General features: G+C 43.6%; 1 protein-coding gene across 2 annotated transcripts; it reads left to right on the forward strand.

Annotated features, from left to right (window-relative positions):
• The first annotated feature begins 9723 nt into the window (after window positions 1-9723).
• On the forward strand, window positions 9724-55584 carry SYNGR1 (synaptogyrin 1). Of its 2 annotated transcripts, none has more exons than XM_040407124.1 (4): window positions 9724-10166; window positions 46343-46580; window positions 49791-49936; window positions 54357-55584. In XM_040407124.1, the coding sequence occupies exons 1-4, from the start codon at window positions 10065-10067 to the stop codon at window positions 54567-54569; spliced, it is 699 nt and encodes a 232-aa protein (XP_040263058.1). In that variant the 5' UTR covers window positions 9724-10064; the 3' UTR covers window positions 54570-55584. The 2 variants fall into 2 exon arrangements, with proteins under 2 accessions (XP_040263058.1, XP_040263059.1); XM_040407125.1 differs by lacking the exon at window positions 54357-55584 and adding an exon at window positions 51190-51642.
• Window positions 55585-72089: the final 16505 nt, after the last annotated feature.

A 72089-nucleotide genomic window follows, 5' to 3' on the forward strand; every position in this document is an offset into this window, starting at 1 on the left:
ACTCTCTTTGGCAATTAATCTCTCAGTCTCTAGTTTGGCCGCTTTTATTTGTTTTTTACATGTTCTGTTTTTTTCCTTATAGTTTTTCAGTTCTTCCGTACTACCCTCCTGTTTTAGTGTTTTATATGCTTTCTTTTATTGCTTTCTTTACAGTTCTGTTTATCCACATTGGTTTCTTTTTGTTCCTTAACCTTTTATTCCCATACGGTATGTACCTCTCACAATGAGCTTTTAGGATGCTTTTAAAGATATCCCATTTTGTGGCTGTATTTTTATTTGTGAGGACTTTATCCCAGTTAGTTAGGCCTATGGCCTCTCTTAGTTGGCTAAATTTAGCTTTTTTGAAGTTTGGTATTTTTGTTCCTCCCTGTAGAAACGCTCTTTTGAATGATAATTGCAAGGTTATTACTTTATGGTCACTATTTCCCAGGTGTCCCCCAACCTGCACGTCTGTTGTTCTGTCAGGTCTATTGGTTAATATTAAGTCCACTGCGGCAGGGCATGGGAGCGAATAGTTCCCTGCCCCGCCACCGATCACCGCCATAGGCTTCAGGCCTAATAGTGAAATCCCTGTGCAGGCGTGAGTGATGATGTCATGGCGCACCTGTGTCGGGAGGGACGCAGGACAATGAAGAATGCGTGCCTGCCTCACCATGCCGGACACAGGTAAGTATTAACTTTTCATTTTTTTATTTTGTTTCTGCGTGTGCCATCTTTGGGGGGGGGGGGGGGCAGAGGATGACATGGGACAGTGTGGTAGCAAATCAGTTTGGGGGGGCAGATTATTAAATGGGGGCAAATTACTTCATGTGGGGCAGATTATTACTTGGGGGCAGATTAATGGGGGCAGTGTGGGGTCAAAATACTTCAGGGGGTGCAGTGTGGGGGCAAATTACTTCATGGGGCAGTGTGGGGGCAAATTACTTCATGGGGGCAGTGTGGGGGCAAATTACTTTATGGGCGCCAGTGTGGGGGCAAATTATTTCATGGGAGTGCAGTGTGGGGGCAAATTATTACATGGGAATGCAGTGTGGGGGAAAATTACTTCATGGGGCAGTGTGGGGTAAATTACTTCATGGGGTGCAGTGTGGGGGCAAATTACTTCATGGGGGCAGTGTGGGGGCAAATTATTTCATGGGAGTGCAGTGCGGGGGCAAATTATTTCATGGGAGTGCAGTGCGGGGGCAAATTATTTCATGCGAGTGCAGTGCGGGGGCAAATTATTTCATGCGAGTGCAGTGTGGGGGCAAATTACTTCATGGGGCAGTGTGGGGGGAATTTCTATATGGGGGTAGTGTGGGGGCGTTTCTATTAGGTGACATTATTTTTGGGGACATTATACAGGCATTATTACCTGGAGCACAATATAGGGTGTTATTATTACTGGGGGCACTCTAGGGGAAATTATAATTGCTGTAGACACTATAGGGACATTTTGGGTAATTTATCAAACTGGTGTAAAGTAGAACTGGGTTAGTTGCCCATAGCAACAGATTTCACCTTTCATTTTTCAAAGCTCCTTTCATAGGCACCTAAGCCAGTTCTACTTTACACCAATTTGATAAATTACCCCAATTATGAGAACTCTAACTTGTCTGTGTAACAAACTCTGTAGAGACGAGATGCGGCTGAAAGAATTTGTAATGGCGGTCTGGGTCAAATGGGGGAGAAGAGGAAAGAGAAGATCTACATGACAGTAGATGTCACTGGATGTAACAGGTATGTGATGTTGTATTGCCCTATATGTAGAGCTGGCTCACTACTGTGACCTGCATCTCATCTTCTCCTCCAAGTCTTTTTTTCATCACTAGCATATGTATTTTAAATTTGGCAACTAAAATTTTAATTTGTCATCTGCAGTCCTATGTAACAGCCCAGATAACAGATAACTTTCTGTGTGTAGATAATGTAGTAGATGTTCCATGCAGTCCTATGTAACACCCCACATAACACAATAGTTCACTGTGTTATGTGGGGTGTTACATAGGACTGCAGGCAACATCTATAAAATCTGTACTCAGAGAGTTATGAGATGGTGGGGGTCTGACTCCCTGGACCACCACCAATCAGCTGTTTGAGGAGACCGCGATGTCCCAGTGAGCGCCGCAGCCTCTTTGCTCCATACCAAGCACAGTGCTGTCCTTTTGATAACACTGTGATTGGTATTACAGATCAGCCCCAATCACTCAGATAAGACAGAGCTGCACCAAGACCATGTGACCGATGTCATATGGCCTAGGAAGAGACTTTGGCCTATCATCTGCCCCTGTTTAAATTCTTATTTTATTCAAATTTTTAAGGTTCAAAAAAGTAAATTCTGTTTTACAATAAAATGATAATGAAAATCTATATCATAAACATAAATAAGATTGGTCTACATAGCATTAAATATCATGACATGTATTACAATGGGATTGTACAACAATCAAGTATTAATGTAAGAAAGAAAATTTTCAGTTCTCAAAAGTTATTGAACCTATAACCATTGACACTGGGGTGACAGGCAATCAAATATCAAGTTAGGACCGAAGTCTTTATTGACAACATAAATTGTGTTTGCCATTTGTAATATGCCTATACCACTACAGTGTCCTTAATACTTTGGAGTTTAACCAACTTCTAAATTACTGAGTGTGGCAAACCTAGTCGAGTCATCCCAGCTATATCTCAAAGGGAAGGGAGAACAATTTAACAGGGGAAACACGGGGGAGGGGATGGGAGGGGAGGGAGTCAGGTAATCTGCCCCTGACTACCACTGTAAGAAATTGTACCAAACACAAACAAACCATTTTGGGGAAAAAAACATTATTGAAATCAATGCTCCACAACAGCCCTCTCTTTTACCAATGTGCTTAATCCACCCCTACACAACAATGTCATTTCATTGTGTATCATTTTTTGTGCTAAACTAAAAGTTATGTGGGAAAATGCTCAGATATCAACTTTTAGGCCTCTTTCACACGGGCGAGATTTCCGCGCGGGTGCAATGCATGAGGTGAACGCATTGCACCCGCACTGAATCCGGACCCATTCATTTCTATGGGGCTGTTGAGATGAGCAGTGATTTTCACGCATCACTTGTGCGTTGCGTGAAAATCACAGCATGCTCCTCTTTGTGCCCCAACTGCCATTTCCTAGCGCCACCCAGCTCATTATTATTCACTGTGCAGGAGACGCTGAAGCCACCGCATTGAAGGTTATGGGAAGCAGGCGCGCTACGATTCCGGCAAGTGAGGGTGTCGGGTAAGGTATCTGGAGCACACGCAGAAGCTCCAAGTGAGGCTGATGCCCATATATTTCTATTCGGCATGCGCGGGATCTCGCAGCATCGGGCACTGGAAAAGCCGCCCAGCGCAGTGAATAATAATAAGCTAGAAGCGCTAGGAAACGGCAGTTGGGGCGCGGCTGGGCACAAATGCAGGAGAAAGACCGCCCCTTGGGCACAAAGGCAAGCGATTCACATATGAATATAAAGTTGATTTTACAGTGTTTAAAATGTGGACAGGGGGTACACTTATATGATTGGCATATACATTATAAGACCTATGACAGCATATGAATATCTAAATATGTTTATAGGGCCTGTCAGTGTCCCTTTAAGGAGTATTCTTGATCGTGCATTGAAACTAAAGTTGATAGGAGAAACAGAATATAGATTTATGCTTCCAGGGACACCGAGTATAGCCACATTTTATGGATTGCCTAAAATCCACAAGGGGGTCACCGCCCTGAAAGGTAGACCTATAGTGTCTGGTGTGGATTCACTAACACGCGATTGTGGCATATCTATTGATAAGATCCTTAGTCAATTTGTATCTGCATTACCATCATATACCAGAGACACTATGGACTTTTTGAGAAACGTTGAGAGGCGGCCACTTATTTTTTTAAAAACTCGGGGTATATATTTTCAAGACCATAATCAATATGTAATTAATCTTTTGGAATATGTGTTAACACACAATTTCTTCCTTTTCGACGGTCTACCACTAGCTCAGGGGGACCGCTATGGTGAGTCCCTGTGCACCCTCATATGCTAATCTTCTCCTGGGCTGGTGAGAGGATATCGTAGTCTTTCCCGGTAATCCAACTTGGTGGTCAGAAAAGATTGTTTTCTGGACTCGATACATCGACGATGTATTTATGGTATGGAAGGGGAGTCTCAATGAACTTAAATTATTCATTGGGAATTTGAATGACAAAAACATTGGCCTCTTCTTCACTCATGAATACAATTATGAGAAAATCACCTTTTTGGATGTAGAAGTGACAAAATGTTTGGACAAATTATCCACCATTGTGTATAGGAAACCAACGGCCACAAAAAGTCTTCTGCATTGGTCTAGTTATCACCCATATGCCCTAAAGAAAGGAATGCCAAAAGGTCAGTTCTTAAGAATAAGAAGGAATTGCTCGGATATGGAGGGATATTATCAGGAGTCATCCAGACTCCGGGAGAGATTTAGAGAGAGAGGATATCCCGATATAGTATTGAGGGAGGCCTTTAAGAATGCTAGGGACCAGAACCGAAATGAACTTCTTAATCCTAAAAATAGGAAGGAAGGTAAGGAGGATGGTATTATCCGTATCATATCCACCTTTGATAAAGCAAGTAAAGAAATTAGAAACATCTTGAATGAATTCTGGCCCATTCTAAGGATGGATCCGGATCTCTCAGATGTGGTCCCTCCATGTCCGAACATCACTTTCCGGAAGGGGAGGAGTTTACGCAACCGTCTTGTGCATAGCCATTATTCTGGCCCAAAACAAGAGGGCACGTGGCTGGATCGGAAACCCCTCGCAATTTTTAGATGTTGCAGGTGTAAAACTTGTAGGTATATTAATAACACCAAGAGCAATATATGTTCTGCCACTGGTAGGAAATACTATATCAGAGATTTTGTAAATTGTAGAACTAAAGGGGTAGTATATCTATGCCAATGCTCATGTCCGAGGGACTATATAGGTAAGACATACAGTACAGACCAAAAGTTTGGACACACCTTTTCATTCAAAGAGTTTTCTTTATTTTCAAGACTATGAAGGCATCAAAACTATGAATTAACACATGTGGAATTATATACATAACAAACAAGTGTGAAACAACTGAAAATATGTCATATTCTAGGTTCTTCAAAGTAGCCACTTTTTGCTTTGATTACTGCTTTGCACACTCTTGGCATTCACTTGATGAGCTTCAAGAGGTAGTCCCCTGAAATGGTTTTCACTTCACAGGTGTGCCCTGTCAGGTTTAATAAGTGGGATTTCTTGCCTTATAAATGGGGTTGGGACCATCAGTTACGTTGAGGAGAAGTCAAGTGGATACACAGCTGATAGTCCTACTGAATAGACTGTTAGAATTTGTATTATGGCAAGAAAAAAGCAGCTAAGTAAAAAAAAAAACGAGTGGCCATCATTACTTTAAGAAATGAAGGTCAGTCAGCAGAAAAATTGGGAAAACTTTGAAAGTAAGGGCTATTTGACCATGAAGGAGAGTGATGGGGTGCTGCGCCAGATGACCTGGCCTCCACAGTCACCGGACCTGAACCCAATCGAGATGGTTTGGGGTGAGCTGGACCGCAGAGTGAAGGCAAAAGGGCCAACAAGTGCTAAGCATGTCTGGGAACTCCTTCAAGACTGTTGGAAGACCATTTCAGGGGACTACCTCTTGAAGCTCATCAAGAGAATGCCAAGAGTGTGCAAAGCAGTAATCAAAGCAAAGGGTGGCTACTTTGAAGAACCTAGAATATGACATATTTTCAGTTGTTTCACACTTGTTTGTTATTTGTATAATTCCACATGTGTTAATTCATAGTTTTGATGCCTTCATAGTCATGAAAATAAAGAAAACTCTTTGAATGAGAAGGTGTGTCCAAACTTTCGGTCTGTACTGTATAGAGAACTACGTCGTCGGATATGTGAACATAATAATGACATAGAAAAAAGAAAAGATACCCCTATTGCAAATCATATGATGGAGGTACATGGCGGTAAACCGGATACCCTTAGGTTCTCGGCATTGGAGGTTATTCATGAGTCTGAGAGGAGGGGGGACTGGGATCAACGGATTCTCCAAAGGGAGTCCGAATGGATTTATCGATTTCGATCTCAGTCCCCCATCGGACTCAACGAGAGATTAACATTCTCATGCTTTTTATAATTTATATTTTGTCCTGGTGTCTCTGGTATATTGATTAGGGCTATTTGCCTCCCCCTTTTTGTTTTTGTTTCCTATATAATAGGTAGTTAAGGATTGAATCTGGTCAAAGACATCGACACGTGAAGTGTCATCATTAAATGTTATCTTGTGGTTATTTTTGTGGTGGCGTCTGTATCTTGAGGCTGCCTAATATGATATATCAGCCGTCCACTTCAAGTGGCTTTTTGTATATGCAGGATAGTCTCTAATGGTGCACCTTTAATTGAACTGTAGGGCACTTATGAAGTTCTAATAATAGCCCCCCTTTATATAACCAACTTTGAAATTGTGGTTACTGTTATTTTTTGGACCACCATAATGTTCAAAGAGGGTCCTTATAAAACTCACAAATATAGTAGCTGGTGTGTACCTTCTACGGTCCTTCTAGGTGACTGACAAATGAAGTGGAACGCATTTGCGTTCCACAGACAGGAAGGTGATTAACAAGTTAGCAAGAGGTGGAATGCATTTGCGTTCCATTGACAGGAAGCTCGACATGAGGTGAGCGCATTGGGTTTGCGTTCCATAGAAGGGAAGTCCTGGCGATGCGAACACATGTGGAGTCGGCGTGCGCTTCACTGACCGGAACTTTCGGGAGTGTGGTGTGCACCTCAGCCCTATAAAGAAGGTGAAGTTCTTGATATCTACAGCGCATCTATTTTCAGGACATCCACTCCTGCATTAGCCCCTCTTGCCATCAATGTAGCCATCTATTTATACATCAGTCCTCCTGCCATCTATGCCACCTATGTTACCATGGGATATGTAAGAGGTCTCTTGACCACAATCAAGTTCTTTATATGAAGTACTATTCTGATGTTTGGTTAATTATGTGGATATTGGTTGATATTCACTGAATTGAGTATCTTATATGATCCAAATATTTCAGTAATGTCTGGAGATACAACCTTTTAGGTAATAGTTTTGGCGGTATTAACTCTATATTTGTGAATTTGGTTGACATGTACTTAGTCTAGCATCTTACGTTATCTAAGTACACTTAGGTTTCTTCATATATTCTTGTAGTATGCCTGATGAAGGGACTGGTGATGTCTCGATAGCTCGCTATGTAACATCATTACTTCTATTTTTGTTAGCCATTAAAAGGTATCAAACCTGCAATACTCTTATTTTGTTTCTCTTAATGAGAGCACTAAACTAAGGCTACTTTCACACTTGCAGCAGAGAGATCCGGCAAGCAGTTCCGTCGCCGGAACTGCCTGCGGGATCAGGCAAAACGTATGCCAACTGATGGCATTAGTAAGACTGATCAGGATCCTTATCAGTCTTAAAAATGCCTGATCAGTCGAAAAAATGCATTGAAATGTCGGATCCGTCTTTCCGGTGTCATCCGGCAAAACGGATCCAGCATTTATTTTTTTCACCTTTTTTTCAGTCTGCGCATGCGCAGACCGTAAGGGCGGATCCGGCATTACGGTATTCTGAATACACTAATACACTCCTAAGGCATTCAGGCAAGTCTTCAGTTTTTTTCGCCGGAGATAAAACCGTAGCATGCTGCGGTTTTCTCTTTTGCCTAATCAGTCAAAATGACTGACTGGAAGACATCCTGATGCATCCTGAACGGATTACTCTCCATTCAGAATGCATGGGGATAAAACTGATCAGTTCTTTTCCGGTATAGAGCCCCTGTGACGGAACTCTATGCCGGAAAAGAATAACGCTAGTGTGAAAGTACCCTAAGTACACTGTAATACATCAGTGATATCTGGCATTGGTAATCCAATATATGTAAATTTGGTGGATACGTGCTTAGTTGAGCATCTTGTATTATCTAAGTGCTATATTATATGTCAGTAATATCTGGACACACTGTATAAATTATGTATAACATTTAGAAGGACAGGACCACCGGTGAACGAGTTGGTTTCCAGAATTAAGGCCAATAAGTGCTTTATTATTTGTCAGTGACATCTGGACACACTGTTTAAATTATGTATAACCTATAGAAAGATAAGGCCACTGGTGAACGAGTTGGTTGCAGAATTAAGGCCACTCTTGAACGACGTGGCTGTTGGGGCTATTTGCTAGCTAAACTATCTATACCCAGTATTGGGTGATATATTGACTTTTCATCTTGTATATCTAAGATTTATAGTAATTTTATGTTGTGTTTTGTTTCTTTACTCATTATCTCTCCCCTGATGAACCTTTACTAGGGGAAACGCGTTGGAAGGTTTTAGGGTTACATGAGGATGATTTAGGGCAGGTACGAGACCACAGTCCATCCACCTTCAGGGTGTTCCTGTGGGTTGAGGCACTAGTGAGGGTCCTCGTAGGGATAGCGTGGTCCCCCACATGTCTTCTCTATCAGTCTCTCCCCTGTGATTTGATCAAGGTGATAAGAAAATATGATGTCACAATAATATTTGTTTATATCTATACTTTAAAGTGGTGGAAATTATTAATATTAAATATTAAAAGGTACGTTTTATTCATGCCTACTGTGAGCCAATTGTTCATACTGCAGGAATTGACAATTATCCTATATGTCCTCGGTGAGGTTTAATAGTTTTTTCTATTAGATAGGTTGAATGTATTTTTTGGTCAAGTTTAATAAGTTTAAAAGAGGGACAGAGGGACTTGGGTCCAAAACAGGGACTGTCCCATTGTGGAGCGCTCGTTAGTGCAGCAGCCTTTAGTCGTCCCCCCCCCCCCCCCCCCCCTTGTTAATAAAAATAAAAATCAATCACCTCCTCCATTTGCTCGCGGTGCTGACTGGAGGATAGGACCTGCGAGACGTCATCACGCTGGAGCTTCCAGTCAGCAGGGGGCGTTCACAACGGCACGAGCAAATGGAGGAGCTGAGTGGTTTTTTTTTTTTTTTTTTGCAGAAACAGAGAAGGGGGCACTAATAGGGGGCATTACTCTAACTAGGGGCACTAATGGGGGCATTATTCTAATGGGGGCAGTAATGGGGGTATTATTCTAACTGGGGGCACTAATGGGGGCATTATTTTTGCTGTGGGGCACTAAAGGGCCCTTTACTCTTACGGGGGGCACTAATGGGGGCATTATTAATTCTGGGCGGTACTAATGGGGACATTAATATTATTGGGAGCCACAGTATGATAGTGACTTAACGCGGTCGGTATTTTTTGTTGGGAAAGGTGGCAACCCTACTTGGGAGGTCTGCAACTCATCCTGCAAAAACCCAATTCACATAGGGCTACAGGGGAAGAAAAATGAAAGCACTAAAGTTATTATTTTTTTTTATAGAAATGGGGATTTCAGTAAATTCCTTCCTACAGGACACCTTGTCACGTGACATCAGGTGTAGGCGTACACCATTTTCTATCCTGCTGCTGACAGTCACTATTTTGCTACATTTCTGAGGTCCCGCCCTTAGACTCCGCCTCCTCTGGTGGCCCATCTGTCATCCGCACGTTTCCCCCTCCTCCCTGCTTGTCGTCGCCTTGGAGATAAGTAGCCGTCCGAATCACATGTCTTGGCTATAGAGGAGGCAGCCGGGAAGGAGAGGCTAGTGCGCAGGCGTGAGACACAGCGGTAGTCTGTAGCTGTCGTACTGGCTCTGACCGAGGGTTTGGCTGCGTTTGCTCAGCACGTCAGCTGCTTCCAGCCCATCTCTCGCAGTCAGCGGCTCCGTCCCTCCCTCCCTCCATCTGGCTCCAGGAGCCGCGATCGTGCCTTGACCGTCAGAAGCCGGCCATCCTCCTCCTCCATCCCTGTCTTCGTTTGATGGTGTGCGGCTCACCTGCAGAGAGCCTCCCATGCCCTTGAGCAGAGTAGCCATTATCTGATCTGCCTGTCATTCACCAGCCAGCCTCGCTGCAAGGGCATCTGGACACCGCTCCTAATTTGCAGATCCATTTTGGAGGTGCTGATGATGGAGGGAGGCGCTTATGGAGCCGGTAAGGCTGGAGGAGCCTTTGACCCCCAGACTTTCATCCGGCAACCTCACACTGTCTTAAGGATGGTGTCTTGGGTAAGTCACGTGTTGATGTCTGTTAGATGGATTTTTTCCGGCCCTATATCCCTTTAATTGTCCGTCTATAATCCCTTGGCCGCCTTTGGGATTCCAGCTGTGATCTTGGTGCTTGTGGGAAGGTCGTGGTGACATTACTGTACATTCCACGTGAGAGCGAGCGATGTGCACTCGTATATAGGGGCTTCTCGTGGTCCTTGGGAGCTGGCCCATAGGAATCCGTGTCGTCTGTCAGGGACTTGCATGAAACCTGTCTTAAACATTTCCAACAAAAATGAGCCGATTCCGATGTGAAGCAGTGCGTATATGTTACCGTATACACAGGAGCTGGTTATTTGGGGAGAAAGAGGGGAGTATGCTGGACCCCGTGGACGGCTTGATGAGCGCTCCTAAAATCGGTCAGGATCAGAAGGTTTCCTTTGGATTTACTTTTTAGAAATGACGCACCAAAACCGTATAATGGCTGATGACATCATTACTAATGCGGGTCAGGTAGACTGGTGGCTGGCGTTTTCATGGAACGGAAAATTCCTGCTCATGCGCCACATGTATCTAATGATTGTCCTTACTTTTTCCAGCTTTAACTCTCAGACTGTTTTCAAATTGTGGTTATGGGGGGGAAAAAACGACAGTGTGAACGCAACACAATCACTGGGGACATCACGGAGGCCAAACTTAGGGCCCATTCACACCACCGTATTTATGGGTCCACATCCATTCCGCAATCTTGTGGAATGGATGTGGACCCGTTCATTTCAGTAGGGCCGCAAAAGATGCGGATAGCACCGTGTGCTGTCCGCATCCGTAGTTCTGTTCCGCGGCCTCGCAAAAAATATAGAGCTTGTCCGCAATTGCAGACAAGAATAGGCATTTCTATCATAGACTGGCAAAATGCTGAACGCACATGGATCAGTATCCGTGTTTTGTGGACCACAAAACACATAGGTCTGTCTGAATGGGCCCTTAGGCTTCTTTCAGTCAGTGTTTGATCAGTGATTTCCGTCAGTGATTTGTAAGTCAAAAACAGAACCGGTTCAGAGCTTCCCATGATACCGTATCTCTGCGGAGGTTCATTCCTGATTTTTGGCTATATCGTTATAATGGCGTGCAGTCCAAGCAGCGTGCTCATCATGTGGAATCGCGCTCCCACATGGTCACGCTCTGCTCATTCGGGAAACACGATTTGTGTGATGCAAGGTTAGGGCGGGGGCATATCACGTCTTCACCATCTATTTAACATATATGTTGGCGGGCGGGGAAGGATACAAAAGCATAGCACGTATACGTTATGGTGAACGGATGCCACTGTAGAGCATCTGGCTGAGGCATTCGCTAACATATACTTTAAACCAGGGGGGCACAACCTTTTTTTGTTGTCTGGGGGGCCGCGTTGTCACATTGCTCTATTTCAAGGGGCTGCAAAAAATTAAAAGTTAATCAGCACTTGTTTGCATCAGCCTATTACACAGTCCGATGCAAAGTGAATGGGGAGGAATGATCGCTACCACAGTCATTGCTCCCGCCTTCAGTTCTGTTGATTATTGGCAGCACATTCCTGATTACACGAGAAGTGCTGACGATAATTGTACGCCTTTCATCCTGATACAACATGTAAATCAGCCGACAAACAAGTAATCGCTTGTTTATCAGCTGATCGGGGCACAATTATACAGGAATGATAATTGTCCCGAATATCGTACAGTGTAATGATTTGTAACACATTCCTGCAGCATGGCCTTGAAACAGAAGACAGCGAGACAATAACCAGTAAGCTCTTCCCATCACTGCAGAGGACGGCGCTCACTGGTGATTACCGCCTCCTGCCCCCAGTTATAGGGGTCCTACAATAACCAGTAAGCACTTCCCATCACTGCAGAGGACGGCGCTCACTGGTTATTACCGCCTCCTGCCCCCTGTTATAGGGGTCCTACAATAACCAGTAAGCACTTCCCATCACTGCAGAGGACGGCGCTCACTGGTTATTACCGCCTCCTGCCCCCCGTTATAGGGGTCCTACAATAACCAGTAAGCACTTCCCATCACTGCAGAGGACGGCGCTCACTGGTTATTACCGCCTCCTGCCCCCCGTTATAGGGGTCCTACAATAACCAGTAAGCTCTTCCCATCACTGCAGAGGACGGCGCTCACTGGTTATTACCGCCTCCTGCCCCCCGTTATAGGGGTCCTACAATAACCAGTAAGCACTTCCCATCACTGCAGAGGACGGCGCTCACTGGTTATTACCGCCTCCTGCCCCCCGTTATAGGGGTCCTACAATAACCAGTAAGCACTTCCCATCACTGCAGAGGACGGCGCTCACTGGTTATTACCGCCTCCTGCCCCCAGTTATAGGGGTCCTACAATAACCAGTAAGCGCTTCCCTTCACTGCAGAGGACGGCGCTCACTGGTTATTACCGCCCCCTGCCCCCCCGTTATAAGGGTCCTACAATAACCAGTAAGCACTTCCCATCACTGCAGAGGACGGCGCTCACTGGTTATTACCGCCTCCTGCCGCCAGTTATAGGGGTCCTACAATAACCAGTAAGCACTTCCCATCACTGCAGAGGACGGCGCCCACTGGTTATTACCGCCTCCTGCCCCCAGTTATAGGGGTCCTACAATAACCAGTAAGCTCTTCCCATCACTGCAGAGGACGGCGCTCACTGGTGATTACCGCCTCCTGCCCCCAGTTATAGGGGTCCTACAATAACCAGTAAGCACTTCCCTTCACTGCAGAGGACGGCGCTCACTGGTTATTACCGCCTCCTGCCCCCAGTTATAGGGGCCCTACAATAACCAGTAAGCTCTTCCCATCACTGCAGAGGACGGCGCTCACTGGTGATTACCGCCTCCTGCCCCCAGTTATAGGGGTCCTACAATAACCAGTAAGCTCTTCCCATCACTGCAGAGGACGGCGCTCACTGGTGATTACCGCCTCCTGCCCCCAGTTATAGGGGTCCTACAATAACCAGTAAGCACTTCCCTTCACTGCAGAGGACGGCGCTCACTGGTGATTACCGCCTCCTGCCCCCCGTTATAGGGGTCCTACAATAACCAGTAAGCGCTTCACTTCACTGCAGAGGACGCGCTCACTGGTTATTACCGCCTCCTGCTGCCAGTTATAGGGGTCCTACAATAACCAGTAAGCACTTCCCTTCACTGCAGAGGACGGCGCTCACTGGTTATTACCGCCCCCTGCCCCCCCCGTTATAGGGGTCCTACAATAACCAGTAAGCACTTCCCATCACTGCAGAGGACGGCGCTCACTGGTTATTACCGCCTCCTGCCCCCAGTTATAGGGGTCCTACAATAACCAGTAAGCACTTCCCATCACTGCAGAGGACGGCGCTCACTGGTTATTACCGCCCCCTGCCCCCCCCGTTATAGGGGTCCTACAATAACCAGTAAGCACTTCCCATCACTGCAGAGGACGGCGCTCACTGGTTATTACCGCCTCCTGCCCCCAGTTATAGGGGTCCTACAATAACCAGTAAGCGCTTCCCTTCACTGCAGAGGACGGCGCTCACTGGTTATTACCGCCTCCTGCCCCCAGTTATAGGGGTCACACGATCAGCTGTGTTTCTGTCCAGCAAGACGGGGGGCCGCAAACCTTGGCTCTGGGGGCCGCATGCGGCCTGCAGGTTGTGCACCCCTGCTTAAAACTGATGGCAAAAACATGATGTGAACCCAACCCTTAGGGCTCATACACACAAATGTATTTTTTTTTCGTATCCGATCTGCATTTCTGTTGGTCGGATGAGGATCGGACAGCACTGCCTCCGTATGTCTGTTCCGTCGCATCTGCAAAAATGTAGAACAGGTCCACATTACGGACAAGGATAGGACTGTTCTACTATGGGCTGGACATTCCGTTCCGCAAAATGTGGAATGCACGCGGCCAGTATCTGTATTTTGCGGATCCGCAATTTGCAGACTGCAAAACGGACAACGGTCTTATGCATGAGCCCTTAGTCGGCACATCGTAATGTGCAGGTGGGTGTTACCATGGCTGAAAATGCACAATGCAACAGCACCCGGCATACACACAATATACCCGCTAATGCTATACTCACTATATAGATGAATGTGAAGTACTTGGCAAATACATTTTGATCAAAGTCATTTGTGCCTATTCAGTACGGCAAGGTGAGCTCTTTTGCATGGGCACCTATGTTAAATGCTACCTCTTATGGTGCCAACCAGCATCCAATGAATTTCGGGAAGGCCGGTCCCACACACTTTGTGATGGCCGCATTTCTTGACTGTAGTCTGCATCCAGTAATTTTATAATGCCGACCTCAGGTCTACTGTGCTGAACTTATATAATTCAGTGAGTACAGTACAATAGACCTGTGGTCGGCAGGAACAGACGGCATCAGAAGGGTGATTTACACCACCACGCTCGGGCCCGGAAACCCACGTGTCGACCGCAGCTCCTCTGACTCCAACTCCCTGCTTCATGGTAATTTACGATGCAGTCCGTTCCTACGTGATTGTAGGTGTAATGAACTTGGCGAGGCACCATTTTTTTCTTAACTTCTGTAAAAACGTCCTATTCTTGTCAGCAAAATGGACAAGAATAGGACATCTCTGTTTTTTGGTCCCGCGTGCGCTGTCCGCATCTATTGTGGCCCCATTAAGAAGAATGGGTCCACATCCGATCTGCAATCTGTATCGGATGCAGACCAAAACTACGGCGGTGTGAACACGGATAGACAATTATCAGCCCCATAGGATAACATGGGGGAAGTCTCCATTTACACATCTGTGTGTGTGTGTTTTGTGGATCCGCAAAACACGGACATCGGCAATGTGCGTTCCCCATTTTGCGGACCGCACATCGCCGGCACTATAATAGAATATGCCTAATCTTGTCCGCAATTGCGGACAAGAATAGGACTTGTTCTATTTTCGGGACTAGAAGTGCAGGTCCGCATTTCCGGATCCAGGCAGCACATTGTGCGGCCCCATAGAAATAAATGGGTCCGCAATTCCTTTGCAGAACGGAATTGCGGACGTGTGAATGGAGCCTTAATGTTGTCGATTTTCTGGCAGAAAATGTTAATTGCTGTGCAGCATCGGCAACACCACACTCATGCGGCCGTGTGGTACCTGACCGCAGCTTAGGCTACTTTCACGCCTGCGTTCGGGTGTCCGCTCGTGCGCTCCGTTTGAAGGGGCTCACGAGCGGCCCTGAACGCAGCCGTCCGGCCCTAATGCATTCTCAGTGGAGGCGGATCCGCTGAGAATGCATCCGCCTGCCAGCGCTCAGCCTCCGCTCCGCTCAGTGAGCGGACACCTGAACGCTGCTTGCAGCGTTCGGGTGTCCGCCTGGCCGTGCGGAGGCGAGCGGATCCGTCCAGACTTATAATGGAAGTCAATGGGGACGGATCCGCTTGAAGATGACACAATATGGCTCAATCTTCAAGCGGATCCGTTCCCCATTGACTTTAAATGTAAAGTCTGAACGGATCCGCTCAGACAACTTTCACACTTAGAAAATTTTCTAAGTTATAATGCAGACGGATCCGTTCTGAACGGATGCAAACGTCTGCATTATCGGAGCGGATCCGTCTGATGAAACATCAGACGGATCCGCTCCGAATGCTAGTGTGAAAGTAGCCATGTGGCAACCCCAGCATGACAGTGCTGTGTGGTTGTACCCTAAGGGGACATGACAACATATGTCGCCTGACAGCAAGCCTCAAAGGAATCGTATGACCAGAAATATTTGTGCGACTTGTCCGCAACCTACTGTCACATGATTATTTTACAGCTGCATTTTGACAAGTCACAAGTGTTGGATTTTCTGAAGTTGTCTCGGTGGCAGCATGTCACGTGTCACATTGCGACACCATTGATAATATTTAGATGCAATGTTGCGCAATTTTCATGTCGCACGACACTTGTTGCTGTGTAGCCCCAGCCCAAAATTATGAAATTTCTACTTAAATAAACTCAACATCTCGAAAAGCTACTAAATGGTGTCCTCAGATTGCGTACCATTTTCCAGCTGAAGGGTTCCCTTGAGTCTTCTGCCGCAAAACTATACATGTGCTCCACTTCTCCTGCTGTATAGCTGCTGCCCGCAGAACAGCACCACGTGACCGGTTCCCTTTAGAAGAAACGGGCAATCCCTTATTCTTACCACAAGTTAGTACAACATACTTTTTTTTTTTTTGTCACAACTTGTGTTCACCATTCTTTACACGAGGAGCACATTTATATTGTGAACTGGATTGTGATATTGGGCAAATGATAAATCTGCCATTTTTAAGAAGTTCTTATATAAAACTACCGTATTTTCCGGCACATAAGACGACCCCCAACTTTTCCATTTAAAATATAGGGTTTGGTCTATACTCGCCGTATAAGACTACCCCTAACTGCCCAGCCCTCCCTGTCTCCAAGACGATCTTCTCCAGTCCAGGGAACTGACCATGGCAGCCAGGGCTTCAGTAGGGTCCTGACTGCCCTGGTAACCTATCTTTTTCTTTTCACATTCCCAGTTTCCAACATAGGAACTACTAGGGGCTGGGAAAAGATGGTGGGTCCATTGCCATGGGGATCTGTGGATGGCACTGTTATTGGAGGGGGGGGGCAGTGGATGGCACGGTTATTGGGGGGGGGCAGTGGATGGCACTGTTATTGGGGGGGGGCAGTGGATGGCACTGTTATTGGGGGGGGGCAGTGGATGGCACTGTTATTGGGGGGGGGCAGTGGATGGCACTGTTATTGGGGGGGGGGGCAGTGGATGGCACTGTTATTGGGGGGGGGGGGGGCAGTGGATGGCACTGTTATTGGGGGGGGGGCAGTGGATGGCACTGTTATTGGGGGGGGGCAGTGGATGGCACTTTTATTGGGGGGGGGCAGTGGATGGCACTGTTATTGGGGGGGGGCAGTGGATGGCACTGTTATTGGGGGGACGACGACAGTGGATGGCACTGCTATGGGGAGGGGGGTCAGTGGATGGCACTATATAGCATCTTATGCTATATGTGTCATCCACAGATCCCCCTCCCCAATAACAGTGCCATCCACAGATCCTCCCCCCTCCCCAATAACAGTGCCATCCACAGATCCCCCCCCCCCCCCAATAACAGTGCCATCCACAGATTCCCCCCCCCCCCCCCCCCAATAACAGTGCCATCCACAGATCTCCCTCCCCAATAACAGTGCCATCCACAGATCCCCCTCCCCGCCGCTCACAGGAGTATACATTTATACACTGTAATCCGTATCCTGCAGTAACTTTAACTTTAAATCAGCGCTCATCTCTTTACTACCTTACACTCAGTTCCGGTAACAGGCAGTGCGGGCGGCAGCGCTCACTCACTGACGTCACGTGCCTGTGCTGCCTAGTGGGAGGAGCAGGCGCATGACGTCAGTGAGTGAGCGCTGCCGCCCGCACTGCCTGTTACCGGAGCTGAGAGTAAGGTAGTAAAGAGATGAGCGCTGATTTAAAGTTACGGATTACGGTTTATAAATGTATACTCCTGTGAGCGTCGGGGCCCTGTATATTCTAACCCCCAGGCAAGCATCCCCGTCACCATGGGAACGCCTGGTGGTTAGAATATACCATCAGACTTTATACCCGGCGTATAAGACTACCCCCGACCTTTGAAAATTATTTCTAGTGTTAGAAAGTCGTCTTATACGATAGTTAATACGGTAGATCTGCCGTGGCACAAGACAGTGGGAAAAGCTGAAAACCTTTAGGGTCCATTCACACGTCCGTGTGTGTTTTGCGGATCCGCAAAACACGGACATCGGCGATGTGCGTTCCGCATTTTGCGGACCGCACATCGCCGGCACTTAATAGAAAATGCCTAATCTTGTCTGCAATTGCGGACAAGAATAGGACATGTTCTATATTTTTTGGGATCGGAATTGCGGAACAAAATTGCAGACGTGTGAATGGACCCTTAATGTGAATATCCAAGACGGATCAGTATGGAAGAAGGTAGTTGTGATAACGGAGATGAGGTTGTGCATTGTAAGGGCTCGTGCTGTCTCGCTATACCGCCATATGCCTCTAGTTACATACAGGGTTCTTCCTGTTTGATTCCGTGTCAGTTAAACAGAGAAAAGATTGTGGCATCTGACGCCATAGTATAGAACATTGCCAATATTGTGCCAAATGAATCCCCCCTAAAGTGCCTATGGCTCTATAATACGGAATTCTTCCATGAAGTCGCTCTGACAGGAACTGCTGCAAGATGGCTGCCGTCCATTAGAACGTAGTGCACATGAGTAGGAATGAGCGAACTTTGTGTTTGAAGTTCGGCGTACAAGGTTCGGGTTATCTAAGAATTCCATTATGGATTCTGCTACCACGGACCATATATGTTCGTGGTAGCGGAATCCATAACGGAATTCTTAGATAACTCGAACTTGAAACACAAAGTTCGCTCAACACTACGCATGAGATTTTCATGTGAGTCGTCAGAAAGACATGACGTGAATGCAAGTCACATGACGTCCAGTAATGAAGCAGACGTGTGACCACTAAAATTAGAGCTGTCCTTCACCGAAAGTCTGTGTTTAGCCCCAGCATTAAAGGGGTTGTCTCATCACAGACAATGGGGGCATATCGCTAGGATTAGGCTTATAGGTGCCGGTCCCACTGCTGGCACATGCACCTATATCGAGAACGGAGCCCTGAAAAGTGGTGGCTGGAGGACGCTGGTCCGACCACCACCAAGCTGTCTACCCATGGAAGTGAATGGGAGCGTACCCGATGCTGGGACCCACACCTATATCAAGAACAGATCCCCGCAAGGTGGTGGCTGGAAGACGCCTGTCCGGCCACCACCAAGCCGGCTCCCCATAGTAGGGAATGGGAGCGTACCGCGCATGCGCGGTCCCTGTTCCCATTGATTGGGAACAGGGGCCAGCCCTATTGTACTATGCATTCTGTATTCAGAATGCTATTATTTTCCCTTATAACCATGTTATAAGGGAAAATAATAAAGATCGGGTCCCCATCCGCATCGTCTCCTAGCAACCGTGCGTGAAAATCGCACCGCATCCGCACTTGCTTGCGGATGCTTTCGATTTTCACGCAACCCCATTCACTTCTATGTGGCCTGTGTTGCGTGGAAAACGCACAAAGAGGAGCATGCTGCGATTTTCACGCAACGCACAAGTGATGCGTGAAAATTACCGCTCATGTGCACAACACCTTAGAAATGAATGGGTCAATGCGGGTGCAATGCGTTCACCTCACACATTGCACCCACGCGGAAATCTCGCCCGTGTGAAAGGGGCCTTACAATGGATCCGCAAATATAAACAGTGCAAAACGAATGTCTCACGGACGTCATCCGTATTTTTTTGCAGATCTGTGTTTTGCGGACATAGGACAGCCCTATAGGACAGGTATATTGCGGACATGCTAGCGGCGATCTAGCCGTGCATGTCCGTATCTCTATAGCCTAAAACTTGGTGACAGAATCCCTTTAACTATAAATCTTTTTGCTCGTCGGGGAAAGTGGACATAGTGTAGATATTCAGATATACCTTGAAGATTTCTTCCAGGTTTTGCTGTGGAATTGCTGATATCTGAACTTACCCTTAGGCCCCATGCACACGACTTTATATTTGATCCGCATTTTTTGCGGATGGTATGCGGACCAATTCACTTCAATGGGGCTGCAAAGATGCGGACAGCACACCTGTGTATCCATTTCGTGACCCTGCAAAAAAGATAGAACATGTCCTATTCTTGTCCATTCTGTAGACAAAGATAGGACATTTCTACAGGAGTAAAAAAAAAAAAATGATGGCAATTTGCGGACCGCAAACAGATTACGACCGTGTGCATGAGCCCTTCGGGGGCATGCATACATGTAGTTTCCCTGGCACTTCCACAGCAGCTCTGACAGAAGAATCCCTAGTGCCATTGGGGGGGTTAACGGGAAATCAAATTTCTGGTAATTTTTAGTGCAATTATCATTGCTGTGACTGAAGGAAGTGTTAGTAATAATCATTTTTTTTGTTTTTTAAGAAATTGGCCTAATGCCCACAGTTGCAAAATGCTGATGTTTAAAATACAGATGACGTCTGTGTTTAAATCCATTTTTTGCGGACCTGTTCATGGCATTTTGCCGCCAAGAATAGGACATGTTCTATCCATTGTTGAACTGATATATACGCAGAGGTCGCAATAACGCCTGTACAAGCGTCATAGACGCCTGTACAGGCAGTTTGAATCCCTAAAAAATGTAATTCATGAGCACTGAGCGCTGTGAACGGCACAGGCAGCACAGCAATTCCGCTGGTGCCCGAAAGCTTCGCACAGTACAGAGCTTTGTTATTAGTGAGGCGGCTGCTGATTTGCCAGTATCGGCCCCCCTTCTACCGCGCGCTGAACACAGCAGCAGCTTCCTTTTCAGTTATTATGAAAGCGGGGAGCGCGTGCCACCCCAGAGCCATTGCCAGCTGTTGATGAAGTGCCAGGGACAGCATGATGGGAATGCAGCCTCTGCTCAGCAAAGACCATGTGCCCAGGTGATGTGACCCAGCGTGCGCTGCAGGCTTCTATCTGCTGCTGGGAGCTCAATGTGGAGGTTTATGAATGGAAAAACTAATAACCAAGAGGCTAAACAAAACCCTGTTTCTGACCCTTATGTTAAAACATAACTTTCATTTGATTGCTCTGATACCTAAAGGAAAAAAAAATTCAAAACCTGCTGTTTCTCTAGGTGACCTTATGTTGATAGTAGTGTTAATAGAGTCTCAGGGGTGTGTAAAAGCAGGTACCCTACTTTTATAGACCTTTGAGACTCTATTAACACTACTATCAACATAAGGTCATCTAGAGCAAGGGTACTCAAGTACTTTTGGTAAAGGTCCACATACATGAGTCTGCTGTAGGATGAAGGTCCGAGCTGCAAAACGAAAAAATATATAAAAGGGGACAACACCATTGGCGTGTAGCGCTGCTTTATTTTATAATATTATTATTATTATTATTTTTTACAATAATCCACACCTCCAAGCCCACCTAATCCCCTTTCTGCTGACCAAACAGTAAGAATGTTTTTTCAGTGCCCCCTAACAATAATGATGCCCCTCAGACAGTATGATATCTCTTTAGTGCTCCACAGACCATGATACCCCTAAGTGCACCCTCACAGCAGTGTGATCCCTTGGTGCCCCCACACATTATGATGCTCCTTAGTGCCCCTGACACATTGTGATGCCTCCTTAGTTCATCCCCACAGAGTATGAATACCCTATCTGTGCCCCCTCACAGTAGTAGTAGTAGTGCCCTATCTGTGCCCCCTCACAGTAGTAGTAGTGCCCTATCTGTGCCCCCTCACAGTAGTAGTAGTAGTGCCCTATCTGTGCCCCCTCACAGTAGTAGTAGTAGTAGTGCCCTATCTGTGCCCCCTCACAGTAGTAGTAGTAGTAGTAGTGCCCTATCTGTGCCCCCTCACAGTAGTAGTAGTGCCCTATCTGTGCCCCCTCACAGTAGTAGTAGTGCCCTACTACTACTGTGAGGGGACACAGAAAGGGCACTACTACTGTGAGGGGGCACAGATAGGGCGGTACTACTACTAGACCTTTTAAATCTGTGAAAAAGATAAATACCTGATCTGATTTTCCGGATGACACCAGAGAGACGGATCTGGTATTGCAATGTCAGACGGATCTGGAAACAAATGATATCCGTTATTATACAGATTTCTGGATCAGGCAGGCAGTTCCGGCAATGGAACTGCCTGCCGGATTCTTCTAATGCTAGTGTGAAAGTACCCTGAACCACTGAATTTTCCCGTATGGTTTATGTATGGAGCGATCTGTCCAGAGATCACAGAGAGGACTATATGGTACACTATACTGTGCAACAGTCCAATATAGTGTAAGACTGTCCTATAACTGCCTCCTATGCATTCGTCCCATCCCCACCCACATCACTGTTCAATTCTTATTGTATTGAGTTTTGCACAATCCGATCCCTATGTGACAGATTTGGAGCTTTAAGAAAGGTAGGGATTCGGTCTTCTGAGAGATAAATTAGCATTTTTGCATTGAAGACATTATAGAGAAGACTAGTAATGGTTTCCCTGCATGAATAGCAACCCCTTAGGCTTATTGCACGCGAATGTGTGCTCTCCGTGGCCGTATTGCGGACCGTATTTGCCGCATCACTGATGCGGACCCATTCACTTCAATGGGTCCGCAAATCCGGAGGTATGGAACTGAACCCTATGGAAGCACTACGGAGTGCTTCCGTGGGGTTTCGTCCTGTACTTCCGTTCCGCAAAAAGATAGATGTTCTATCTTTTTGCGGAACGGCCGGATGGCGGACCCATTAAAGTGAATGGGTCCGCGATCAGCTGTGACTGCCCCACGGTGGGTGTTCGAGCATTGCGGCCCGCAGCACGGCCACTGGGCGCACACATTTGTGTGCAAGAGGCCTTAATTTTATGCAGCACTATGTGTATTTTATATATATATATATATATATATATATATACACTGCGTGCAGAATTATTAGGCAAATGAGTATTTTGACCACATCATCCTCTTTATGCATGTTGTCTTACTCCAAGCTGTATAGGCTCGAAAGCCTACTACCAATTAAGCATATTAGGTGATGTGCATCTCTGTAATGAGAAGGGGTGTGGTCTAATGACATCAACACCCTATATTAGGTGTGCATAATTATTAGGCAACTTCCTTTCCTTTGGCAAAATGGGTCAAAAGAAGGACTTGACAGGCTCAGAAAAGTCAAAAATAGTGAGATATCTTGCAGAGGGATGCAGCACTCTTAAAATTGCAAAGCTTCTGAAGCGTGATCATCGAACAATCAAGCGTTTCATTCAAAATAGTCAACAGGGTCGCAAGAAGCGTGTGGAAAAACCAAGGCGCAAAATAACTGCCCATGAACTGAGAAAAGTCAAGCGTGCAGCTGCCAAGATGCCACTTGCCACCAGTTTGGCCATATTTCAGAGCTGCAACATCACTGGAGTGCCCAAAAGCACAAGGTGTGCAATACTCAGAGACATGGCCAAGGTAAGAAAGGCTGAAAGACGACCACCACTGAACAAGACACACAAGCTGAAACGTCAAGACTGGGCCAAGAAATATCTCAAGACTGATTTTTCTAAGGTTTTATGGACTGATGAAATGAGAGTGAGTCATGATGGGCCAGATGGATGGGCCCGTGGCTGGATTGGTAAAGGGCAGAGAGCTCCAGTCCGACTCAGACGCCAGCAAGGTGGAGGTGGAGTACTGGTTTGGGCTGGTATCATCAAAGATGAGCTTGTGGGGCCTTTTCGGGTTGAGGATGGAGTCAAGCTCAACTCCCAGTCCTACTGCCAGTTTCTGGAAGACACCTTCTTCAAGCGGTGGTACAGGAAGAAGTCTGCATCCTTCAAGAAAAACATGATTTTCATGCAGGACAATGCTCCATCACACGCGTCCAAGTACTCCACAGCGTGGCTGGCAAGAAAGGGTATAAAAGAAGAAAATCTAATGACATGGCCTCCTTGTTCACCTGATCTGAACCCCATTGAGAACCTGTGGTCCATCATCAAATGTGAGATTTACAAGGAGGGAAAACAGTACACCTCTCTGAACAGTGTCTGGGAGGCTGTGGTTGCTGCTGCACGCAATGTTGATGGTGAACAGATCAAAACACTGACAGAATCCATGGATGGCAGACTTTTGAGTGTCCTTGCAAAGAAAGGTGGCTATATTGGTCACTGATTTGTTTTTGTTTTTGAATGTCAGAAATGTATATTTGTGAATGTTGAGATGTTATATTGGTTTCACTGGTAAAAATAAATAATTGAAATGGGTATATATTTGTTTTTTGTTAAGTTGCCTAATAATTATGCACAGTAATAGTCACCTGCACACACAGATATCCCCCTAAAATAGCTAAAACTAAAAACAAACTAAAACTACTTCCAAAAATATTCAGCTTTGATATTAATGAGTTTTTTGGGTTCATTGAGAACATGGTGGTTGTTCAATAATAAAATTAATCCTCAAAAATACAACTTGCCTAATTCTGCACTCCATGTATGTATGTATGTGTATATATATATATATATATATATATATATATATATATATATATATATATATATATATATATATTGTGACACAGTGAGAGGTTTGGTCTGAGAAAACAGGTATTTTCCTCCCAGCATGTGCTGCTGGGCTGATTTACAGCAAGGTGAGGTCTGGGTTTTGGCAGCACCTGGCTGTCCTTAAATAGGCAGCTGGGCTCAGAAGCCATGTCTGTGTTGGGATCTGGGAACCTTGTGTCTGGCTGAAGGCTTGCTACCTGTTTGGCATGAAAACAGGTTGGTGCTGCTATGGTCAAGGACTCTTTGAGGCAGAACTGTGATTGGAAAGCGCTAAAGCCAGGGAGAAGGAGACGCCTATTGAGAATCCCTGGCGTCTCCTCCTCCCTGTACCGATGCTATCCATTAGCATACCAGGCGGGCAAAGGGAACGGGGGGCACAGCGGGCAAACGGAGCGGCGCCCAGACAAACTAGTAAGCAATATTACATCCCTGCACTATGCCCTACATAACCTGCTACTTATTTCATAATGTCTGCACCCATGAAAGGTCCTCTTTGAGTATCAGTTGTGCTCTGTCTGCACTAGTTTGTGTCACTTCTGTCAGGTTTTAGTTATTTTTGACGGGAGGGGTAGTCCTGTCTGTTCATCCTATTCCCATTATAAATATCCAATGCCTGACAGAACTGAGCACAACTGATATATTTTTTTTTGTCTGTTCTGACCGATCAATCCCTTACCTTCACCAATCGTAGATAACGGATTGGTGCTCATTTTCTTTAAAGGGAACCTGTCAGGTGAATATGGTGTGTGAGCTGCAGGCAGAGGTTATAGAGCAGGAGGAGCTGAGCAGAGTGATATGTAGTCTTATGGGGAAAGATTCAGTAAAACTTATAGTTTATCCATTTATATTCCTGCTTATTCTGGGCTTTGAAGTCCAGGAGACGGTCCCATCAGTGATTGACAGCCTTGCCCCTATGACGGTCCATACAGAGAAGGCTGTCAATCACTGATGGGACCGTCTCCTGGCCTTCAAAGCTCAGAATGAGCAGGAATATAAATGGATAAACTATAAGTTATACTGAATCTTTTCCTATAAAACTATTCATCAATCTGCTCAGCTCCTCCTGCTCTATAACAGTTTAAAGACCATGTTCAATGTGACTGCCCCTTTAAAGGGAACCATTCACACAACCGTAAGTGTTTTACGGCCCACAAGCCACGAATACTGCCCGCGTGCACACTGCATCGTGGTGAAGACCCTTTGACTTCAATAGGTCTGTGGCCAGCATGTTGTGGAGAAGTAGAGGATATACAGTACAGACCAAAAGTTTGGACGCACCTTCTCATTCAAAGAGTTTTCTTTATTTTCATGACTATGAAAATTGTAGATTCACACTGAAGGCATCAAAACTATGAATTAACACATGTGGAATTATATACATAACAAACAAGTGTGAAACAACTGAAAATATGTCATATTCTAGGTTCTTCAAAGTAGCCACCTTTTGCTTTGATTACTGCTTTGCACACTCTTGGCATTCTCTTGATGAGCTTCAAGAGGTAGTCCCCTGAAATGGTTTTCACTTCACAGGTGTGCCCTGTCAGGTTTAATAAGTGGGATTTCTTGCCTTCTAAATGGGGTTGGGACCATGAGTTGCGTTGAGGAGAAGTCAGGTGGATACACAGCTGATAGTCCTACTGAATAGATTGCTAGAATTGGTATTATGGCAAGTAAAAAGCAGCTAAGTAAAGAAAAACGAGTGGCCATCATTACTTTAAGAAATGAAAGTCAGTCAGCAGAAAAATTGGGAAAACTTTGAAAGTAAGGGCTATTTGACCATGAAGGAGAGTGATGGGGTGCTGCGCCAGATGACCTGGCCTCCACAGTCACCGGACCTGAACCCAATCGAGATGGTTTGGGGTGAGCTGGACCGCAGAGTGAAGACAAAAGAGCCAACAAGTGCTAAGCATCTCTGGGAACTCCTTCAAGACTGTTGGAAGACCATTTCAGGGGACTACCTCTTGAAGCTCATCAAGAGAATGCCAAGAGTGTGCAAAGCAGTAATCAAAGAAAAAGGTGGCTACTTTGAAGACCCTAGAATATGACATATTTTCAGTTGTTTCACACTTGTTTGTTATGTATATAATTCCACATGTGTTAATTCATAGTTTTGATGCCTTCATAGTCATGAAAATAAAGAAAACTCTTTGAATGAGAAGGTGTGTCCAAACTTTTGGTCTGTACTGTATCCTACCCACGCAGATGCAGAAGCTGTGATTTTTCTCTGTATGTCTATATAACAATTCAGTTTATTGTTACTGCTCTGCTGTTTTAAACTTGGACAGCTCCTGGACAGGACCTGGCTTTTGTGAAATCTGTCACCAGCGACTTCCCCATCCAGCTATTTACTTAACGGCCCTTTATATATGGGCCAAGAATCTTAAAGATGATCACTAATGAGCAAACATAGGAATGCAAGTTAGTGATTATCTGGCAGTGTAAAGGTACTGCCGATTACCCAATAAACGAGCGTTTCGCTTGTTGATCAGGTAATCCGATCGTTTGTGCATACACAAAGAATTGTTGTTTGCCGGCAAACAGCGAGTTGCAATGGGAAGAGTAATGGCCTTAGCGATCTCTCCTCCCCATCTCTGGTGGAGATCGCTGCATGTAAATGCACTGGTCTCCTCCACCAGCGAGCAGCAGATTGTCGGGATGGGACGCTTTCTCCCTGATCTGCTGCTGTGTCGTCCCGTGTAAAGGGACCTTTAGACACATAGATGTGGGTCACCTGAATAAAATGCTGGTTAGCATAGCAACTTCAGTCTTAAAACGCCTTTGTTTTTGGCGCAGTTTTGATTGTGCAGTCACAAATCACCCCAGTAAATGTACCTTTTATGCGATTGTACCCTAAATATACAGCACAACGGTCTGCTGCATTAAAACTATGACAGAAAAAGACTTGTATTACGTGCAGTTTTTGCTTCAGATATGGCTGAATTCACATTCTGCAGATTTGAAATTCACACCTCAGGTCAATTTCCGCTGTGGCATTTCTACGTAGTGTGTGGGTGAAATTTCTTAAAATCTCATTTTTACAGGCACTGTACAATACTGCAGATTTGCTGCATGAAAAACATTGAGGGAGATTTATCAAAGGGAAACTGGCTTAGTTGCCCATAGCAACCAATCAGATTCCACCTTGTATTTTTCAGAGCGCCTTTGGAAAATGAAATGTGGAATCTGATTGGTTGCTATGAGCAGCTAAGCCAGTGTCCCTTTACACCAGTTTGATAAAGCTCCCGCATTGACTGCAGACCCGCAGCATTCCAGTCATGTGTGCACATAGCCTTAGCGATTAAATCTGATGACCATGGGAAGCTGCTCATTTTGCCGCTAGTTGGTTTTAGATATATACTCTAACACAGGGGTTAACAACCTCCGTCACCACAGCTGTGGTGAAACTACAACTCCCAGCATGCTCCATTGAGAGTTCTGAGAACAGCAAAACAAGTGTTAATGCTGGGAGTTGTAGTTGCACCACAGCTGGAGTGCTGATACCTGTTCTCAGTGGTAACATTTCAACAGCATGTATATAACAAAATGTTAACACGTAGGGCGCTTTTACATCAGCCGAGTAGATTGTTCTGGGATTACAGGTCGCTTCTGCTTTATACCATTGCACTCTATCCACGTGTGAATATTGGTTTGATCCACAGTGTTCTCCTTTGCTGAATACATAAAATTCATGACGGGGCTGCCGTTTCATCACTTAGCTTTTTTTAGCTGGGTCGAAGTATTTCACTCTTTTTAGGCCTTATGCACACGGCCGCTCCGTGCATTGGGGACCGCAATGCACGGGCAACATCTGTGCGGCGGTCGGGGCGGACCGAGACCCATTCAACTTGAATGGGTCCGTGATCCGTCTGCACCGTAAAAAAATAGATGATGTGATGCGGTGACCACACGGCCGGTGACCTCATATTGCGGATCCGCTGTTTGCGGGCCGCAATACGGCCACGGCTGGGCAACGGGCGTGTGCATGAGGCCTTATGCTGAGAAATTAGATTTACAATTATTAAATCCCAGAATGAAGATCTTTTTCACCAGTGTGACGACTAGGTTTGCAGTACAACAGATGGGCTCTGAACACCGCTTGCTCTGTTTGGCTAGTCCTGATTTTGGCTAAGAAAATTACAGCAAATACTGACTAATGTCTTTAAACGAAACCTGTCACCGGGATTTTGTGTATAGAGCTGAGGACGTGGGTTGCTAGATCGCCGCTAGCACATCCGCAATACCCAGTCCCCATAGCTCTGTGTGCTTTTATTGTGGGGAAAAAAAGCGATCTGATACATATGCAAATGAACCTGAAATGAGTCCTGTATGTGAGATGAGTCAGGGACAGGACTCATCTCAGGTTAATTTGCATATGGATCAAATCTGTTTTTTTACACAATAAAAGCTCACAGAGCTATGGGGACTGGATATTGCGGATGTGCTAGCGGCCATCTAGCAACCCATGTCCTCAGCTCAATACACAAAATCCCGATGACAGCTTCCCTTTAAAGGGATATTTCAGGATTTTGTTATTGATGGCCTATCCTCGATATCTGATCAGCAGGGGTCCAACACCTTGCACTCCCCTCGATAACCTTAGTTTCAGCCCTGGACAAATACACATCCATCTGGTTACTTTACTACTGCCCCCTATTGCAGTCCATGAGGTTAGTGCTACAGTAACCACATCCGTCAGCTACTCAATGGACAGAGCTGTATAGTTGTGCTGGAGATACTCTGAACTCGCAGGGCTCTGCAGACTCTTCAACCAGCTGATGGGCAGAGATCTGGGAGTCTGCCCCCCACCGAGGATAGATCATCAGTTTCTCTGCCTACAAGATATTATCACAGATGCTTGGTTTACTTTTGCAGTTCTCAAAACTGAATTTGACTCAGCAGAGATCACATGCCTCTTCTTCACAGCAAAAATGTTATAACATGAACAGAGTTGAGAAAAAGACCTTAATACTAACTTCTACAAACCTATGAATACAGAATCAAACTGATATGAAAAGTTGTTATTCTAAAAATCTTCATCTACTTGCATATTAGAAGTTATACCAGCAAGAATTAGTCTTTATGTAGAAAACTATGATTTAAATCGAGCCTTACTGACTAGTGATTTAAATCGTGATTTAAATCAGTTTGATTTAAATCAAATCCACCCTGGTGCTGGCAGAAGGTTAGTATTTAATTTTCAGTGGCATAGTAAAGCGGAAATGAAAAAGGAAAATTGGCAAAGATTCTAAAAAATAAACAGCTTAAGGGCTCATTTAGACAGCCATAGTGTATTGCGGATCCGCAAAACCCAGATACCGGCTATGTGCGTTACACTAGTCTTGTCCGGGACCGCGGAATGGAACTACGGATGCAGACAGCACACTTTTGCGGCCCTGTTGAAATGAAGTGGTTCATCCATGAGGATGTCCGCGAAGGGTTCGCTGTTGGTCCATGTGTCTATTTTTTTTTTTTCCCTCAGTGTGTCAGCTATATTTTACATGCACTGCTAGGCTGAAAAGTGGATTTTCAGAGCCTCTCATACCAATGGTCACAACCACTGATAAAACACCATCAATGGGCGTGTTTTGTCTGTACCACAGATCAAAGTAGAGCACACTTCTACTGTTTTTCTACTGGCTCATGGTCAGTGGAAAAATGAGGATGCGTGAATAAACTCATTGAAAAAACATGTGCTGTCTTCGGAGACGGCGGACAATACGAGTCCTTGATTCACTGACATGTAAATAAGCCCTTAAAGGGATTCTGTCACCAGTTTTCAACCCTGTCAGCTAAACATATGCTGATGTTCAGGGTGTCTTCACGATTCGTAATGTGGGCTTATAAATGTCATCTGTGGGCTTATTTAGCTAAAAAAACTGCTTTTACTAACCTGTCAGTCAAACAAATAAGGTGCCCAAGGGGATGTTAATGGATGCCAGGTTTCGGCCGCACCCACCGCCGTTCGTGCCCAGCGCCGCCTTTCCGGACTTCTGCACCGCCTCCTAATCCTCTGTGCCGCCTCTCGCTCTCCCTCCCTCCCCCCTCCTTCTGCTGTAAGATCTCGCGTTTGTGCACAGGGCTCTGCCTGATGCGCCCGTGAGGACTTCTCCATTTGGCTTCTTCCAGCGAAGTGCGCATGTGCCGGCACTTCGCTCAACCCCTGTATGCGCGAGATCTTACAGCAGGAGGAGGGGGGAGGGAGGGAGAGCGAGAGGCGGCACAGAGGATTAGGAGGCGGCGCAGAAGTCCGGAAAGGCGGCAGTGGGTGCGGACGACACCTGGCATCGCTTCACATCCCCTTGGGCACCTTATTTGTTTGACTGACAGGTTAGTAAAAGCTGTTTTTTAGCTAAATAAGCCCACAGATGACATTTATAAGCCCACATTAGGAATCCTTATGAGGCCCTGAACATCAGCATATGTTTAGCTGACAGGGTTGAAAACTGGTGACAGAATCCCTTTAAGCTACAAAAAAAGCAGCCATATTGGTGAAATACCTTACAACCACTTAATATTTTATGGGGCTGTTGTATGGTGGACTCTTAAAGGGGTTTTCCAGGATTTACATATTGATGACCTATCCTCAGGTCATCAATACCAGATTGATGGGGATCCAGCTCCTGGGAACCCTGCTAATCAGCTGTGCGAAGGTCTTGTGATGTCACGTGGCTTAGGTGATGCCAAGCTCAGCTTCTATCAGATGGACGGTGCTGTGCATGGTTAGCTGCAAGGTGAGTACCATGGCTTCCTCAAACAGCTGATCGGTTGGACCCCTCCGATCTCATATTGATAAATACATGGTCGATAACTCGCTGTTCTAAGTTTAGAAATCCACACTTATTTTATGCCAAACTGGAAATAATATTTAATCCTAAACCTCTGGCATTTGACAATAGAATGACTATTATTCTTCTTGTAGCCTTAGTAGCACTGTTACATTGTTAGGCATTTGTGCTTCGGTTTTTACTCCTGATCTTATAATGCGGAAGGATCACCAGAGCTGGCAGCGAGAACACGAGAGATGTCAGATGAAGAACAGGATGGAGATTAAGACAAAAGGGTAATGAGAAGGATGGATTAGCATCGCAGAGGATAGCCGAGTCCATCTGTCCCTCTCTCCAGTCTGCTTTGGGTGGGATATTGTGAATGTTGTGTCTTTCTCAGTCCTCTCTGAGGTTCCACATAATTTTTCCTCCAAATCGTACTGTTAATATCATAATAAAACCCATTTAGGACATTAATTTACAAAACTTTTGTTAGGGTGGGAACAGTTCATTCTGATTGTAGAACCTAAAACCCTGCTGTTCCCAATGAGAGCGTCTTCTCAGTGTTCAATTGCTTTAGAAAACAAAAATGACCGATTACAATACCTTCCCATCCCCCGCTGGATATAAGCATTTTTCCAATTTATTTATATTAAAGGGGTCAGCCACTTTATAGTAACATTTCCTAAGATGCCATCAGCTACTGTGCTGTGTGACATAAGTGGCAATTCATTTAGCCCTTACCCACACAGTTCACTTGATGACCCACTGCTGCCCATGGATGGGATATGTAAACAGTGGTCTGCGGTGGTCTCTACATCCATATGGTGGCGGTATTAGTGTGATTTATCCACATGGCCGCTTTCCTGGGTTTCCTTTGCTGCATCTACTTTTATGCAGGTGTTGAACATGTCCAATACATTTCATCATGTGCATTTTACCACCGCAAATTCCCTCCTCTATCTGCATATCTTTTTGTATTCCCAACAAAAGTGGAAAGGTAACCATTTAAAGGGGTTGTCCTGTTCCAGAAGGAAATCAGACAGCACATGTGGTCCATCTGCAGTAAAGGATAGATTGTTGCTTACCCAACAGATTCTGCACGGTTGCTCCTGTTCTCCTGGCTCTGATTAAGTGTCTGCAGTAGGCAACATGTGACCACTGCAGCCAATCACTGCCCTTCCCAATGCTGGATACTATTATTTGCTGACCATACATTGTGACATCATAATGGAATCCTGGATACTATCATCTGCTGACCATATATTATGACATCATAATGGAATCCGGGATACTACCATCTGCTAGCCATACATTGTGACATCATATTTGAATCCTTGATACTATTATCTGCTGTTCATACATTGTGACATCATAATGGAATCCGGGATACTACCATCTGCTGACCATACATTGTGACGTCATAATGGTATCCGGGATACTGACATCTGCTGACCATACATTGTGACATCATAATGGAATCCGGGATATTACCATCTGCTGAAAATACATTGTGACATCATAATGGAATCCGGGATACTATAATCTGCTGACCATACATTGTGACGTCATAATGGTATCCGGGATACTGACATCTGCTAGCCATACATTGTGACATCATAATGGAATCCTGGATACTATTATCTGTTGACCATACATTGTGACATCATAATGGAATCCGGGATACTACCATCTGCTGAAAATACATTGTGACATCATAATGGAATCCGGGATACTATAATCTGCTGACCATACATTGTGACGTCATAATGGAATCTGGGATGCTAACATCTGCTAGCCATACATTGTGACATCATAATGGAATCCTGGATACTATTATCTGCTGACTATGCATTGTGACATCATAATGGAATCCGGGATACTATCATCTGCTGACCATACATTGTGACGTCATAATGGAATCCGGGATACTACTATCTGCTGACCATACATTGTGACATCGTTATGGAATCCGGGATACTACTATCTGCTGACCATACATTGTGACGTCATAATGAAATCCGGGATATTACCATATGCTGACCATACATTGTGACATCATAATGGAATCCGGGATACTACCATCTGCTAGCCATACATTGTGACATCATAATGGAATACTGGATACTATTATCTGCTGACCATACATTGTGACATCATAATGGAATCCGTGATACTGCCATCTGCTAGCCATACATTGTGACATCATAATGGAATCCTGGATACTATTATCTGCATTGCTAAGGCTGCAGCGGTTACATGTTGTCACTGTTATGTCACTGCTGCAGTACAGTAAATGGAGCTCCTCTGGAGTAGCTAGAGTGGCCGTGTGGAAACTGTCAGGTAAGTAATGATCAGTTCGTTATTGCAGGTTGACCACATGTGGTGTCTGGTTTCCTTCTGAAAGCAGACGACCCTTTTAAGTATGGAACTACATAAAAGTAAATTGAGGTAAGTTGTTCTAAATGATAATTTTCAGAAATTACATTGCAGTTTTGGAACAATTTTCTTGCCAGAAAAGTGCATGTATGAGCAATATAAGCAAATAAGGCAGTTAATACTATGAAGCCATGAAAAAGACCTGTCTTATGGTTGAAACGCGTTGATTTTATGCAGGAGGATTAGGGTACTTTCACACTTGCGTTGTTTGATTCCGGCAGGCAGTTCCGTTGCCTGAACTGACTGCCTGATCAGGCAAACTGTATGCAAACGGATGTCATTTTTTCTGACTGATCAGGCATTTTTCAGACTGATCAGGATCCTGATCAGTCCGAAAAATGCCTGATCAGTCAGAAAAATGCATTGCAATACCGGATCCGTTTTTCCGGTGTCATCAGGCAAAACGGATCCGTTTTTTTTTTTTTTCATTTTTAAAGGTCTGTGCATGCGCAGACCGGAAGGACGGATCCGGCATTCCGGTATTTTGAATGCCGGATCCGGCACTAATACATTCCTATGGAAAAAAATGCCGGATCCGGCATTCAGGCAAGTCTTCAGTTTTTTTCGCCGGAGATAAAACCGTAGCATGCTACGGTTTTCTCTTTTGCCTGATCAGTCAAAACGACTGAACTGAAGACATCCTGATGCAAACTGAACGGATTACTCTCCATTCAGAGTGCATGGGGATATGCCTGATCAGTTATTTTCCGGTATAGAGCCCCTGTGACGGAACTCTATGCCGGAAAAGAAAAACGCAAGTGTGAAAGTAGCCTTACTTGTTTATACTTTTTTTTTTTATGAAGAAATAAAGAATAATTGATTTTACTCGCTGGATCAATTTGGACTTTTTTGCTGCAGACTTAAAGTGTACCTAAGTTTTAAAAAAAAAACTTGCATAATTGCTGTGCTTCATTGGAGAATCATAACTGTGAAGGAGCATGTCTTTTTTGGGCTTCCCTAATGTCTTCCCACAGCTAGATGCATTTCTCTCACAAGTCGTGCAGTGACCTCACTTCCCACTATGTTTACTTTCTTCTAGGGAGCTCAGAAAGCTGATAAGGATGGGGAGGTCAGAATTACAGACAGACAGGAGCTCGTCTGCTCTTCAGAAACAGTGTAGAAGCAGTTCTACCAGGCTCAGGAGCTCAGCTAGCTTTGAACCGTCATCTCTGTCTCTGTTACTAGAGATGGATCCTAGCCCAACAACAGGCAGCGGACTGCAAGATATGTGGAAGCGAGTCCCCTAGTGGCCATGTCTGTACAGCTTTAGTTAGGTGGATGCAGGCAGTGATTTAGAAATTGCTAGTTTGCTAGTTCCACCATCTTCTATTAAATTAAATTGTGTGAAAGTACAGGGACTCTTTAAGCCTAAATATAAACACATAGGGGGCATCAAAAGTAGTGTAAAGGAAAACTGGCTTAGTTGCCCATAGTAACCAATCAGATTCCACCTTTCATTTTCCATAGGAGCTCTTAAAAATGAAAGGTGGAATTTGATTGGTTGCTTTTAGCAAATAAGGCAGTTTTGCTTTACACCAGTTTTGATAAATCTCCCCCAAATTGCCTAGCACAGGACCCTCATTACCATGACCGCTATTTTAGGACTCCCAAATACAGTGCCAATGGCTGTCCCCTCATAGCAGTGATAATTAAAGATTGACTAGAGGGGTGCTGTCTGTATGTGGACGAATGCATCGACTATGACTGGACAGTCGGTTCAGGTGTTCTGTCAATGCGTGACTGCTGTGTAGCCGACACTTCGCCTCTCTACAGAATTCAATTTACACTCGAAGAACAAACGTACCTGAAAAATTCTTACATTTGCCACGTTCAGAACACTCTAGGCTTTTACAAAAAAGATTGTGAATGCCATGGAATTTTATATACTTTAATTTTATGGAATAAAAAAATGTACATGTATCAGGTATACTTTAATCTTAGGTTAAAAAGGCATACGTGATGGGTTTTGCAGGGGAATTTTTATTTTTTTAAACCTGGAAGTGGAATGGGATTAAAAATAATCTTTACTCCCTTCACTGATCCACTGCCGTTCTGTCTCTTCAGTCCCTGCTGTTCTCTTCCTAGATCCAGGTTTGACACACAGTAAACAGCTCAGACTACTAGCCAATCGCCGTAGGGGAGTAATGACTATTCTTTTATTTAGAACTTATTCCACTTTTTTCCCCTCAAATTAAAAAAAAAATTGTCCCTACTTTAAGTCCGTCTGCCACTAATTCCCATTCTTGAAAGAAAAAGCAATCTGCCTTGCATACCAATTGTTATAAGGTGACCATACACATCAGAGTACTTTCACATTGCGGCAGAGGATTCCGGCAACTGCCTGCCCGATCCGTCAAAACGTATGGAAACTGGTGGCATTTGTCAGACGGATCAGGATCCTGATCCGTCTGACAAATGCATTGAAATGCCGGATCCATCTCTCCGGTGTCATCCGGAAAACCGGATCCGGCATTTACATTTTTATTTTTTTGCGGTCTGAGCATGCGCAGACCGCAAAAAAAGATCCGTTTTGCCGGAACACTCGGTGCTGGATCCGGCATTAATGCATGTCAATGGGAAACCGGCATTCCGGCAACTGATCCGGAATTTTGGACGGAGATAAAACCGCAGCACACTGCGGTATTATCTCCATCCTGAAAAGGCAAAAAGACTGAACTGATGCATCCTGAACGGATTGCTCTCCATTCAGAATGCTTTAGGATAAAAAGGATCAGTTCAGGACGGAACTCAATGCCGGAAAAGAATAACGCTAGTGTGAAAGTACCCTTGGATAGCAGTTTGTTGATGGTTTAATAACAAATCATCTGGTGAACGTTCGTTTCGCAGGCACGGTCATACAGCTTTTAGTCATATTGCCTTTTTGTCCCCTTTCCTCGAGCGTTACGGATTCTCTCAGGATGCACTCAGTGAAACTCGCATGATTTCACAAGCACGTTCAGTAAGTTTTGTCTGCGATTTGCGTTCAGGGTCTCCGTTTTTTCCATGCAGCTGCAATGGGTTTTTCACACGCGTGAAAAAAAAAATAAACGGAATAATTGCAAACAACATCTCCTAGCAACCGCCAGTGAAAAGCGCATTGCATCCAGGTTACGTGTACATCTGGATACCTTCCGTTTTTCACTGAAGCCCCATTCGCTTCTATGGGGCCAGGGCTGCATGAAAAATGCAGAATCTAGAACCTGCTGCGATTCTCGCACAAAGTAGAAATGATGCGTGTACTGTACACAGACCCATTGAAATGAATGGTTTAGGATTCGGTGCGGGTGCAATGCGTTCACTTCTATACAAGTTCAGTGAAACCGGGTGATGGATGAAAGTTATTTCTGGAAACCTTCTTTTAAAGAAAGATCTTTCATCCATCTAGGAGATGAAAATTTTAAACATGTCTGACCTCTTTTCAAACGGTGATGGTATAGGTAGATCATTGGTTAGCTAAAATAATTGTTTGTGGTTAAATTTCAACTGCCGACCGCTTGTTTTGGCTGAAATCGTCCATTTTGATCAACTTTAGACACTGTATGGGCAGCTATACTTGAGGCAGCAGCCTACGTGTCACACCAAAATCCGGACGTGTTACATGCAGATTTTTGTCATGGATTTAGAGACTATTTTGCCCCAGATTTTACGCATTTCATTGGAAAGGGTGAAATCTGCATGCATCCGCACAAACAGTGTACATGCTGAGGATTTCAAAATCTGTACTGCAGCACAGTTTAAGGGTCCGTTCACACGTCCGCAAAATGGGTCCGCATCTGTTCCGCAGTTTTGCGGAACAGGTGCCGACCCATTCATTTTCAATGGGGCCACAGTGTGCTGTCCGGATTTGCGGATCTGCACTTCCGTTTTTTACGAAAAAATAGAACATGTCCTATTCTTGTCCGCAATTGCGGACAAGAAAAGGCATTTTCTATGAGTGCTGGTGATGTGCGGTCTGCAAAATGCGGAACGCACATTGTCGGTGTTCCGCAAAACGCATACGGATGTGTGAATGGACCCTGTGTAAATTAAATTAGAAATATTACGTAATACGGACCGTGTGAATGTGGCCATATAGTCATCCCTTTGCTGGGGGGAGCACAGAACATCTATTTGCCTACAGCGATATTTAGTACCATGTCTTGGCAAAAAGTTCTGTCTTTGTTTAGTCAGAGAATACAAGAGGTAATTGGGTTTGAGGCCAAACATAATTACAGTAATAGCATCAAAGTGATCCTGTATTCCAGGAATAGAGCTCATGTATAAAGTACGAACAGATATTCCACATACGAGGAGACTGGCAGTGCCATAACTGGCAGACTGCAGATGCCAGCTGTCTGGACCTCTACATAGATCTCTTCCAGCTGTATTTGCCTCCTCAGGACACAGATACAGTTGAATACAATGGTGAAGTGGGCTCTGTGCATCACCATTTCTCTTCCATCATTGGTTCAGCACCAGCAGGCTCGGTGCATTGACGTCATTGGGCCTGCAAGGCTGAACCGTATACAATGGCAGCACAGACCAGAGCAGACCTGCTCCATTCTGTTCATTGGGGGAAGTTGGGGTAGGTGAGTATTTAAATTGGCCATAATATGAGGCGTCAGTCTGTGAGGGAGGCACTTTGAGTGTACAGCGCTTAACGGAGGCATCACTCTGTATGATTGGCATACTTACTGTCTAGGGAGGCATTATTGAGAGGTACTAAGGGGGACATTCTTACTGTGTTTAGGCACTAAGAGAGCATGCGTATTGCATGGGGGGCACCACTACTGAGTGGGGGGCACAAAGGGGATTGGGCAGGATTAGAGGCATTTGTAAAACTAACACATTATTGCTATACCTTCACCCAATAGCAGATCTAGGTATGTGGACCTTTGGGCCTGTTTCACACGGGCGCCGCGGGTGAGGGCCGAATACGTTCAGGGTGCATTGCGGAAAACCCGCGCGAGTAGGCACGCAATTTCAGTCAGTTTTGTCTGCTATTTTGTGCCGTTGTTCAGTTTCTTCTACGCGAGTGCAAAGCGTTTTTAATGCGTTTTGAACGCGCGTGATAAAAAACTGAATGTGGTACCCAGATCCGAACCCGGACTTCTTCACTGAAGTTTGGGTTAGGTGTTCTGTAGATTTTATTATTTTCCATTATAACATGGTTATAATGGAAAATAATAGCATTCTTTAATACAGAATGCTAAGTAAAATCTCCCTTGAGGGTTAGAAAAATAATTAAAATTACTCGCCTCATCCACTTGATCGCGCAGCAGTTATCGTCTTCTTTCTTCTTGCAGGACCTGCACTGACGTCACCGAGCTCAATACTGAGTGCGGTAACGTCAGTGCAGGTCCTGCAAGAAGAAGAAAGAAGACGATAACTGCTGTGTGATCAAGTGGATGAGGCAAGTTATAAAAAAAAAAATAATAATAATAATTTTAATCCTTAAGGGACATTTTACTTGGCATTCTGTATTAAAGAATGCTAATATTTTCCATTATAATCATGTTATAATGGAAAATGCTAAAGTGAAAGGGCCTCATCCCTATTTATTTACATCTCCTTAGCAACCATCCGTGAAAATCGCATTGCATCCGCTTTTACTTGCAGATGCAATGCGATTTTGCACAAAGCCTCATTCACTTCTATGAGGCCTGAGTTGTGTGAAAAACGCTGAATATAGAACATGCTACGATTTTCACGCAACGCACAAGTGATGCGTGAAAAACATCGCTCATGTGAACAGCCCCATTGAAATGAATGGGTCCGGATTCAGTGCGTTCACGTCACACATTGCAGCCGCGCGGAATTCTCGCTCGTGAGAAAGGGGCCTTACAAGAAGTACCGGACTACCTCTGCCATATACTATGTAGTTGGGTAAATGACCTGGTCCTTTCTATCAGCCGGTACGTGCTGCACTAAATTGGGACATTTTCCTCTTGCGTTGCAGTATTTATATTGGGAACAATAGAAGGCTGTGTGCTTATAGAACACAAGAGCCGTATTATTAAAGGCCTGCTGCGGCATCATTTCCTGCAGGTCACATGCCAAACGAATGCAGTTTTCTCTAATTGAATGAACATGGCCAATGTGACCGATGTCTTGTGATGCTCAGGAGTTCTTGTGTTCTTTGATGTGTGGAGCTTAGCCAGGCTGCATTCTGTGACTCCAGCTGGGGTTAGACACATGTACACATGAATGGCACTAAAAGGGGCCTTTTTATATTGATGATTGATAGGTCCCTCAATATCTGATCAGCTGTTTGAAGGTGGCAAATCTGAGATCCTTTTTATTTTATTTTTTTATTTACGATTTCTTCACTATAGTTTAAGATCCTGGACGAAAACCTGAGCTGCTGTGTCCATCTCCTGTATTTAACGCAGAGACTAGTAAATGAATATTTTTGAATATCTTGTACAGCGATATTCTATGCGTGGCTTTTTTTTTTTTTTGCACAACATCTGATAATGTTAGGCCTCTTTCACACAGGCGTCATGTTTTTTGCCCGGATAAGATGCGGGTGCATTGCGGGAAAATGCGCGATTTTTTCCACGCGAGTGCAAAACATTGTAATGCGTTTTGCACGCGCGTGAGAAAAATTGGCATGTTTGGTACCCAAACCCGAACTTCTTCACAGAAGTTCGGGTTTGGGTTAGGTGTTCTGTAGATTGTGTTATTTTACCTTTTATAACATGGTTATAAGGGAAAATAATAGCATTCTTAATACAGAATGCATAGTACAATAGGGCTGGAGGGGTTAAAAAAAATAATTTAACGCACCTTAATCCAATTGATTACACAGCTCTGCTTCTCTTCTGTTTTCTTTCTTCAGTACCTGGGTAAAGGACCTGTGGTGACGTCACTGCGCTCATCACATAGTCCATCACATGATCTTTTACCATGGTGATGGATCATGTGACATCATCACAGGTCCTTTACCCAGGTCCTGAAGAAAGAAGACAGAAGAGAAGCTGGGCTGCGCGATCAATTGGATTAAGGTGAGTTAAATTCTTTTTTTTTTTTTTTTTTAACCCCTCCAGCCCTATTGTACTATGCATTCTGTATTAAGAATGCTATTATTTTCCCTTATAACCATGTTATAAGGGAAAATAATAATGATCGGGTCTCCATCCCGATCATCTCCTAGCAACAGTGCATGAAAATCGCACCGCATCCGCACTTGCTTGCGGATGCTTGCGATTTTCACGCAGTCCCATTCACTTCTATGGGGCCTGCGTTGCGTGAAAAACACACAAAATAGAGCTTGCTGAGATTTTCACGCAACGCACAAGTGATGCTTTCAAAATACCGGAATGCCGGATCCGTCCCTCCGGCCTGTGCATGCGCAGACCGGTAAAAATGTGAAAAAAGATACAAGACGGATCAGTCTGTCCGCATGACGAGCGGAGAGACGGATCCGTCCTTGCAATGCATTTGTGAGACTGATCCGCATCTGGATTAGTCTCACAAATGCTTTCAGTCAGCGGCAGATCGGCGGATCCGGCGGCCAGTTCAGACGACTGCCCGCCGGATCACACTGCCGCAAATGTGAAAGTAGCCTAATATAGGCGTATTTCTGTTTTAATAAATGACCCCCTTAATCTCTAAAATAGTGACTTTTTATTTTATTTTATAAAAGTAATATCTGCCGTGCACCTTTTTAACAGTTTATACTACCACAGAAGCAAGCTTAATCTACCGCTACATTTTACGCCTTTTAAGCCAAACCTACATGTTGGTAAATGAGGCGTAATATACGCCAATTTGGCAGCCCCGCCCACTCTGACATACAAAACCCCTTTTCTGGAGTGTTTCAGTCTTTCTGGCAAAAGAGAAGGACAAAACAGTTGATATATTTGGCGCAAATCAGAATGCCATTATTTTTGGGGCATTTTACATCATAACTCTGGCGCAACATGTCCCCCAATATCTTTAAAGCAAATCAAATTCATATCTCTTACCATGTTCAATACAGAAAGTGACACGTGCATAAAATATGTAAACCTAGTAGTCGCCAGCTTGTATATAGTGTAAATGCATTGCATAAAACCTTCCTAGAGCCCCAAGCATAAAACTGCTTACACATGGTGCATTGACTAGTACGGCTTCTGATCATGTGTAAGCAGTTTTGTCTTAATTGGGACAATGAGAGGGTGACGCCCCACGTAGCAGGCGTTACAATGCAGAAGGAGATAAGTGCCAACTCACTGTTGGTCACATGGATTGCCTGAAAACCGTACGGCTATTAGCAAACAGCAACTAGCTATTTAGTAGATCACATGTGCTTTTACCCGTATTGCATCGCCCTGAATGATGGCTAATCCAATAATTTACCGCCAATATCTCTCCTCACTCCCGGCTCTTCTGCGGGGCCTGGATCTGGGCGCACATGATTACAGCCAGTGTCAGAAGCTCCGCTGGCCTGCATAAGGGATATCGTGTGCGGGGTCATCTGGAGTCTGGCCTGCAGAAGAGATTCTGAATAATTAAAGAGGTCTGAAGTATAGGGACTGATGTCTGAATGTTTGATGCAAATCACAGGGTCTAGAATAATTTTGCGGTCTGTACTGGATTACAGGGGTTATCCAGGCTGTATAAAACCTATAGCTTTAACAGAAAATGGCGTCTAACTGTGCCAGCTGCTGACAGATTTACTATAATGTACGCCAGAAATTGCATGGACTGCCCGTAAATGCTCCAAATGTATTAAGGAGCGTGATTGTATGCTCATTGTTTAAGATGCCAGTCTGGGTGGTATGACTGTTGCGTACAGTCGTGGACAAAAGTTTTGAGAATTACATAAATATTGGAAAAGTTGCTGCTTAAGTTTTTATAATCGCAATTTGCATATACTCCAGAATGTTATGAAGAGTGATCAGATGAATTGCATAGTCCTTCTTTGCCATGAAAATTTACTTAATCCCAAAAAAACCTTTCCACTGCATTTCATTGCTGTCATTAAAGGACCTGCTGAGATCATTTCAGTAATCGTCTTCTTAACTCAGGTGAGAATGTTGACGAGCACAAGGCTGGAGATCATTATGTCAGGCTGATTGGGTTAAAATGGCAGACTTGACATGTTAAAAGGAGGGTGATGCTTGAAATCATTGTTCTTCCATTGTTAACCATGGTGACCTGCAAGGAAACGCATGCAGCCATCATTGCGTTGCATAAAAATGGCTTCACAGGCAAGGATATTGTGGCTACTAAGATCAACAATTTTATAGGATCATCAAGAACTTCAAGGAAAGAGGTTCAATTCTTGTTAAGAAGGCTTCAGGGCGTCCAAGAAAGTCCAGCAAGCGCCAGGATTGTCTCCTAAAGAGGATTCAGCTGCAGGATCGGAGTGCCACCAGTGCAGAGCTTGCTCAGGAATGGCAGCAGGCAGGTGTGAGCGCATCTGCACGCACAGTGAGGCGAAGACTTTTGGAAGATGGCCTGGTGTCAAGAAGGGCAGCAAAGAAGCCACTTCTCTCCAAAAAAAACATCAGGGACAGATTGATCTTCTGCAGAAAGTATAGTGAATGGACTGCTGAGGACTGGGGCAAAGTCATATTCTCCGATGAAGCCTCTTTCCGATTGTTTGGGGCATCTGGAAAAAGGCTTGTCCGGAGAAGAAAAAGTGAGCGCTACCATCAGTCCTGTGTCATGCCAACAGTAAAGCATCCTGAGACCATTCATGTGTGGGGTTGCTTCTCATCCAAGGGAGTGGGCTCACTCTCACAATTTTGCCCAAAAACACAGCCATGAATAAAGAATGGTACCAAAACACCCTCCAACAGCAACTTCTTCCAACAATCCAACAACAGTTTGGTGAAGAACAATGCATTTTCCAGCACGATGGAGCACCGTGCCATAAGGCAAAAGTGATAACTAAGTGGCTCGGGGACCAAAACGTTGACCTTTTTGGTCCATGGCCTGGAAACTCCCCAGATCTTAATCCCATTGAGAACTTGTGGTCAATCCTCAAGAAGGCGGGTGGGCAAACAAAAACCCACTAATTCTGACAAACTCCAAGAAGTGATTATGAAAGAATGGGTTGCTATCAGTCAGGAATTGGCCCAGAAGTTGATTGAGAGCATGCCCAGTCGGATTGCAGAGGTCCTGAAAAAGAAGGACCAACACTGCAAATACTGACTCTTTGCATAAATGTCATGTAATTGTCGATAAAAGCCCTTGAAACGTATGAAGTGCGTGTAATTATATTTCACTACATCACAGAAACAACTGAAACAAAGATCTAAAAGCAGTTTAGCAGCAAACTTTGTGAAAACTAATATTTGTGTCATTCTCAAAACTTTTGGCCACGACTGTAGGCTTGAAAATAATGGAAGCATGGTGCCAGATATTTATGAAATTTGCGCTATCATATAGGTATATGGCAGTATTATTTCTACACGCATTCAGTATTTTTTCCATACTGTGCATGGTCTATGGTAGTGCTTCTCTAAAGTGTGAGGAGGGCCTAAATGGTGAGACTTTAGCCAGCTCATGAGGACGCTCTTCATGCATCCCAAGTTAGCAAGACAGTCCCACTGTTCTGTGAGAGAAGAGTCTGGTCCCGGTAGAAATCGTCTGTCCCAGATCTCTACAGCAATGAAGATAACGTTACAAATCGTCTTCCTCCTTGCAGCAGAAGTGTCAGATTCGTGGAGAAGATCGTAAGGCCCTGGTTTATCAAGGCCGATACTGCTGGAGGAGGCGTGAAATTCAAGAGGAGGCGCGGGCCTTAGTAAAATGATGTCTGTGCATAGAAGAAGGAAAAGGAAGCCGATGCCAGACACTGGAATAGTCTCAGGTGCAGGATGTTCAGCAGCGCCTGTGCAGCTCATCTTACACCCAATGCGGAAAATAGACTCAGAGGGCCGTGAAAGGGCTAAGAATATCATAGGAACACGTGAGCTATATACAGCAGTATAGTTATAAAGATGAGGCGTAGTAGGTATACTGTAGTATTCATCTGCTACTGGAGGAAGAAAACATTGAAAATGTTGTCGGAAGATGATCTGTTCTTGTCAATGCGTTCACACGACTCTGTGGTCTATGGGAGGTAAAGCCCATGTGCTTAAAAGGGACAAGTCACACCCCTGACTAAAAAGTTTTAGGAAATACTTGCATATCCCAAGTAATAACAAGTCTGGAGTAGCTGTTCTTATGATTGTATGTTGTGTCATTCCTTTATTATTCCTTCTAGAAGTTATGAATGAATTGCTAGCAGTTTGCAATGAAGATCCAGCTTGGTAGTACCAGTTGGGTGTGTGCCCCTCTATAGTCTGACATCATACAATCACTACTGCCAGTGTCAGACTGTGCAGGGACATGCTCCTACTGGTTACACCCATCTGGACCTTCATTTCAAACTGGTAGCAATTCATTAATAATCTTCTAGAAGGAATAATGAATGAATGCCACAGCATAGTCTTAAGAATAGATGCTCCAGAATTGTTATTCCATGGGGAATACGAGTCAGGAGAGGTTAAAGGTCCTCTTTAAGACCCATTCGTTTGAATTAGGCTAAGCTGCGTTGCTGTGGGGGTAGGGGAAGCTGGTTACGAAGGGAAACCAGCTTTATGACTACTTTGGGGGAAGAAGCGGTGAGCCTGAAAATGATTGCTTGGGGGGGGGGGGGAACAAGTTCTCTGACTGCTTTAGGGGGTGCGGTGGGGATGGTGAGTCGGAATGTGATTAGTCTGGGTGGAGGGGTGAGATCGAGGTCTCATTGGTCCAGCTCTGATTGTTATTGTGGGGGTGACGAGAATATGGGGCACCAATGTATCTCAGACAGCGGTGCGGGCTGCTCTCCCCCACAGTCAGTGTGTCCCACATATATCTTTCCCCTGGTCTGATTGAGTGAGGATCGGTGACATGCTTTACTATCCATGTATTTGCTGGATGGCAATTTCTCTAAAAAGTTGGAAATTTCACACTAGCGTTCGGAGCGGATCCGTCTGATGTTTCATCAGACGGATCCGCTCCGATAATGCAGACGTTCGCATCCGTTCAGAACGGATCCGTCTGCATTAAAACTTAGAAAATTTTCTAAGTGTGAAAGTAGCCTGAGCGGATCCGTTCAGACTTTACATTGAAAGTCAATGGGGAATGGATCCGCTTGAAGATTGAGCCATATTGTGTCATCTTCAAGCGGATCCGTCCCCATTGACTTACATTGTAAGTGTGGACGGATCCGCTCGCCTCCGCACGGCCAGGCGGACACCCGAACGCTGCAAGCAGCGTTCAGCTGTCCGCCTGGCCGTGCGGAGGCGAGCGGAGCGGAGGCTGAACGCCGCCAGACTGATGCAGTCTGAGCGGATCCGCATCCATTCAGACTGCATCAGGGCTGGACGGAAGCGTTCTGCTCCGCTCGTGAGCCCCTTCAAACGGAGCTCACGAGCGGACAGCAGAACGCTAGTGTGAAAGTAGCCTAAGCCGTGTAGGTCAGGCAGTGTTGGGAATTTTGGGACGTAGCTGGTTTATGTCACATATTTGTGTTCTATTACTTTCCTGTATGGCGCACTGAGCGCTTCAGGTTTATGTGATGCATGTGATACTCGCCTCACCACTTGTTGCACCTTCTTTCTTTGGTTCAGGGACAATGCTACAAGCGTTCTAAGCATCTCCATGTTCTCTTATGGCCCACACCGTCACCAGACCTCAGCGTGATCGATGTGGAGATTGACGGCATGAATGTGCGGACAGGAAATTTGTTGGGGCTCCATGATCTTATCCTATAAAGCAGAATCTCTAATCTAAGTAATTCCTGCAGGCTGTTCTGGGGGCAGGGAGGGACCCTACGCTCTATTAGAAAGCTTTCTTACAATTGTGTATTTGTGTCATTGTTGAATTTCTTCAACTTATTCTTTCTGATCTTTGCAGGTCTTTTCCATTGTGGTCTTTGGGTGCATAATTAATGAGGGATACATTAATAAGGCGAGCGAGGAGGAGGAGCACTGCATTTTCAACCAAAACCAAAGTGCCTGCAACTATGGTGTGACAGTAGGGGTGCTGGCCTTCCTCACCAGCATTCTGTACCTGGCAGTAGATGTCCACTTTCCACAGATTAGCAGTGTCAAAGACCGCAAAAAAACTGTAATATCTGACATCGCTGTGTCTGGTAAGCTGCTTTTACTTATTTCCTTTCATGCTACATAAAGCATTTTAGGTATTTAAGAATGTCTAACACATTACTGGGCTAAGTCATACGTAATTAAGAGGGTTTTCCAAGACTTTTCTACTGACGACCTATCCTCTGGATAGATCATTAGTATCTGATCAATGGGAGTCTAACACCCACGAGCCCTGCCGATCAGCTGCATAAAGAGGGCCGGTCGCCTCTCCTGACAGGCCTGTTTTAGTAACTACGTGCATTCCCCGTGTAATAACCATTCTGGAGCATCTATTCTTATGACTATGTTGTGCCGTTCTTTCATCATTCCTGCTAGAAGTTTACAGATAAATTGCCAGCAGTCTGCAGTAAGGGTACTGCTGGGTGTTACCAGTAGTGCTTGTGTCTGACTCTGTCCAAGCAGTGCTGCTGGTGTCACCCTGTAGAAATAACAGAGGAATAGCACAACACAGATTCATAATTGAATGGATGCTACATCGGGAATTCAAGCTGTTTTAGCTGTTTAAAGAGGCGGCACTCCATAAGAGCGCTACTTCCTCTTCATTACAATACGCATCATTTTCTTTGCAGTGGCGACGTAGTGTAAGTGTAATGAACAGGAAGCTCTCATGGAGCGTCGCCTCCTTTTCTAACAGCTGATCAGCAGGGGTCCCGGGTGTTGGATTGGCCCCCCCCCCCCCATCAGATATTGATGACGTATCATGAGGATAGGTCATCAATATATATTACTGCACAACACCTCTAAGATCCTACCTGGATCCACAATTCTACACTAATTAATTTTAATGAAATGATAAAATCCAGGCTTCCTTCCTGCATACGGCTTTATACAGCTCCCGCTGAGTTAAACAAGAAATTGGAACAATTAGGGGTGAATCGCTGTTCGTTTTTAAGTTAACAGGGTTTTCCAGATTAGAAGAAAATACAGACTTTTTTTTTTTCCCCAGAGGTTGGATTTGGTGCTGAAGCTTGGCCCTACTCGGTTCAATCCGTGGACAGAAGTGGTGCATTGTTTTTGGACAAAATCGACCATTTATTTCTAGTCCAGACTACACCTTTGGTGTTACTATGATCACTGCTCAGCCGGTCACTTCATTCTTAATCCCTTTAAGTACATGACTAGTTTGGTGCTTCATTTCCAAGTCCATAAATATTTATTTTTCTATTGACCTACCTACATGGGGGCTTTGTGTTTGCAGGCATAGACATCATTTTGGGTTGTGTATACTAACTGTATGGTTACATAACACTTTTTGATAGCTTTTTATTGTATTTGAATTAAAGAAGTTCCCTGGGCACTTTTTCTAACAACCATATGGTGCTAACGTAGTAATGCCCACTATATATATATATATATATATATATATATATATATATATATATATATATATAATATTAGTACAGACCAAAAGTTTGGACACACCTTCTCATTCAAAGAGTTTTCTTTATTTTCATGACTATGAAGGCATCAAAACTATGAATTAACACATGTGGAATTATATACATAACAAACAAGTGTGAAACAACTGAAAATATGTCATATTCTAGGTTCTTCAAAGTAGCCACCTTTTGCTTTGAATACTGCTTTGCACACTCTTGGCATTCTCTTGATGAGCTTCAAGAGGTAGTCCCCTGAAATGGTTTTCACTTCACAGGTGTGCCCTGTCAGGTTTAATAAGTGGGATTTCTTGCCTTATAAATGGGGTTGGGACCATCAGTTGTGTTGAGGAGAAGTCAGGTGGATACACAGCTGATAGTCCTACTGAATAGACTGTTAGCTGCTTTTTTCTTGCCATAATACAAATTCTAACAGTCTATTCAGTAGGACTATCAGCTGTGTATCTACCTGACTTCTCCTCAACGCAACTGATGGTCCCAATTTTTCAGCTGACTGACTGACCTTCATTTCTAAAAGTAATGATGGCCACTCGTTTTTCTATACTTAGAATTTGTATTATGGCAAGAAAAAAGCAGCTAAGTATAGAAAAACGAGTGGCCATCATTACTTTTAGAAATGAAGGTCAGTCAGTCAGCTGAAAAATTGGGACCATCAGTTGCGTTGAGGAGAAGTCAGGTAGATACACAGCTGATAGTCCTACTGAATAGACTGTTAGAATTTGTATTATGGCAAGAAAAAAGCAGCTAACAGTCTATTCAGTAGGACTATCAACTGTGTATCCACCTGACTTCTCCTCAACGCAACTGATGGTCCCAACCCCATTTATAAGGAAAGAAATCCCACTTATTAAACCTGACAGGGCACACCCATGAAGTGAAAACCATTTCAGGGGACTACCTCTTGAAGCTCATCAAGAGAATGCCAAGAGTGTGCAAAGCAGTAATCAAAGCAAAATGTGGCTACTTTGAAGTACCTAGAATATGACATATTTTCAGTTGTTTCACACTTGTTTGTTATGTATATAATTCCACATGTGTTAATTCATAGTTTTGATGCCTTCAGTGTGAATCTACAATTTTCATAGTCATGAAAATAAAGAAAACTCTTTGAATGAGAAGGTGTGTCCAAACTTTTGGTCTGTATTGTGTGTATGTGTGTGTGTATATATGTGTGTGTGTGTGTGTGTGTGTGTGTGTGTGTGTGTGTATATATATATATATATATATATAATTATACCCACGTTGTATAGATGACACACTATTTACACACACCTCACCTTATACATACTGTATGACACCCTATTCACACACAATCATCACAAAGATGACTCCCTATTCTCACACACACACACACACACACACACACACCATATGACATGTACCCAAGTTTAGTCCTCCTATGCAGTGCTGGGCTGAAGAACCTTCATCATGTGACTGAGGGCGCACTATGGACGGCACAGGAGCTCCATACAGTATTAGAATGTATTGGCTCCGATGAGCTGAAGTTATTGCATCGCAAAGTCTCGCGAGACTTGGGGTAATAACTTCATAAATTAATTTGTACTGTAAAAAAACATTTTCCGAACTCTGGTTCGGTTCCAAGGTACCACTTGCTCCGTACAGTATTAGAACGAAGTTTTATGCGAATCGACTTCGGATGTTTCATCCGAAATCGATTCGCTTATCCCTAATCATAAGTCAGAATATTTATAATGAAGGTGAATTTTCTAAATGCAAATGGATGCCTACCAGCTGAGATCTTGCAAATGTCCCTCATATCCTTTCACGTCTTGGCTTTAGGTCTCTGGTCGTTTTTTTGGTTTGTTGGCTTCTGCTTTTTGGCCAACCAATGGCAAGTGTCTGAACCAGAGGACAATCCAATGAATGAAGGAGCAGATGCTGCCCGCGCAGCCATAGCGTTCTCGTTCTTCTCCATCTTTACTTGGGTGAGTCGTACTATAAAGTATATACGTTTGGACTTGGTCATCGAAAAAATAGACTGAAGTGAGACAATGAGGTCAGTCACAGTGGAGGCACCCATGGGAAAAAGACTTGTTGTGTAGCTTGTTTGCATATCTCTAAAACAATGTGAACCTTCAAGCATGTAAGTCTAGGGTATGTCCACATGGAACGGAAACGCTGTGAATTTGCATGGGGCAAATCGCTTTACAGTGCCGGAAAAGTGGGTGACATTTTAAGAAACTTCACGCACTGTGAACCTGTGGCGTGGCTTTTAAATTCACAGCATTTCAATCTATGCTGCATGTTTCATCCATTTCAATGCACAGGGTGAGGTCTACAATGAAATCTATGAGTAAGGGCTGTATTACATTAAAAGATAAGACAGACTATTGTCGGGAGGAAAGCATTTCTTCCCGGCAGTTGCCTGCTCGTTAGTGAAGGAGACCACTACTATGACATGCAGCAATCTCCTCCACAGTATGGGGAGGAGCGATTGTTAATGCCATCGCTCGTCCCCATACAGACTAGTTGGTTTCTGGCAGCAGATTGTGATTAGACAGCACAATCTGCCACTGGCAAACAATGATTTTTAAGCGTGCTTAAAAATCTGGATTGCCCGAAGAACGAGCAATCGGCCAGTGTATTACTAGCTTTAGGGCTCATGCATACGACCTTGATGGGTCCAAGAGACACTATCAGTGTGTCTGGCGGATCACCTGGGCCGCCATCTGCAGCTCCACTGATCTGACTATCTTAGTGTTTTATGACCGTCAGATCATATCTGATCGCGGATCTCTTCTACTAAACTCGCAGGCCGACACACGGACCGTGTTTCCCAGGCTGATCACGGTTGTGTGCATGTAAATCATGTGGATTTTGCTGCTGCAAATTATGTCCTATGTGGACATACCCATACAGTTAGCTTTACGGTTGCAACTGGATTAGTAAAAGTTTCATCTACTGGCAGGACACTGGTATTATAGTTAACACTATGTTGATGCAGCCCCTGGGTGAAGAGTTTCATGGGTAAGTTCTTCATTGCATCAGTAGGATTTCATGACTGCATACCAATATCTACCCGTTCTATGGAATTACTGTTTTTGAATTGTTGTCCAATGTTGTTTTTTTTTTTTTTTTTACCACTTAGCAACTTGTGTTGCAACTGGTGGGGGGATCCTGCCGGCTGGTTGATATGGCGGAGGGATCTCACTGTCTTGTAACTTTATCCATTCCGCAGGCCATCCTAGCAGTGCTCAGGCTACAGCATCTGAAGGAAATCTCTTTCCAAGAGGAATACAGCAGACTTTTCCCCACGAACCCCCAACCCTTCCCTTAACCTTTTAACAAAGCAATCTGCAGTGCCTTAACCACTCCACCCTACTTGTTACTGTATATTAGAAAGTTTACGTTTGTATTCTATATGTCGCTGCTTTAGAGTTTGCTTATACATGTGGATTCTGAACACGATTCCAGCCACCTTCGATATATTCAAGGTTATTTTATGGGTGCTATTGGGTGAGTTTAAAAGCAGGTCACCCAAATATTGTGTGCTCCAGCCTAATGTATCCCAGTGTGAATCCTATGTTTGGGCAAGCTTTTAAAGACCATCTGTCATACTTCATGAAATGTTTCACGTTGTTTTTTTTAAAGTGTTAAAATACTGAAATGTCTTCCTGAAGTAATACTTAAAATGATGTGGTAAGAGCAAGTGGCAGCATCACACGGGAGCGTAGCACGCACATTATTTCAGGAGGACCTGCTTGGCCACGTTGTTCTGGTATGTTCTGGTGGTACCAAGCTGATTAGATTGCACTGTGACCTCAAAGAAGTCTTTTTTTTTAAAGATTTTTGTGGCACTCTGTTCATCAATAAATAGGAGACTAATCGGATTTTATATGATTGCTGTACCACACGTGCACATGAATAGAACTGCCAATCTGGCATCATACATCCGCTTAAATGCCATATATTTTAGGTGGTGTCAAAGCTTTACACTGTCGTACTGTACCAGCCTATATGTTGAGGTACACATATACAACATTAGCCATTTTAAGACGTGCCAAATTGCATACTGCCTTAATGAAGGTTGTTTACAGCTCTATGATAATGATTTACTTGATGTTCAATATCTCCTGGAAGAGGATGTTGTCCTGATGACCGGAGATCGTTTGCCTCATTGTATTGATAGTTGAAATGCATTAATATTAGTCCAAGGACTGAAGCACTGGTACAAGTTAATAAAATGTTGCTGTTAAATATCCACTTTCAATATTTTATGTCATTGTGTTGCTTTTGTTTTTTTTTTTTTTTTTTTTTTTTTTTACACGTAGTCTTTGACATTTTTTTATTTCTTTTTTTTAAATATATATATATTTTTTTTAGCATAGAGTAGAATGGTGTTTCTACTGAAGATAATTACAGAATATTGTTCACAGTGCAGAGTCTTAAAGAGGTTTTCTGATGCATTTATGTTGATAGCCTATGACCCGAATAGGCCATCAACATCTGATCGGTGGGGATGCGACACCGTGCACCCCCACTGATGAGCTGTTTTTGCAATAGTTCTGGCTCTAAAAGTCTGCAGTGGAACTACAAAGCTCTGTCCATTTTGTGGACCGTGAATGGGAGCAGTGCTGCGGTAACTAACTCTGTCCACTACACAAAGTGGCTGACGTCAGTGAGAGGCGTGCCCAACTTGGCTCGGGCAGGCACCTCGCTACGCCGACACAATACTAACTATTTGTTTTGAACCTCCGGCCATTCAAATTAACCCCGCCCGTAGCCACGCCCCCTGTAATCAAAAGAAGGCGCCAAAATAAGTGTATAAATAAGTTCAAATAGTCTTGTACTTTGTTAATAGTGTATGAAGAAGAGGGTCCTATGCCCTCGAAACACGTAGACAAATAAAATACTACCTTTTACTTTGCCACCTGCCTGATGTATCCAGACTAGCAGCACCGCAAAAAGAAAAAGCAGTTCCAGTTTTTCTTTCTTTTTATTTACTTTACACTACACAAAGTGGACAGAGCTATGTAGTTCTGATGCCGACTTCCGCAGCTACTGCAGAACATCTTATCAACTGAGGCGTGGGGTTTCGGGCCCCGGCTGATCAGCTATTGATGTCCTATCCTGACGCCATCAATATAAAAGGAGTGGAAACCCTCTTTAAAGGGATTCTGTCATTTGGATTTTGCCTATAGAGCTGCGGGCATGCGTTGCTTGATCGCCGCTAGCACGTCTGCAATATACATTCCCCATAGCTCTCGGTGCTTTTATTGTGTAAAAAAACCACACGATTTTATATATATATGTAAATGAGGCAAGTAAGGTGCCCAAGGGGCTGTTACTAACGTTTCTGGCGCCCAGCCACTTCCCCTGTGCAGCCCAGAAACCGCCCCGCATCCTCCGAATCTTCTCCTTGCTCCCTGACATCGCAAAGTTAGATCGCAGTAATCTTGCAGCTAGCGCATGCGCAGTTTGTTCCCTGAGGCTGATGCCAGCACAGGGAAGGAACACTATGCTGGCACTGACATGCGGCGCGTACTTGCACATGCGCGAGATTACGGCGCTCTAACTTTGTGACGTCGGGGAGCAGGGAGGAGATTCGGAGGATGCAGGCGGTGCTGGGCTCCTTCACAGTGGGCGTGGCTGGGCACCAGAAACGTTAGTAACAGCCCCTTGGGCACCTTACTTGCCTCATTTACATATATATAAAATCGTGTGTGTTTTTTTTTTTTTTATACAATAAAAGCACCGAGAGCTAAGGGGAATGTATAATGCGGATGTGCTAGGGCCGCTGTAGCAGCGCATGTCCGCAGCACTATAGGCAAAATCCAGGTGACAGAATCCCTTTAAGGCCCCCTATACACTTTCTCGACCAAACCTGCTGTCTTTAGGTGAGGTCGCCTGACAATCCATTGTGTATGGGGAGCACCCAAAAGAGAGATGGATCAAGCGCACTGAATTTCAATACCCGATCCTTTTGTTCTTCAGGGAGATAAACTGCCTTCAGAGGTGTCTAGAAGTGGCCTTCTTTTCTCTCCTCATTGGAAACACATACATTCTTGGCCGAATCGAGCATGTATGTGTATGAGAGAGTCTAGAGAAATAGGTGTCATCCAAACGACCTTTCAACTAATGGCTTCTGAAGGTTTATGGGCACCTTTTTAGTATATTACTGAGTAAGGATAATATATTAACCAGGATCGTGAGGATCAAGTTAGTCTCTAGAATTAGAAAGGAATCCTTTTATGTTTAATACTGCTGATTTAACAATTACTAACTATGGTGATGGGTGTCTGTTTCTCTTTGTCCTTTCCATCTTCTCCACTCTCTTTGCCCCCGTACCTTTTTGCTTTCCCACCATTCCTTGACCCATCAATTTCCCTTCATCATTGATTCAAGGCGGGACAAGGTGTGCTGGCCTACCAACGCTATCGTCTGGGCTCTGACTCCGCATTGTTCTCTCAGGACTACATGGACCCAAGCCAAGATCAGGGGCCTCCTTATCCCCCCTATGCCAGCAATGACGACTTAGATCCTTCTGCTGGCTACCAGCAGCCTCCCGCAGATGCCTATGATGCGGGCACACAGGGCTACCAGGCCCAGGATTACTAAAGCACCTCCTTCAATAAACTTTCATTACCTGATAGGCTAGCAACTCCTCAGTTTGCAATTTGTTGCTGCCTTTCTGTAAGTGAAAGATGTAAAAGATTATGTCCTTATTTTTTATGACCAGATCCAGGGAAGGATCTCTTCTTATTTTTATGTTGGTTTATAAATACAGGTTTAGGGTTATTTTTTCTTATTGTTTGTCTTTAGCTATGTGCAATTTTGCCAGGTTTACTCCATATCATTCCTTGAGTCTGTATTTCGGAAATGGAGAACAATTATTTCCAAACCTTATTGAATTCTACTGTAAATAATATCCTGCAGTTACTGGAGTGATCATGTGAGATGTCCACCAGCTATATTGGAAGTTTTAAACATTCCCAGGTTTATAGAAATATCTAGAATAGAGAACATTAAAGGGATTCTTTAGGATTAAATGAAATTCACTGGAAAAATACTGTAATTTACAAACGCAGCGTCTGTCACACTATTATCCGTTTTGTTTTTTTATTTCACTGTCCAACAGTTTTAGATAATAACACGTTGTGTCTTGGTCATTATTGTCTTTACATAATCTGCAGTCCACTAATAATCAAGGACCGGGATAAGAAGAAAAAATTTGGGGAGGGGGGAAAAAAACTAAATCCTAGGGCAGAGAGGACATAAAATTTGGCAGCACTTCTGCCTGGTAAAACCTGGTAGTGAGTATAAAGCGGTGCAGTTTACATGCTTATTTACATCTGCAATAAACATCTAGCAAAATTTCCTAATCCTAAAAAACCCTTTTTAATCACAACAAAGCGTTCACTTTATGCAATTTGTAATTTATGTATTTTTATTTTTATTTTTTTGAGAAAGTATTGAAATAATAAGACCAAGACTAAGTGTGTTTTCACTGTGTTTGTGACTAAAAGTGAAGGGAATTTTCCGAGATTTATTTATAATTTTTTTTGGATGACCTATTTTCTGGATAGGTCAGTATCTGATTGATGGGGGTCTGACACCTGGGAACCCCGCCGATCAGCTGTTTGAAAAGACAGTGGCCCTCCTGATTTTTCTAGGCCAAGTGACAAGAAGTTAATTTGTCATGTGGCCTAGGAACAGCTCGGCCCCATTCAAGTGAGTGGGGCTGAGCGCAATACCGAGCACAGCCGCTATACAATGTATGGCACTGTGCTTGGAAAGCTGTGAGAAGGCAGTAGTGCTCACAGGAGCACCAGTGCCTTCTCAAACAGCTGATCGGCAGGGGTCCCAGGTGTCGGACCCCCACAATCAGATACTGGCGACCTATCCAGAGGGGAAAAAAAACAAACTTGGAAACCATTTTTAAATAGGTATTCTGGTTTTAATGATTAGATTTATTTTAGAGAAAAGAGTGAACAATTTTCTAATATACATCTATTTAATTTTTTTCTTGAAGACTTTTATTATATACATAAAGTAGCCTCTCCCTTAAAAAAAAGAAGAAAAGTACAGCCCATTTTAGTCCTGTAAAATGCATCCATAGGAGAGACTAAACATGACGTCAGTCATGTGACTGTCACAAGTATCATATGACCTGGCTTTCATTTAACTGCCCAAGTATCTAACAGGTGAATAGTAGCGTACATACAATATGTAGAGTATTACTACCTGCAGCAGTATCTCATCATGTCTATCAGCTTCTGTATAGAAACAGATCTGTGTGTGGTCTTTTGTTTTATTACACTAAACTTTATTAACAACATGACAACATCACCTAGAGACAGGCAGCCATGTAAATACACACAGTGATGTAGTTAATGTAATAACCACAATAAAAAATCATGATTCCACTATTGGTCCTATTTATTTACCACATGAATGTGTCCTGTGCATTGACCCAGCACATGTATGTCATGTAACACTGCTGCTTACTGAATGTCAGGGACTATATGATGTAAAGAGTGTCACATGACTGATGCCATGGATACGTTACACAGGACTGATACAGGGACAATGTCATTCTAATGCACATATGGGTCAACCACCTGATACAAGAAAGGTATGTATGCAGAATTGTATATACATGTATGTTAGAAAATTTTATAATTTCCTATTATGTAAACAAATAAAAAAATAAAAATTAAAACTAGAATACCCCTTTAATCTGTCACCATGATTAACCCTATTAAACCAGGCACACTAACGGGTATGGTTGATCATGGTGACTAAAACAAGACTTTTCTCGCTGCAATCAGCATTACTGTTTTTTACTATTTTAATTTTTAGTTCTATGGAAATGATGTGCTTAGAGCACTGAGGCGCTGGTCTAGCTCCTCAAAGCACCATTTCACCTCTGTCTCTCTAGCTGCCCCCCTCCAAGTGAGATTGACAGGGCCAGGCACCCCCCCCCCCCCCCCCCCTTCCCCTGTTCTGATGCCTGGCCCTGAAATCTTGTGTGTGCACCGGCACTGTGGAGATATCACAGCGGTCTGAGATCTTTACCGCGCATGTGTCGATAGTACTGTCTCATGTGAAAGAGATTTCAGGGTCAGGTATGGAAGCAGAGAGAATGTTTGGCTCTGTCGATGTCACTAGGAGGGGAAATGGCAACTGGCAGAGGTGAGGCAGTACTCCTTGGGTCTAGGTCCGCAACTTGAGTCCTAAGCGCCTCATTTGCATATAACTAAAAATAAGAATTTCTTTGCAAGGGTAATACAATTGCAGAGAGCGAGAACTTGTTTTGGTCACCATGATCAACCCTACCAGTCAGTGTGCCTGGTTTAGCAGGGTTGACCATGGTTACAGATGCTCTTTAGAGGAACTAAAGCTTTTTAATGTATGACCAATTCTGAGTCTTCCATTTTCTTTATTTTATTTATTTATCCAATTACATATTAGAAAAAAAAAAATTCACAGATTCAGAAAAAACATTACATATCCAGTCTCCTAATCAGATTATGACCAAGGGTGCTGGGGTTCACCTACTTAAAAATGTATCACATATATAACACAGAAAAAATGTAATTATTATTCAGAGTTTTATGCGTAGACTATAGAAGATTTGCATGACTTCTCAGAAAGAATTTCATATTCCCTCTAACTAGAGGGAATAATTCGTTTCCAAGTGTCCCAAGATATAGGTTTTCATTTATCTTCAAATTAAACCTATAAGAAGTGTTAATAACTAATAGGACATCCTCCAAATATCTCCTAAGCTCTGAACATCACCACATCAAAAGTTGGCATCACGTGCTATACATTTCAGCCACAGGTCATCTTCTCTTCTTTATTTTATATAGTAAACTGTTATAAAATATAATTTTTTTTAAAACTACTCTAAATTTTTGAGTGATTACTCCAAATTTCTAACCCGTGTGCATTCACTACACCTCTATGCCATTTGTCTTTTTTCTCGTTCACTACTGATACCCATCCACACCTTAATAAATCCCCAGTATAATCGAGATGTAATCTCATTCCTATTATTTACATTTTCTAACAAATTTATAATCTCCCAATCCATTCCTTGTTTCAGTTGAATACTTTCTGCCTTTAGTGTGTGTTTCATTTGAAGATGTGTATATATGTATTTACTAATAACTGCATGTTTAGGGCTGTCAAGACTCTTAAAATCCTTTATCCTATCTGACTCCATTACTTGTGCTACTTATACACCAAACATTAACTAAAATGATTCAGCCCGTTTTATTAACTACTTGTAGTGATTACCGTAATTGTCCCATAATTAGGTATGTTTTTTAGCAAATATTTTACAGATCTTTTTACCAAGCCACCATCCGTTGTCAGCCATGTGACCTGTAGCATACCTACATTAAGCAAGTTTCTCTGATTCCAATACTTGAAAGATATTATGTCTCAAGTCTTCAACTTCTCATTCCCTTCTAAACTTCACTAGACTAGAAGCTGAGCTGCTTGTGGCCACTACACAGTGGGTGGAGCCTTCTGCTTCTGTCTCTATCTATTGTTTAGTCTTCCCTGACAAAAAAAGAAGCTGATCGTGGGAGACCCCTACTGATCTGACATTGACAACCTACTTGGAGGATAGGTCATCAATATCAAAAAAAGTTAGAATACCCATTTCTCAATTAGTGGTTCTTCTTGACCTGACAATTGAATCTTCAATCCAAATCTAGCCCATCTAAAAACATCTGTTTCCAAATAATTCTCTTTGCAGTCTTAAAGATTTTCAAAGTATTTTTAATCTCCTACCCATTTTTACTTCATCATTAATACACCTATCAATTGAGATTCTGAGGGCAGAAATATGTCTTACTGTAGTTCTTTCTCTTTACGTGTGTTTTACTGGACCCACCTGCTGAAAAATACCTGTCTCTGTTACTCCATAAGGCAGTTATTTCCACCTTTTTGTTTAAACAGATTTTTGTAATCCTCTTGCAATTGCGGAGTCTGCCATTCAACCATGAAAAATAAAACAAATATTAAATATCAGATTGGACAAAGCTATTTTTTGTTAAAGAGCGTATTCTCATTTCTCTTGAGGTCCTTTTACATGGGCAGATGATCTGCCAAACCCGTGTTTGGGGATGATTGATTGTACTAACAATATTTATCTCCAATACAGTTTGTATTGTCCTGTGTTAAAGGCCCTGCATCAACCGACTTTTATCGTGTATCATTAGTTGCCACTCGTTCCGAATTGAAATCATGTAAAAGGTGCCTTGCGGCATATTGCAGGGATATGTCATCATTTTGAGCCACGGGAATTTAAGACCACGCCGATCCCAGGAAGGAGGAGACCAACGCTCTTTCAGCTTTTTCACTACACAGTGGTGCTGATAAACGGCTGTCCGGGAAACTGCATTCCTTCATCATTCACATTGCTGTTCCTTGCACAGCAAGTGGACAGAAGACTTGTTATGAATGAGTTCTTCATTCTGAGGGTTGGTCACATTCCCAGTGGTTGGACCTACCTAGAACAGAAAGTGATAGAATATCCTAGTGAAATGTAATCACCTCTAACGGACAGAATTCTCCTTTTTAAAGGAGTTGTCAAGGATGAGAAACACATGGCAGGTTGCTTTCTGAAACAGTTGGTACATGGTATAGCAGATCAACCCCAGTCACTTCAAGGAAGCTGAGCTGAAGTACCAGATGTAGGCTGTGGGCAAGTGTTGCACTGTTTCTGGGAGAAAGCAGCCATTTTTTTCTAATCCTAGACAACTCATGAGAAGGTCCATTAATATGAAGCGATTTGGGGTATATTCTAAAGGATAACAATCCATTTGGAATGATTCTTGCTATAAGTAAATTAGGTACAATGTGAATATTGTTTATGGTTTGGAAATACAATACATAAAAATACAAATAGCCCATATACTTCACAGCTGGAATAATAGTGATACTTCAGTTTGAGTTAAAGGTGTATTCCAGATTTCTGATATTGATGACCTCTATCCTCGGGATAGGTCATCTGTTTCAGATTGGTGGAGGTCCGACTCTCAGCACCTCTGCCAATCAGGCAGAAGAGGACAAGTTAATTTGAATGGGTCAAACAGTTGAGGATCGGTCAAAAATTTTATGAAACCAGAATACCCCTTTTAAGGACAGTAATGTTGGCCTAATATTGTCTCTAGCGCAGGGACCAGTCATTATATACATACATAGTAACATAGTTTATAAGGCTGAAAAAAAACATCTGTCCATACAGTTCAGCCTGTTATCCTGCAAGTTAGTTACATGTAAAAAAAAAATATAAAAATGCCTTTTACATGAATACGGGCCTAAGTAAATGTCCTAGTTGGTCTTTGCTTGCCACATGATATGTTTCATACTTGCTAAACACTTTACATCACTGGAAGAGGAATCTTGGGATGACCTGGATTTCATCTGGCAAAAAATGTCTTTTGTTTCAAAACCCAGTCTTTAGAGGAACATGAACCTGAAGCCAAATTTTCCCATGCAAGCAATGGAGAGCCACCACAGAAGATGAACTGTTTTACCGTTTGCTGAGCCATCTTAGATATGTCATTTGTTAAATCTGTGTTTGCTTCAGCTGAGAAGAGACCTCTACATTCTCGATAATGTTAAATAAAGTATCTGATTGGGAAAACTGCATTGAATAATGGTTTGTAAGGAAAACAATCATCTTATTACCTTCTTCGTACTGTCTCAGTGCTGTAAAGTGACTGGATGGAAAACGGCCTCCTGTTTGGGCCAACCACGTATTGCTGTTGTCCACTGCTTCTGACCTGTTCTGCGGATGATGTTTTGGTAGTGTAAAAAGTACTATGCATCTTGTCACATTATGCACGATTCTACTGTTTAAAGTGAGCGCTCATGTTGACTACGATTCCTGGATGTTGAAAGCCTACAGTAAAATAAAATCTATGATTACCATTTTTTATTATTTTTTTTGTTTCCAATACTAAGAACGGTCATCTGGATTAGTGACTTGGATTACTGTAACTCTGGTGCCCATTAGATTGGTATGTTAGGGTATTTTGTCCTAGGTGTCAACATATAGATAATGTAGTAAGTTGAGGGCTACAAACGTCTTCTAACCAATGTACAGTGGATATTTTAACATTATCCAAGAACATAATATCCATCAATGCATTTTTGCTTCTAGCCATTGTATCCAGTGTAAATGGTGAATTAGCTATGATGTTCTGGCTGTTTGACATCTTCATTGTCTAGTCAGTTGGCTTAATCCCTATGTAAAGAGGAAACCGTAGCTAATAAAAAATATCATTTAGAATAGTGATGGTGCTCCCCTTCCTGAACTACTTTGTTTGATATTATATGTTTATAGCTCATGCACAGGAATGTATATTAGGTCTGCATCTGATCCACATATATATTACAATTTACAGAGAAGGCAGTCGGTTCTGTAACTTTAGGAAAATGCTGTGTGCAAAAACCAATTGAATTTATGTTTATATGGGGGCACAAATAAAAAAAATTCTTTAACCAATGGTTTCCCTTTTAAGCTTTGTGGCTGTAGTTGGGATCCCCCTGCTAATCGCATAAAGGGGATAATCAAGCAACCAAGAGACATCATCCATATGGACAAGGAACAATGCCTCAGAGTCCCTGGCATGAGAAGAAGCCTATGTCCTTGTCCAAAAACAGGTGATTAAACTGTAAAGGCTAATTTGAAGGATAGCGCGTGTATGTGTGTTTTGTCTATTTGATTTGATGTGGCAACAATGTATATGTGTGAAGCTTACTGCTCCTGATGATACTATATATCCAGAAACGCATTGAGCAATATTGCAGGTTTATACTTTTAGCCACAATTTATAGCTTATGTAGGGGCTTATATTTTGAGTGTGTATTGCTCTAAGTCTTGAGCGCACATTGATAGGATAGTTGTAGGCACGCTGCTAGTTAGGCGGGGTGTCTGTGATTTGAGAGCTATCCTTCAAATTAGCCTCTACAGTTTAATCCCCTGTTTTTGCACAAGGACATAGGCTTCTTCTCATGCCAGGGACTCTGAGGCATTGTTCCTTGCCCATATGGATGATGTTCCTTGGTTTCTTGATTGTCCACCTTTTTGTGATTAGCAGGGGGATGCCCACTGTTGAGCGGGCTTGAGTTATCAGGCACAATAATGTTCTTTTTAATATAGGTTAACAAGAGATTTTGAGTTTGATGGGGGTTTCTTCACCCATTTTTAATTAAGATTACTTAATAAAGATTAGTTATTTTCTTTTAGCATCCATAGAAATCTGTACCTCTCTAAGGCTTCTAATCAGGTTTTATCTTCAGGTGTAGACTGAATCGAATTGACAAATGGTCATTCACGGCACTTTTCTGAAGTGGCGAGAAAAGGGTGTGTGGTGGGGTGACTTAGAATGTCCAGCTCATTTATCATTATTCGTGTCAGTTTTCTGGTGTGAATAAAGACCGAAATCTATGGCAGTTAGTAGAGTGCCATAGATTTTAGACTGTTGCATGGCCAGCAGGAGGATATGCCAAATCTAGAAGTGACATAAATTTGGTATATCTTCCATGGGGAATCCAGACAGGCAAAAAACCTCCGGTCTTAATAAATGTCCCCAAATTCCCTTATATCTGGTATAAGGGTAAACACAGCTAAAATGCTGATGCTGAGAGTTGTCTTTGGAGGGAATCTGTCACCTACTTCCACTGTATTAAACCAATGGAAATGCCCTCTAGCTCTGTGTACTGTCTTTAAAACAATGGGGGTCATTTACTAAGACCAGAGTTTTAGACACCGGTCTTAATAACCCTGTGCTCTGGCGGTGGATCCCCGAAGTTATGAAGAGGCGCCAACTTCTACATAACGTTGGTGCATTCACAGCCGGTCTAAATCTATGCCAGTTTTAGAAGATACTCCAGATCCTAGATCAAAAAACACTTTGTCTCCGAGATCGAGTCAAATATGGCTTTTTTTTTTTTTATATGGCGACAAAAGCGGGAAATGGTTAGCTAGAGCTTTAACCCTCATCTTCCCCAATCACATGTCATCCTTAAATACCTCTTCTGGAGGAATCGTGCACACCCCTTCTGTAATAACCTGAATTCCGAGCTTATTACGGGAAACTTTATAACCTCTGTCCTGGGAGGGACCCTGATTCAGAATCGTATCTAACGGATACACGTAGTTATTTGCATCAGTTTGGTCCTGCACGTATTCCCGCCGAAGATGCCTAGAGGAGGACTTCTCCCCCTCGGCACTCAAATGTGTCATAACAGGCCTTCAGAATGGGAAGAGTCCGGGACCAGATGGTCTAACTTCTCGTTTTTACAAATTGCTGCATGAAGATTTGTCCCCTATCATCCTTCAGGCCTTTAATTCCATCTCGCAGGATACCCCTTTTCCATCTCAAACCCTGCAAGCCCACATTACTGTCATCCCTAAACCGGATAAAGACCCCTCCCAATGCTCCAATTATCGACCGATTTCCTTACTTAATGTGGACTTGAAAATTTGCGCCAAACTACTAGCTTTAAGACTCTCCCAACACATTCCCAAGTGTATACACAGGGAACAAGTTGGGTTTGTACCTGGTAGGGAGGCACTCGACAACACCCTAAAATCAATTGGCATAATAGCTAGATCTAGGTGCTCCTCTGTGCCTCCTTTCAGTGGACGCAGAGAAGGCCTTTGATAGGGTTAATTGGTGTTTCCTACTACAAACCTTAGAATTTTTAGGACTGGGGTCTAAAATGATTATCCGGATCATGGTGCTTTATTCCTTGCCTTCAGCCCAAGTGCGGGTCAACAGTACGCTATTGGCTTCATTTCATATAAGGAATGGGACACGTCAAGGTTGCCCTTTATCCCCTTTCCTGTACATAATAATGATGGAATCTCTAGCCAATGCCCTTCACAATAATCCAACAATTAAAGGCATAAAAGTGGGGAATGTTGAACACAAACTTTCTCTTTTTGCGGACGATCTTTTGATTTATCTTTCCGACCCGAGGTTAGGGCTCCCTTCAGTACTTCAGGAATTTGAAAGATTTGGATGTCTTAGTAATTTTAAAGTGAATATCCAGAAATCTGAAATCCTAAACATCTCCCTACCACAACGAGAGGTTTCCCATATCAAAGATACATTTTCATTCAAGCTGGCTTCAAATTGCATCAAACACTTGGGAATATATCTCACTGCAAACCGTGCCCACCTTTTTAAACTAAACTATAAACCGCTGCTTAGATCTATTGAAACAAATCTTCAAAAATAGTCCCCCCTACAAATTTCCTGGTTTGGCAAAATCAACTCCCTTAAAATGGACACTTTCCCCAAACTCCTATACCTGTTTCAAACTGTCCCCTGTGATATTCCCTACACATTTTTCGCTCAACTTCGGAAATTGGTCTCACACTTTATCTGGAGTGGTTCCAGGGTACGGATCAGCTATAATACATTGTCCCGACCCAAAAAAATGGGTGGGGCAGGCCTACCTAATTTCCTCTCTTTTATTATAGAGCTGCTATCGCAAGCTGTGTATTAGACCTTTTTCACAATCGCTATACGAAGCTATGGGTGGACATTGAACATACCCTGGAACCATTTCTAGCGATGGGAATTTTTTGGCTCCCCTCCACCTTTCAGAGACAACTTCCCCAAAACCTACACTCCCCGCTTCTCCAAATATTAGCGAAATCGTGGGGTAAATTTGCCTCAAAAATTAAACTAGTTACCTCTCCTGGTCCACTAATGGCTCTTTCTAGCCACCCTGACTTCCCCACAACCCTCAAACACCTTTCAACGTTCACTGTTTCTCACCTTAATCCAATTAAAATACGGGATCTCTGCAATCAATCGGGCCTCCTTCCTCTTAATGACCTCTCTCACATTTTACCACACTCTCCAGGTCACTGGTTTCACTATTTCCAACTTCGCAATTTTCTTAGGTCCCTGGCTCCTGGATCGCAACTATCTGCTCCCCTAACAGCTTTTGAAAAACTTTGTGTGGCGTGTTCGGGCCCTTGTCACACTATTTCTCTGGTATATGGTCTGTTGGGCGCTGGGGAAATCGGGGACGGCTCACTGAAGGACCAGTTAAGTGTAACTGGATTCGCCCCTGATTGGGAGAAAGAACTGGCAGTCTCCATAACTGCAGAACAATGGGGTAGATCTCTTCTATTTACTCACAAATCTACTGTATCTTGTCGCTTCCAGGAATTGAACTACAAAATCCTTACACGCTGGTATAGAACACCGGTAAAGTTACATCAGTTTTATCCCTCTGCTGGCGATGCCTAATGGAGGGAATTCAATGCTGCACATTTGGTGGGACTGCCCGGGAGTCTCTCCTTTGTTTGCAGGACGTTTTCACCTTGTACAATGCTCTTTTCCGGTTGAATATATCACCTTCCCCGTTGATAGTGTTATTATCTATTTATCCAGGAAGGATCCAACAAGTCAAGAGAGGTGCCCACTGAACCTTCATGCAATCCATGAGACAGATAATTCCCCGTAATTGGAAGTCTACTGATAGTCTACAGAGAATTACCTGGGTGTCTGCTATAGACGCCCTGGTTCACATGGAAGAATTGGGAGCAGAGTCTCATAACCAATTGTCTGTTTTTTCTCAGACTTGGGAACCCTGGTTACACTTTAGAAGCTCCTCCCGATTCTTGGATTGGCTAGTGAATGGTGTTATTACCCCCCTTGACTGCCTAGTTGCTTGCACACTGCATTTCTTCCTCCCTCCCCTCCCCCCTCTCCTTTCTGCTTTGTCCCTGTTGTGCCCCCCCCCCCGTGTCTTTACTTGGTCTACCCACATGTTATGCTTGTTATTTGGACAATATAATGCATACTGAATGTTGACAAAATTCTGGTAGGAGTATCATTTTTTTTTTCACTTGTTTTTTTCCTTTTTGCCCAATAAAATTGATTGAACCATAAATCTATGCCAGCTTCCTTGCTGGCTTAAATTTAGACCATTCTCTATGCCTAAAAAAGGCGTACAAAATGATAAATGAGACGAGCCTGCCGGCCCTTTGCGCCACAATCTGCACCAGAAAACAAAACAAAAATGATAGAAATAACGCCCAATATCTTTGTTAGTGATATCTATATATCACCAAACAGCAGAAAATGATGAGCCTTCAAGGTTCCTGGAGCTGAAGCCTGCCTCCATCAAGAGCTCAAGCCCATTTTTTCACATGTTCCCAGTACCACCTCTTGTGCCTTGTGCCCCCTCCTCTGCAACATCATTGTTCATTGTCTTCAGAAAACTCCACCTGCCTGGTCAGCATGTATCTCGAAGAAATTTTACACAAGCACAAGACAGGAAACCGCCTGCACTTGACGTTTGCACGGTCATTGAACCTATGAAGAGGCAGGGTTGGGCACTTCAAGGAGGCATGCTTGGGCTCCAAAAACCATTAATCAATACCCCCCCCCCCCCCGGGCACTTTGGAGGCTCATTAGCATACCAAATAAATTTATTTTTTATTCTATTTCAAAAGATGGATATCATTAACAAAGGTCTAGTTTTAATGATGGTACACAGAGCTAGAGGGCATTGCCATTAGTTTAATACAGTGGAAGTAGTTGAGATTCTCTTAAGGGCTCATGCACACGACTGTATGTAGTTTGCTGTCCTCAAAAAATTGATCCACGAAAAATACGGATGATGTCCGTGTGCATTCCATATTTTGCAGAACGGAACTGCTGGCCCCTGAAGGAACAGTCCTATACTTGTCTGTTATGCGGACAATAATAGGACATGTTCTACCCTCTTGTGGAACCTACATACGGAAACAGAATGCACACGGAGTAACTTCAGTTTTTTTTGCGGCCCCATTGAAATAAATGGTTCCGCATACAGTCGTCCCCCCCCCCCCCAAAAAAAAGAAAACTGAACGGACTGCCTTCATTTTGGAACTGCTCCGAAAAAATGAGAGCTGCACTGTAATTGGTTGCTATTGGCCACCTGGACAATTTAGACAGCCTGATCTCTATGAAGACAGCTTTACCCTTGTATCATTCTTATCAAGGCAGTGAATGTCATAGATTGTAAATCTGTTTGGTACAAGTTATTGAAAGTAATAAATATATTTACTTTTACCGGGTAAGTAGTATGGAAATGATCGGTTTGCTTTGTAGCTGGACCTGATATAAATGGTTTAGTTCTTCGTCATTTCTTTTTATAATTAAAGTAAAATCACTGCTTCATGGGTGACCATAAAACACTGCTGTTTACACCACGCTATTCAGTGTTGCTGATACTGACCAATATAATTTGAGGTTCTTCTTTTTTTATCTTGCCTTAGGGTCCATTCACACGTCCGTTTTTTCTTTCCTGATCTGTTCCGTTTTATGTGGAACAGATCTGGACCAGTTCTGTACCCATTCATTTTCAATGGGTCCTTGAAAAAATCGGACAGCACAATGTGTGCTGTCCGTTTCCGTTATTCCGTTCCGCATGTCCGAAAAAATATAAAACTTGTCTTTTCCGCAAAAAATCGGATCCTGGAACAATACAAAGTCAATGGATCCGCAAAAAACGGAAGACATTCGTATGTCATTACGTATGTCATCCGTTTTATGCGGATTCCGTTCCTGGAAATTAAATGGCACCTGAGGTAACACATAACTAGACTTTTATTCACTTTTTTTTTTTCAAATTCCAAACAACTTTATTTGCTTATTGAAATTTATACATGTTTCCGTTTTTTGCGGATCCGCAAAAAACAGATGACATATGGAAACATTTTCAGGAACAACGGATCCGCAAAAAACGGACCGAAAATCGGGATATAGAAAAATACTGACGTGTGAATGTAGCCTTAGGCCTCATGCACACGGACGTTTTTTTTTGCGGTCCGCAAAACGGATTTCCGTTGTTCCGTGATCCGTGACTGTTTTTTCTTCCGTGGGTCTTCCTTGATTTTTGGAGGATCCACGGACATGAAAAGTGAAAAAAAAAAGTCAAGTTTGCATTAAAAATGATAGGAAAAACGGATCACGGACGCGGATGACAATCTTGTGTGCATCCGTGATTTTTCACGGACCCATTGACTTGAATGGGTCCGCGAACCGCTGACCGTGAAAAAAATAGGACAGGTCATATTTTTTTCACGGCCAGGAAACACGGATCACGGATGCGGCTGCCAAACGGTGCATTTTCCGATTTTTCCACGGACCCATTGAAAGTCAATGGAGCCGCAAAAAAAAACGGAACCATGGACGCGGATGCACACAATGGTCGTGTGCATGAGGCCTTAGACTGAGTTTTGGCATTTCCAGTTTTTGATGCAGGTTTATTTATTTTTTTAAACCAGACCCAGGAATAGATCATAAACAGAGAACATGTATAAAGGAACGGCTGAGTCTTCTCCTCTTTTTGAATTCACTCCTGACTTTGACTTCAAAAACGGCATAAAAAATGCTGAATGTGGAAAGCCAGCCTCAAGTTAAATTTATTAGCAAAATTTTTTTAGATAATTGTTCATTATCTAAATTAGATTCTAAAAGTAATTTTCTTTCACAATGACTAAGGTCAGGTCTTGGCAGTTGGAAGGTATTTTTTTTTATCAATGATTCTGGTTATCGTGATAGAATCAAACTCCAAAAACCCAGTAATGTAACTCTGTCATCCTAAATAATGTCATTAAGCTGTAGAGCTAGCTGATATTGAATGTGGCCACCAAACAGCTCCTCAGGCTCCACTTTTAAGAGGGTTTCCAGATATTTTTTAATCTTTTCAAATTACAAAAAATGTGAAAACAAGAAACTATAAAAAGTATAGTTGTAGATTCTGCACCATGCCTTAGTCCTTCCTTCCTTTTTAAAAATTGTGTATGATTAAAATTTTATTTTATTGATCTTACTTTAACATTTGAAGCATAAAAGTCCAAACATGACACCCAATGTTAATGAACATATTAGGTCTTTGTGGAAGACTCTCAGCCTCTTTTCACACCGTTGGACCTTCCTGTAATAACCTTGCTTGGGCAGCTGATGTTCAGGTTGAAGGCTGGAGCTATGCCTGCATCGGAACAAGTCCTCTTTCAAAATTATTATTTTTTTCCATTATAAAAAAAATATATCATATAGAGTTTTATCATTTAGCATCTACGTTTGTTGATCGGTTTGGTGAAACCTCTCTCAGTAATACTGACTTTTAAGTATCAATTTCTATACACATACAATGTATGATATTATTTATGTACACATAAAAAATATATATGACTATACTATGCCTTTATTTACATGTATCATGTGAGATTGGTTTATTTGAAAGTGTGTAATCTCAATAAAGATAATGAAGTAAGTGGAAACAGTTTTGAGTTATTCATTCATTATTCCAAGTTCAGTATTTGCTTTTTTCATTCGAACATTTATACATTGGAACTGCAGTACCTACATTGTCTTGCATGCCTTCCATTGGGTCTTTAACGCAAAAGCAGAATAAACTAGTTGATCCAATTAATATTTCAATTGAGCCCTTGAGAAATGAATGGAATTAGCATATTCCCACTCAGTTGGATGTCGCTTCCTCTAAATAATGGGCAGCTAATGGTACTTTCACACTTGCGGCAGAGAGATCCGGCAAGCAGTTCTGTCGCCAGAACTGCCTGCCGGATCAGGCAAAACGTATGCCAACTGATGGCATTAGTAAGACTGATCAGGATCCTGATCAGTCTTAAAAATGCCTGATCATGTCATGACTGTGACTGATCCAGACAGGTCTGGGAGGAGAAGGTCGCAGCGACTTGCTACTCGCGATAGCTTGTGAGTTTGCTTCGTGGTTCAGGGTATGTCATCTGGGTTTTGCCTTGTGAACCTTTTTGTCCTGACTGGGAGTTTGTAGGCATCCTTCTCAGGTGAGTCCTGTCTGCCACTCCCAGCTACTATATTAGTTTCTGTTTCACTTGCAGTCATTGCCAGATATAGTCCTTACTTCCAGTGCTACTCTGACCTTGGAAGGAGATCGTTTGATGGTGTTGCTGTGGAGCTCTTGTCCGGCGTGGACTGTCGTGTTTGGGATCGCCTTCTCTGCTCGTGACTGGATAAGTCTATCTTTGCTGTTGTTTGTTTGTTGTCTTCCCCCGTTGTTTTCCTAGACGTGAGTGATGGTGACTAGCGCTCCCATCGGCCTTTCCCCAGTCCAGTGTTAGGGCGACTGAGGGTTTAGGCATCCTGCTCGCCGCACGGGTTCACACCCCGTCTAGGGTATCAGGGCAGACAGGTGCCAGCTTAGGGTTAATCAGGGGTGGCCATTCTATTTCCCATCCGTAGATAAGGGTCCCCCTTCCCCTCCGTCTGGTGCGACACGACTGCTGCTGGGATAGCGGTCGTGACAGTATATCTGGCCTTTTAAAAAAAAAAAAAAGTGACATTTCATTTTTTTTTTTTCTTTTTTTGCTGTTTTGCTTTGTATTTTGTCTGTTCCACTATGGATTCGGTTTTGGCGAAACAATTACAGGGGTTATCTCTTGAAGTGGCAGGATTAAAAGCAACAGTGCTGCAGCAGCAATCCTTGGGTTCCACCGTTGCTACGGGAAACCAAGGTACTCCTGAGCCAAAAGAGGCTTTACCTGATAGGTTCTCAGGAGGGAGAGACCAATTTGTAACCTTCAGAGAAGCTTGCAAGTTGTTCTTCAGGTTACGCCCTAGATCCTCCGGCGGTGAGGAACAACGGGTGGGCATTGTAATTTCTCTCCTGCAAGGAGATCCGCAGGCTTGGGCTTTCTCCCTACCATCAGACTCTCCGGCCTTACGATCAGTGGAGGAGTTTTTTGAAGCCCTGGGTCTCGTATATGATGACCCGGACAGGATCTCACTGGCTGAGTCTAAGCTACGTAGACTTCGGCAAGAGAACCGGTCTGCTGAACTATATTGTTCCGAATTCCGTAGGTGGGCTACTGATACGTTATGGAACGACTCGGCCCTTAGGAGTCAGTTCTGCCAGGGGTTGTCTGAAAAATTAAAAGATGCGCTGGCGGTATACGAGGTCCCTGGGTCTCTTGAGGCTGCTATGTCTCTGTCCATAAGAATCGACAGACGACTCAGGGAGAGACTATTAAATTTTACGGAGGCCTCTATAGGGCAGGGATCGGTCTGTTATGGTCCAGTCGAACCAATGCAAATAGGGGGCGCCACTAGACGGGTGAATCCTCCTAAATTCCGCCGTAGGTCAGAGGTTTGTTTTCATTGTGGGGGGAGGGGTCATTTTGTAAAGGTTTGTCCCTCAGAACCCAAGAGACCACAAACAAAGGAGCCGCCGGAAAACTAGAGTCCCCAGATTGTGCGGAGGAGAACAGTCTGGGCGTATTCGTTTCCTCCATACGCATGTCTCAGTTTTTGTTGTCCGCTACCGTTGAGGCGGGCAATAAAACTGAGATCTGTTCCGTCTTTTTGGACAGTGGGGCGGGGGTCAACTTGGTGGATTCACGGTTTGCTCAGGCTCTGGGTTTTACTCCGGAATCGGTATGCAGAACTATTCCTGTTTTTGCCATCGACTCCTCCCCTCTTACTCAGAGAGAGTTAACTCAGATCATCCATAATATCCATCTGCAGGTAGGGGACCTCCATAAAGAACATATCTCTTGTTATGTCCTGGACGGTCTTCCGGCTCCTATAGTATTGGGGCTTCCCTGGCTGGTGACTCACAATCCAGTGGTGGATTGGCAGGCCGGGGAGATTGTGGAGTGGAGTGAACGTTGTAAGGACAACTGCTTGAGTAGTAGGTGCTCTACACTCTCTGTAACATCTTTACCTGCCTTTCTGTCAGATTTTATGGATGTGTTCTCTGAGAAGGGTTGTCAGGGGTTACCACCTCAACGTCCATATGATTGCCCGATTAATCTATTACCTGGGGCAAAACTACCTAAAACCCGGTTATACAATCTTTCTGGCCCGGAGAGGAAGGCTATGAAAGATTATATTTCGGAGAGTTTGGCTAAGGGACACATCAGACCCTCTTCTTCACCTGTGGCTGCAGGGTTCTTTTTCGTTAAAAAGAAAGATGGGGGCCTACGTCCTTGCCTGGATTTCCGGGAATTAAACCGGATAACTATCCGAGATCCCTATCCTCTTCCTCTCATTCCCGACCTCTTTAATCAGGTTGCTGGTGCTAAATGGTTCT

This window comes from Bufo bufo, chromosome 9 (genome assembly GCF_905171765.1).
Source record: "Bufo bufo chromosome 9, aBufBuf1.1, whole genome shotgun sequence".
Lineage (NCBI taxonomy): Eukaryota > Metazoa > Chordata > Amphibia > Anura > Bufonidae > Bufo > Bufo bufo.

Coding starts and splice junctions, on each gene's coding strand:
- SYNGR1 (XM_040407124.1), top strand. CDS start 10,065: ATGATGGAGGGAGGCGCTTATGGAGCCGGTAAGGCTGGAGGAGCCTTT. Junction 10,167..46,342: donor TCTTAAGGATGGTGTCTTGG/GTAAGTCACGTG, acceptor TGATCTTTGCAG/GTCTTTTCCATTGTGGTCTT. Junction 49,937..54,356: donor TCTTCTCCATCTTTACTTGG/GTGAGTCGTACT, acceptor CATTGATTCAAG/GCGGGACAAGGTGTGCTGGC.